The 71,240-nt window shown below is 44.4% G+C and overlaps 3 protein-coding genes across 3 annotated transcripts; 2 read left to right on the top strand and 1 right to left on the bottom strand.

Moving 5' to 3' along the window:
• The first annotated feature begins 20,199 nt into the window (after positions 1-20,199).
• LOC131912338 (large ribosomal subunit protein eL8) lies at positions 20,200-21,054 on the top strand. Its single transcript, XM_059264662.1, has one exon. It carries the CDS (start codon positions 20,212-20,214, stop codon positions 21,010-21,012), a length of 801 nt encoding a protein of 266 aa, XP_059120645.1. The 5' UTR covers positions 20,200-20,211; the 3' UTR covers positions 21,013-21,054.
• Positions 21,055-29,751: 8,697 nt separating this feature from the next.
• On the bottom strand, positions 29,752-41,972 carry Nhlrc3 (NHL repeat containing 3). Its single transcript, XM_059265143.1, has 7 exons — positions 41,652-41,972; positions 40,905-41,057; positions 40,190-40,337; positions 36,892-37,092; positions 35,767-35,858; positions 32,911-33,023; positions 29,752-32,507 (listed from the first exon to the last, which is right to left on the bottom strand). Exons 1-7 carry the CDS (start codon positions 41,730-41,732, stop codon positions 32,255-32,257), a joined length of 1,041 nt encoding a protein of 346 aa, XP_059121126.1. The 5' UTR covers positions 41,733-41,972; the 3' UTR covers positions 29,752-32,254.
• Positions 41,973-42,062: 90 nt separating this feature from the next.
• Positions 42,063-64,987, top strand: Proser1 (proline and serine rich 1). The gene is made up of 13 exons (XM_059265142.1): positions 42,063-42,920; positions 45,452-45,517; positions 47,593-47,661; positions 48,343-48,437; positions 53,159-53,252; positions 55,282-55,392; positions 56,847-56,930; positions 58,218-58,296; positions 58,987-59,082; positions 59,333-59,377; positions 62,072-63,752; positions 64,060-64,210; positions 64,782-64,987. Exons 1-13 carry the CDS (start codon positions 42,876-42,878, stop codon positions 64,902-64,904), a joined length of 2,739 nt encoding a protein of 912 aa, XP_059121125.1. The 5' UTR covers positions 42,063-42,875; the 3' UTR covers positions 64,905-64,987.
• The last annotated feature ends 6,253 nt before the right edge of the window (positions 64,988-71,240 follow it).

Raw genomic sequence — 71,240 nt, 5'->3', positions numbered from 1 at the left:
TCCTTTCTCTCCTGTGTTTCCTGTCTCCCTCTCTCCTCCACCACCCCAACCCATGTTGCTCCCCCATTTCTCTGATGTTTTCTCTGTATTAATAAACTCAAACCTATACCTTTTTCTTTCGATAGCCAAACACCTGCTTTTGTTACCACCAGCAAACGTTAGTAACTTGCTGAAAAGAGGCAAAGTGAATTCATTTCAGTTGAAATATGTCCCAAAGGTAGGAACTCCAAAGAAACAGAAACTCTACATAAACAATTTACACGACAGAGTTCTCACTTCTGAGTGATGTTCCATTTTCCCAGAACTGCTGGCAGGAAACTTGTTTAATAGGAAGTTGAAGAAAATACCACGTAATAAGACATCCATTGCACAACATTCTCAGACAAGGCATGTGCTTGAGAGATGTGTGCACCTATATGCATGGTCTGTTCTCTTGAGTCTGAGTAGGATTTTAAATACTCAGTCAGTCTCTGAGCTAGATCTCTTTGAGGAGGCCTGTTAAACTCCAGCACTGTCTATTAGTAGTTTCTTGTGGTGAATTCAAGTGTTCTACAGAACTACCCTACCACATCACCATCAGTTCCCATAGGGTGAGCTCAAGCAAACATCTCAGCATTACTCTTGGGGGTGGGGCGGGGCATAAAAACTGTTTGCCAGAGTCCCACCCAAGAGGGAGCTGGGATTCAAGCCTTCTCATCTTTAAAAGTGATGCTGTTTATGATTTCAGAGACTGTATTGAATCCTACAGAAGTAGTTTTATCTACCTCGGAAATATCATGCAACTGTTTGCATCTGCAGCCTAAGGAGAAGGTCGACTTCATTCTAAAGTGTGAGAACTATGGGGAAGATGGAAGGGTGGTTAGGGGCTCCTGAGACATACTTTTCAATTCAGAGTCCGCTGTCCTGAAATCTGACTCCTGATCCCATGGGGCCCTGCGCTGAAGGAATCTTTCAGACCAGAAGGCTACACAGGAAGTAAACATGACAGAAATTGTCATTCCCCCTGTCGCTCCGAAGTGCCATCTGCTCTGGAGTTAAAGCCATTTTCTCTTAAATTCACCAGCATGCTAATTAAAGAACGACCGGAGAATGGTGAAGTTGCCAGATGCCATGGAGATACATCACTGTCTTTTTATATGGTTAGGCAAACGTTTAATTAAACTCGCAGCTGCTGTCTGGTCGACCCACCAAGACAGCTAACTCTCATTTACCTGAGAAAATGATTTTGTACCAGTGTCTTTCAAGGGGTAAAACAACTAAAAACAAACTTTGGTCAGATATTTAATGTCTTTGTACATGATTTAATTACACGCATCGGTAATCACATAAGAGCGACTTGAACCTGACGTGGCTTGACATTCTTGTTGTCTCCTGGTAACTAATCAAAGGTCTACTCAGTGATGTCCTTGTTTGAGGCAATTGAATTACAAAGCGGCTCAGTAAAGGCGTGAGTGCCCGGCCGGTTTCTATTACATTTTACGTGAGTACATGAGTTTTCATATATGTGGAAGGCCTCTTCTTGAAGCAATTACTCATCGGCAAGAAGATGGAAATGGAATATGACATTAGGATCTGTTGTTATGAAATTCTTACCAATGACCATCATGACCACTAGCCAGCACTGGGGGGCCTACGCCAGCACCCTTTCTTCAAGAAAATGTACAGCCATTTAAAAACAAAACAAAACAAGAATTTGGTTTGAATTTTGGACTTACCTACATTCTTTACCCTTGAAGTGTGCACCATATTTTGGTTAGCAGTAGATTTTTATCTGTAAAACATGCTGCATATCGTAAGACTCAAAAACAGATCACAACACTCCTGAATGGCGGCTTTGGATTAAAAGTGTTCTCTTTGGCTGGGAATAGAGCTCAGTGGTGGAGTGCCTAAGAACCTGAGTTTAATTCTCGATATTGAAAAGAAATGTTTTTTTTAAATTAACAGATGCATGAATCATGAGGACTGGATATAAACACTTACATTGGTGAGTTCTTGGTTAATAGTTTAAAAACCAAATATAGTGCAAATGCACAAATACAGTCACCTGCCAGCGTATCCCTAGAGGGCTGTAGCTGGGACACTTCCAGGCTAATTTGCCTGAAAGGAGCAAGGGTAGTGGAAGGCAGTAAATAGAGCAGAAAAACCATCACCTGGGTCATGCTACAAATCCAGCCCAATGCCTACGACCTTCTGTGGCAGGGCGTGGCTAAGTGAGTGAATGAATTCACCCTGGAGCCCAGAGTGAGAGGAAAACAAGTTTAGTGGATATCCTGGGAAGAGAGCTACAGCACACCAGGAGAGAAGAACGGCCGCCACGTGGTGAGAGGCTGAAAGGTCTCCACTGCTCAGGGTGAGCCACCATGTGTACGATTTCCAAGCATGCAACCGCCTCCAAGAGAATAAGGGCAGTCCTCATTGGGCAGTGTGTGGTCCTGAGTGGTTAGGGTGAATGACTCTGTATGTAATTTCCCATCATGCAATTTCTGCCTTGCAAGTAACAGCAGCCTTGCGGTGGTAACTGGGTGGTGGCTGGTTTTGACTGGCCATGCCATTCTTCCAACCCACTGTTCCGCTTTTCCAGTAGAATGAAGGGACAAGTTCTTATGCTTGGGCAGTGTTTTCTGGACCAGATTTGTGTTGATCTTTCAAACGCAGGCCCCCTCCATAGGACCTCCTGGTCCCCCCTCCTCCATTGCTTAGCATCCTAGTAACTACTTACAACCCATGACTAAACCAGCCTCCACTGTTCCATCTCCACCTCCCAGTTCCAAGGCTGTTTCCCTCCCAAGGGGCTGGGAGAAACTTCACACAGAAGTCTGAAGAAAGTTTACTTGGAGAATTGGGGTGTTTTCAGTTTGATGCAGTAAATATTTTACAACTCTGGGAAATTACTTGGTAATTTACTAACTAACCATAGCATAGCAAGCCTTCCCTGATAGAAGTGAGGAAAAGTCTCTAAAGACAGTAGCTATGTTGTCCAGAAAAGCAGGAAAGGAGGCACTCAGGAGGGAAGCAAGGCCTAGAGCTTGGTGTGGCACACTGCCCTGTGAGCCGATCTCCTGTGCTGTGAGCATTGATCCATTTTATTGTAAGAGTTTGATTGTATGACCAGATCGCCATGTAAAATTAGTGCTTCAGGGATCATCTCTGAGGCCCAAGTTGACTTCCCCAATTAAAACAACTGGACCAACCAAACAGGAGGCGCCAAGCTGACGTAGACCTTCCTGCTTCCAAACGTGGAATTTTCTGCAAGCCAGAAAGAGGGTCTTCCAGATCAATACAAATTTAAAGACTTCTAAAACCTGAATGTCAGACTCCTTTGAAGTATAAAACCCGTTTGCCAACGTCTCCACCAAACTAACCCCAGGAGTGATGGGGGTTCCAGTTTTGTGGACTTAGGAGCCTGTACCCTTGGCTATAGTCCAGGGGAACTGTAGCTGTCCATGCAGCTGCCCAGCACGTCCTTCCTCAGACATGTGCTGGGCTTAAAGATATAAAAGTTAAACCTCTAAATTAAAAAGCAAGCCTCCAGTTGCTTACTGGCTGTGTCAGCTGGCTGATCCAGCTGAATCCTCTCTAGGGAGAAACTGAAAGTAGAAAAGATATATATTTTTAGACTGCGTTTTCTAAAAACATACCGAGTGAACGGTTTCCGATTTTATTTGAGACAGGATATTCTATGTCTCGGTCTGGCCTCCACCTCGCCGTGTAGCAGAAGATGGTCTTGAACTTCTCATCATTTCGCCTCTACCTCCTGTGTGCTTGAGTTCTCTCCATGTGCCACCCTCAGGTTTATGCTGTTGTGGGGGGCGGGGTGAACCCCGAGCTTAGTGCTTGCTAGAGAAACACTCCACCAACTGAGCCGCGTGGCTAGCGCTGCTTGTGGAGTCTTAAAACTGTAATTCAGTATGTCCTAAGTGAAGATGGAGGTTGAGAGTGTGACTTAGTGGGACAACATGTGCTTAGCATGCAAGTGGCCCTGGGTTCAATCCCTAGCTCCAAACTGAATTATATGTGATAGAATAAATGAAGAGCTTTACATTTTTCTATGAGTCAATAAAAAGGAAAAAAAAACCACATTGGTTACCATGTTAGCAGCCAACTAGAAAGAAAGAATTAAAAATATGGCATAAGGATATTGTGTTCTCAATATATAGACATGGCAGACTCTGCTCCGGAAGGAATGGGTGGGATTATTTGGTTCCCTTGCAAGTGATAAGTGGCTATGGTTTATGATTTCATTTGTGATTGTTGCATTATCACAGACTGATCGTGGCCTGGTTAGCGGCATCTGCTGGCCAATTCAAATGTACAATCAAGACAAAGCAATAACTTGTAGAGAAATACTGCATATGTTTTCAGAGAGGTTCCCAATGATAGACAGTAGTAGCTAATTCTGATGAGATTTATGAGCCAATCCCTCTTCCAAAATCATCTACCTAACCTACCTCTCAAAGATCCCGCCTTGAACCCCTTTACATTGGAGGTTAGGAATTAATCACTGGTGGGAGGGCATGGCTCAGTCCAGAGTAGACAGCAGAACACAGTCATGAATGCTGCATCAATACATTTGTAGTCTTCCTTATCATGCTTTAAAAGATTATTATTGATATGCCAATATATAAAATAATTATGACACACATTTCCTGCAGACTGAAGGTGCCACTCTGCGTCCTGTGGAATATTCCTTTTGGTCAATCCACCGGTGGGAGTGGACTCACTGGAACAGAGCACAGGATGATGGTCAGCACCAGCTTCACAAACTGCCAGTGCCTGTTTATACCCAAACAGCACTGTGCAGGTTCTAGTTGGATATTAAATTTCAAAGTGAAAGTACTGCTGCTCCAGTCAGAAGAAGATGCCTCAATCCCCAAATCACTTAATGTATTTTTCACTTTTCATGGAATAAAGGACTATCATTGATAGAGATGGTGGTTCCTCCTGTGACGTATTGAAGTTTTGTTACATCACTAATAAACTACAGCCCCTGGTCCTGCAATTTAAGATGACTTTCACAAAATCCGATTCAAATCTCCTGCCTATGACGCTTCCTTCACCCTCCCAACTAGCAGGGATGTCGTTCATTTAGACTTCCCTTTTGTGCCATGTCCCCGTGTGTGTTTGGTCAATTGTGTGTCTTATCTCTTCCGAGTCAGTATTGGTTTGCAGGCAGGAATCGTATACAGTAAAATTGCCAGTCCCACCTTTTGCAATGAATTTACTCTTTTATTTCTAAAATCACCACGTGTCCAGATCTCTTTGCTTTAGAGAACAAATGACTAAAGACTTGATTTCATAAAATGTAAGCTCGCCGCTCCTCTAACTTGCCCTGGGGAGCAGGGTCTGGGAAGGAATGTGTAAGGGAAGGAGAATGGGAAGCGACTTTCATTGTTCAGTGGAATGCAGTGCAATATGCTCTCTGGAAGCTCTGGGGATTTGAATATCAGAGGGACTGCTGGCAGCTTGGGTTTGCATATGCAGCCCTGCTTAGGAATGCTCATATGGTGTGTGATTGTCCTGTGCCTGAAACTGACAGCACCATCTGTTCCTTGCTTAGTGAGCAATGGGATTTAGCAGTGTACGCCTGCCTTCTCCAAGTGAGCACACATGCACTCCAACACACACACACACACACACACACACACACACACACACACACACGCACGCACGCAACCAACCCCTACCCTAACCTAAACAGAAAACACTTCATTGGCTTCCCACATGAAGCTTTAATCTTAGCAGGAAACTCAGATGAGTCTCAGTCGGTTTTCCAATTGCAGTCACAGGGAGACCCTCCTTTTTGGTGGAAATCTATGAGGTCCACGAGAGTCAGAAACCAGAGCTCATCACATTCAAAGACAGGCAGCACAGAAGATGAATTATGATGACAGATGGCAGCAGTCAAAAAAAAAAAAAAGAAAAGAAAATATCCTTCATGGAAAGAAATAATCTGGAAGGGTGTCAGTATATAAGTCAAACTCAGGCAATGCAATAAAACAGCATGACAGAACCAACCTCATTTTTAAAAATTATTTATGTGTATGTATATAGGTGCCTTAACTCAATGTATCTATGTACACCGTGTGTGTGCTGTGCCCAGAGGCCAGAAGAGAACATGATCCCCTGGGTCTGGCGTTATGAATAATGGTGAGCCACCAAATGTGTGCTGGGAACTGAGTCTGGGTCCTTTGTGAAAACAGCCAGTGTTCTTAACTGCTGAGCCTTCTCTCCAGCCTAGAGTCAGAGTCTAAGGAGTACTAAGCACTGGCTTGTAAACTGTGGCTCTTTAGCTGTCATTTGAAAACAATTATTTCTCTTATAAACATCATCTCCCTCATCTTCAGTGACGTTCGGTGGTCCACGGATGCAGCTGTGCCCTGCTCAGAGATGGAGAGGTTGAACAATGACTAATGAGCCATGGGAACAGACAACATATGCCCAGCATTTTCTGTGATTATCTCAATTTATATCATTTTATGCTTTCAAAGAGGACTGTTGAATGATTGACTAAAGATAGGATAAAATAATTTAATTTTTTTTTTGAGACAGGGTTTCTTAGTGTAAGAATTTAAATTTTGTTGCTTGTCTTTTCACATAGAAAGAGTTCACAAATCAGGGAAGGTCCTTTACATATGTTGGTGTTAGTGTGTGTAGGAAGGTGGAAACCAAGGTCATTTTCAACAAGATGTTTGTATAGTTCAGCTGAGGGGGGGAAAAAAACTCCCTTTATACAACAAAAAGTACTGAATAAAATACAGCAAACATTCTGTTACATATGCTAACTGATCTTGTGAAACAGCACAAAGCAATTCCTATGGGGCTAAAATGAAGTAGAAAAAAACCTTTGAGGTAAGCTTGTAAAACTGAACCTAGATTTTGAGGAAGAACAGAAGATGCTTGTTAATTTAAATAGCCCAAAAGCTTCTTTCTGTCTTATACCCCGAGAAGACTAGATATTGGGTAGCCTGGCACAACAGGGTATTTTTGTGGACCGATCTCCTTCTAGATACACAGTACTGACACAGGAAAAACAGGGAACATTGAGTACAGCATCCTGGCTGGCTTCATTTTAACCAACAGATTGTGACTCACCTGGAGACAGAGGCAGCCCTCTGCATTCAGTTTCAAGCCGTGAACCCAACCAACCACACACCTAAAACATTGAAGAAAGCAAACTGTACCTATACTTAACATCTGCAGACATTTTTTTTTCTTGTCACATAGCTCTAAATGGTACAGATGACAACTGTCGTCATAAAAGCCTGTGTGTGATATTAGATATTGTGAGCATCACAGAAATGACCCGATGGGGTGTGAAAGGATGTTCGCAGATCAACAGCGGCAACTGTGACCTTTTATATAAGGAACTAGAAGTTTGGTCTCTACAGTGGGTCTGGAAACTAGTTCTACTCAGATACCAAGGCCTAACATCTAGACATCATTTGCCCAGATAGGACACCTGGAGAATGGATCACTTCTGCCCTGATCTCCCCACTCACACGTAATCTCTGAGTCATACACACACACACACACACACACACACACACACACACACACACACACACACGCCGTTAGAAAAAGCACATTGGAGGGACATTCCATTAAATTACTGAGCCACACTCTCAGAAAGTATTATAGTCAAAGAATTCAAGGAAGTAGTGAGGAGCCAAACCAACCAGATTATGGTGGCAAAGGAGTCATGGCAGCTAATAAAGTGTGAGGTCCTAGATTGGGTCCCAGAGAGTAAACAAGACACTAACTAAAAGCTCACGAAATGGGAGTAAGTTTTCTCTTATTGTGTCAATTTTTTGGATGATAGCATTGTAGTAAGGCTGCAATTGCTGTTTTGAAAAGCATATTGTGATTGAAATGTTAACATAAAACAAAGCTGTCTGTCTGTAACTAAGGAAGATGTTAACACAGGCTGAAAGGCTTATGACTCTGTGCTGTTGGCCTGACTCTTTAAGACCAAAATTATCTTTAAAAATGAACTGCTTAGGAGCTGAAGTGATGGCTCGGTGGTTAAGAGCACGGACTGCTCTTGCAAACGACCCAGGTTCAATTCCCAGCACCCACATGACAGCTCACAACCACCTGTGACCCCAGGTCCAGGGAATCTAATGCCCTCTTCTGGTTTCCTAGGGCACCAGGTACACATGCTGTACACATATATACATGCAGGCTGAACACTCATACACGTAAAATAAAAATAACCCTTAAAAATCAAATCCTTAAAAAAAACAAACCCTACGACCTCACTGTGGTTACAAAATGAACCTAGAGTAAAAATGAAACATGGAAGACAAAATGGAAAACACAAAAATGTCACTACATCTAGCTGCAATAACTTATTGAATTCAGTTCTGAGGAGTGGGCAGGAATTTCTTTTTTACTTCAATTACGAGGCGATGAAGGAGGTGTATGGGCACTGTGTCTCTGTGTTCCTTCCCACTTACCAAAACACTCAGGAAGTGACAAGCCACTGTTAGGGGCAGTCAACTCACACAGGAAGCTCCTGGAGAAGCAGGCACTGTTACTGTTCCCAGGGCCTTCCTGTTTCCTGGAAGCAGCTCCCTCCTCTTCTAACACAACTGTGGCCCTTGATTGAACCATGAAAGTCACAAGGACCACTGAACAAGCCTCGGAGTTCAGGGGCTGGGAAATTCAGCCAGTGGCACAATCCACTAAATGAGTCAATTACTTCTGGTGCTTTAATACCCCTGAAGGTTTTATAAGAAGAAAAGCAGATAAAGGTGAATAGCATTGTCTGGTTGCTCTGGAAAGTGCTACCACTTTCCTCGTAATTTGGGAGAGAAAAATGGGGTTAAGAGGCCAAGTATAGGAACATATTAACCTCCTACTGCAACTGAGGATGAGCTCCTGCTTTCTGCAATAGTATTTAGCATAGTTTAGCATAGTAGATACAGATGCTCAGACCGCAAGATCCAAAATGCAGGAAAGATGTCACAGAGCATGCCATTAGGAGCTCGAAGGATGTTTAGAGATAACCTGGTTCAGCTTTTCACTTTAGGTGTCAGGAAAATGAGGCCCAGAAAGACAAATGGACCTGCTTGAGGCAACCCCTAGGGTATAGTGGGTCACAGACCAAATTTCTTTTTACTTACTGTGTTTCTTAAAAACAAAGATGTAAGTGGCCAGATGTGTGATATGTGGTCATGAGATCCAGCCAATATGTAGCAGCCATCTGGATATAAAATGAAGTAAAAACCAAGCAATGCCTTCACTTCAGTTCTCAGTTACAAAGGAGGCAGGTAGCTCTACTCCTTATGGGACAGGTCTTCCAATGTGTCCCTGTATGGCCTAGTGTATATCACACAGCCCAGGGTGGCCTCAAATCCATAACAACCTTCCTGCCTCAGCCTCCCAAGTGCTAGGCTGTCCGGGATGTGCCGTCGTGGCCAACTACCTATTTCCTCTTTAAATATGTTGACCTTAACTTCAAGGAAGATCTAGAAAATGATGCAATTCATAAAGAAATAAATAGCACACACCAGGAAAGTAAACGTGACTTTGGGATGAAGACCTGGGAATTCCACACGAGACAGAGAAGACACATGTCTTATGTAAAAACTAATAAGATGGTACTAGAATGTGTGATTTGGGGGATTATGGGCTAGTGAGAGGTCCAGCAGTAAGAGAGCTTGCTGCTAAGTCTGATGACCTAAATTCAATTCCTGGGTCTCACTTGGTGGAAGGAGAGAATTTACTTCCACAAAATTGTGTGCATACGTGTGTGCTGCTCTTGTTAGTATATTTGTGTGAACACACACACGTGTGTGTGTGTGTGTGTGTGTGTGTACATGCGTGTGTGTACCTATGGAAACCTAAGATCAACATAGGTTGTCTTTCTTCAATTGCTTTCTACCTTTGTTTAAGACAGGATGACCTCTCATTGGCTATGCTGGCTGCTGGCCAATGAGCTTCCAGGATTGGCCTATCTCTGCTTCCCACTCCGTCCTCAGGCAAGGGGTTATAGCACACATCACTGTGCCAGGTTTAACATGGGTTCTAGGGATGCCAGCTCAGATTCTCCTGCTGGCGAGACAGACACTTCATCTCCCTAGTCCCTGATTGATATCTTGGTCACTGAAGTGGGTTATTTCTCCTCATGATACAAACTCACTTTCTAGGCCATAAAAGCTTGTACTCATGAAATTGAGTATAGAATCTATAGAAGAGGCAAGGGCTCTGTGTTCTTGTCCAGGATGACAGACCCCTCTTCATACCGGAAGGTGTGCAGAGGAGAAAGCGTCAGCCCAGTGACACAGTGAATGTCACAGGTGCAGCCTCCCTCGAGATCTGAGTCAAAATGCTGCCTTTTGTCCCCGAGTTACTTCCAACGAAGTTAAATCTTGATTGCCTGTGACCCATCATTTCTGTCTTTACACGTTTTGTGTGTCTGCTGTCACAACTTCCACTGTGTGGGGGGACAGCGGTGTCTCTGAACAGCCCTACACTAAGGGAAGTTGCTTTCTTCTCATCTAAAACCCAAGGGCAGAGCACCTGAATCGGGCTCTCCTGACACATGGAACTCCAGCTCTAAACTTATTTTCTCTGTAGCAATGTGTTTTCACTTGAAAGATGAGAAAGATGAAGAACTGGGCAGAATATTAACCCTTTATCTCTGCTCGCCCGGTAGACTGGACAGGAGTTTCCCTTCTGACATACCTAAATCAGTGCTCACAGGGATGACAGTAAGCGATGTCATGATTGGGAACAGTGGCTGTCGAGTTATGCAAGGCAGCAAACGCCCAAGGTGCAGAGTACAATAATTAAATTGGTGTTCAGTTCTATTGCACTGTGTGTGGGGTCAAGTCATTGCTGCTGTGTGCAGGTGGAGTGAAATATTTGCACTCAAGACCACTATTTTTTATTTTTTTATTTTTTTATTTTTTTGGTTTTTCGAGACAGGGTTTCTCTGTGTAGCTTTGTGCCTTTCCTGGCTCTCGCTCTGTAGACCAAGCTGGCCTCGAACTCACAAAGATCTGCCTGCCTCTGCCTCCCAAGTGCTGGAATTAAAGGCATGCACCACCACCGCCCGGCCATGACCACTATTATCTTATGATAGCTTCCTACTATAACATTCCTGTGCCTCGTGTTCTTATTTGCAAATCCTGAGGTAGTACGAAACAAAACAGGGTTCGTGGGTGGCTGGCTATTAATTGACAACTTGATGCAACCTAGAATTATCTGGGAAGAGAATCTCAATTGAGGAATAGCCTAGATAAGCATGTCTGGAGGGGAGCATCTTGACTTTACTGATAGAGGAGGGCCCAGCCCACTGTGGAGGCATCATTCCCTAAGCAAAGGCTCCTGAACTGTGTAAGAAAGCTAGCTGAGCATAATAAGCCTGCTTGCCAGCCAACAAACAGCACCCTCCATGGTTTCTGTCCTGACTGCTCTGGCTGGGAAGTGAGTTCCCTAGTCGGAGAAAACACTGTGGAACAATAAGAAGGCTTTGCACTTCAAGTGCCTGCCTGGAGTCCCCTTGATGATGGACTGTGACCTGGAACTGTAAGCCAAATAAATCTTTTCCTCCCCATGTTGCTTTTGGCCCAGGTGCTTTATCACAACAGAAATGAAACTAGAACAATGGATCATTTGCTAAAGGGTATGTACATTTGATGATGCTCTGAAGGAGCTAGAGGTCACAGGATTGGACTTTTCCAGAGACAAAAACCAAACAAACCACCTAGAGATTGCCATCGAGAACCAAGTGTCATATTAATCCATTTATTTTATGCCATACACATCCTGCTTGGTGTTAAATATACAAAGATGAAATAAATATAATGGAATCATGTTGCAAATTAAAGAGCCATTTGATTCATTGTATCAGAATGATAATGGTTAAGCCTAGACTGTAAATTATTCACAGGATATGAGTTCCTGGAAGCCAAAAAGTAATATCTTAGATAATAAATGGCTATTGTTGCAAGATAGTATGAACAAGCAAAACTATACTAATGTATCTTTAGTAGTCCTCTGTGTATGAAGAGGGGCCTAAGCTGTCATAGTCACCAAGAGTATCTACAACGGAAGAGAATGAACAGATAACCTTTGGATCCAGGCTTATGTGCAGTCATTTATTGATCCATTTAATCATTTATTAGACCAATGCCTGAATTACAGTTGACAACAGTGAAGAATTTCCACAGAACTAGGTTCTTGATATGAACATAGAAATCACAATGAATGGTCTTCATTGATGGATCACAGTGACTCCAATAAGGCAAAGTTTTATGCTGTCTTTTTTTGAAAAATAAGCTTATTTGGGGTTGGAGAGATGGCTCAATACCTAAGAGAACTTATTACTCTTGCAGAGGACCTGGGTTCGGTTCCCAGCACCCACATGGCAGCTCACAGCCATCTGTAAGTCCAGTTCCAGGCGATACATTGTCGTCTTCTGACCTCCATGAGAACAAGGCATGAATGTGGTTCACATGCATATATGCACTCTCACATACACTTAAATAAAAATAAATCTTTAATAAACTTATTTTTAAAAATAAAATGAACACGGTAAATTGAATGATTAAAAATCCCATACAGTAATTAATTGCATTTAAAACTCAGAAACTACCTTCCTTCCACTGCACACAGAATTGAATTCCCAGGAACAGCAGACTGGAATTGCAGCATAGGTGGAAAGCAAGCCTGAATCCACTCGATAACTGATCTTCTCTTCCATGTGTGCTGTGGTACGGCAAACAGTCCGCTAGTCAAACACAGCAGCACATGTTACATCCAGAAAGGGTGCAGTCCATCAATACTCCTACCATCTGCGCTCCTTGAGGAACACCAGACATGAGTGACGCAGGACGTAACGTATCCAAGAACATCAGCTAAAGAACAGCTGTGGTCTAAACTTCAGGCAGCTTTGAGAGTCAGTCGGTCGAATTTCCCTTTGTGGTTCCTGTTTTCGTGAGCAGAGTCTGTGGCCTGAGATGATGTTAACTATGATGTTAACCCTGCTTCTAAACTGGGCGGGACAGCAAGGCTCCAGAGAGGGAGAGCCTGGCTGAAGCCCAGCTTGGTCACTCTCTACCCTTGCAAAAAGTGTTGGCACTCGGTTTCCTTACGTTAATGATAATGATAAGAGCAGCCTTGCGGGAGGCCGTCAGGAGTAAATAAAATAATGCATGAGCGGGAGCCTGGCACAGTATTTTTCAGTGAAGCTTCCTGCCCCAGGACTATTTCTCAGGGTCAAAATACTCTCTCAGCCTTCTTCCCAAAGCTAACATTTGGGTGAAGAGAGAGGCACAAAATTTAATAGGATGTTAAGAATGTGGTGATTAAGATAAATAATATGTATTATTATTCATCTTTAAGACTTCTTATTTGTATGTGTGTATGCATGAATTTATGTGCACCCTGTGCATGCAGAACCTGTGGAAGCAAAAAGAGGGTGTTGGGTCCCATGGAACTAAAGTTACTGGTTGTGAATTGCCATGTGGGTGCCGGGTACAAAGTCTGGGTCCTCTACAGGAGCAATCAGTGCTCTTTACCCCTTACCCATCTCTCCAGCCACATAGGCATTATTTTTAAATATCAAATCTTCATAAAAGAAACTCATAATGAAGACAATATCGAGTCTGTTTAAAATTTGCCATGTATATTCTTCTAAATAGGAAAGGCAATGTTCATTTTTGCTGTTGATTATAAGCTGTTGCCTCTATAGTTATGTCTGAGATATCTGAACAGGGAAGGCAAGAATCTTTCTGTGCGTTGTTTCAAATGAATTTAAGGTCAACTTTAAATATGAACTCTAGTCACTTTCTTAAGGAACTAAGAGACCACTTGTTCCCTCTTCTCATGTAGAATTATCCATCCCCAGCCCCTTTAAAGGTCTGAGAGACTAAAAACATTCTAGTCCATATTTTTGTCTACAGAAAACTACCTCCTTCTCAGGGTTACATCACAGACTATAAGGTCCACCACAAACTGAAAGGCTGGGCATAAGACAATCTTTTTAAAAACCTGTCCATAGGAATCATAAGTAAAGGACGACGCTAAGTATTTGAGTACCAAAGCCACTAATGACAAAGATGTTATCTGTGGAGATTATTCCCCACAGAAAGGGGAGGAACTTCTATAAACCCATGCCTGGTAAAGAGGTTTATATTTTCAGCCTTAGCTGTCTGTCATTACTATTCTAATTGGCTAATATATCTCCTGAAATGGGAACTAATTGTTCTCATTTTAACTCAGCCGCCTGTGACTTTCACCATCTTTCCTGTAGGCCTGGCCTCTCCCGAGGTTTAGCACTTCAGCTCCATCTCTCCCCATCAGTGATCCTGTTTAAACTGCTTAGCCACATCCACATCACTCTCCCCTACAACGGGCCATGTGCATTCTACAATCCTTCATCCTCAGAACTCCCGTTTTCTCTGAACTTCTGTTTTCTCTGACCTGAACATCATGACTGGAGAGGGCTGGCACGGTGACTCCTCTGCTAACTTCAGGTGGCCATGAACTCATTGGCTCTCCTCTGTGGGGGCAGCCCCCTTCGCTGGCCCTTACAGGCCAAGGTTGGGGAGCAGGCATTTTCTTGCTATTTGTCCACCTCAAGGTCCATTAGTATTTTGTTTCTTCTCCTTTTTCTAATCCTCTATTTTGTTGCTCCCATTCTCCAATATTGTTTATCTTTTTAACAAAAGAAGTTGAGATTTAATTTTTAATAAAATATGCATTTCAAATTTAGTTTGACAAATTTTGACGTGTGTGTGTGTGTGTGTGTGTGTGTGTGTGTATATATATATATATATGCCCATAATACACACGTGTGTTTATGTCTCCATCACTAAAATGAAGGGTTTTTTTTTATTATGTGAAAAATTTGTCTTGTCAATATCTAGCAGTAATTACTAATTATGGCTTCAGAAAAACATTGATCTTTTTCTTATTATAGTTTTTTCCTTTCTAGAATTTCAAATAAATAGAATCAATCGTAGAGTATTTACTCTTCCTTCCATCTTCTTGTGCTCAGCATAATGTGTGTACTGAGGCCAGATAGAGAACAGATAGACAGGGAACCACCTGCAAGGTTATCGGAGTGAACTGAGGCTGTGGGGCACACGAGCATATTAAAATTACATCAGAGAATCCAGTCCTCAAAACGTTTTGGACTTACCAGAACAAGGAAAGGGTGAAACTCCCTCACCTGGATCCCCTGAAATGATGGAGTTTCAGCTTGCCTCAGCCCCCTGCTGTTGATGGGGCCTTTTCAGCTGACGGTCTGTCCACCTGTTCACTGGACCTGACCCACTGTTTCCCACTCCTTACCTGATTCTATTCTGGACCATTAAGCCTTTCATCTAGCAGCTCAACTCTAGCTTTGTGCTCAACCCTGACTTCAGCAGCTCTTGCAGTAGACCAGTGGTCTGGTCCCTTATCTTAGCCATACAGACTCTCTCAGCCCACTTCTGAAACCTTTCCAACTCAGCCGCAGTCTCCTTAACTAGTATTCATTCTGTGAACTATATATATATTATGCAGATAGAGTAATAGACGTATTTGTTATGTTCTGTGTGGTAAGAGTTAATATTAGTAATTAAGATCGGAATAAAAGCACCTGCACCCTCTTCAGCCAGGTTAGTGAGGTGCCCAGGATTATATGACAAACTGCTGTCATCGAATCCTTGAAATACTGCAGATTCATTGTTATTCAATACATTTTGACCCCGTGGAAAGGCGCAAATGTGTTCATCTATGTTTCTGGCACATCATACAGTACAAGCTCGTGACACACTTCTTACAGAGGTTTCAGCCCCTGGTCCCACTGCTCTGGGCCTGTGGTAACACACTGCACCACAGTGATTATGAATGGCATTGGGAGCTGCTCCCCTTAGGTCAGAGAGTGGAACTTGAAGTGGCATGTCATAATAACATCGTTAAAGACATGCCCCTGGTGTCCTAACTTCACACTAAACCAAGAGTGTCACTAGACATTTAACACCTGAGCTTTCAGAAGACAGTCATGATTCAAACCACAACATTAAATCAACCTACTTTATTAAAGAGGTCATATTTGAGCAGAATCTGAGCAGAAGCCTGGTATAAGGATATTTCAAGGAGACAGAGGATCAGCTAGAATGTCTGAAAATATAGCAAGATTTCTAATCTCTTCGAGATGGTCAGAAAGGAACCAAATCTTTCCTGGACACGTTACACTTGAAATAACCATCCAATGACCAAGTAGAAATGTCAAGGAGGTAATTGTCTATCCACATCTAGAACATAAAAGAGCAATCTGGATCACAGATGTTAATGAGTTTATTAGCACCGGGATGACAACTGATTTCTTTGGACAGTAGGGCAGATGAACACTGGCAGAAAGCAAGAACTAGCCCAGAGCCCGAGGCAAGCCAAAAGGCAGGAGCAGAAAAAGATGCTTAGACTGAAACAGAGTGAAGAGAAAATACTGTACAAGCTATGTATCTCTAATCACAACTACAATGAATATCATAGCCCTGCATTCCTACATATCTTTCCCACTTCCTGTTTTTATCTTAATCATCTTCCATGCTGGATTCATAATCATCAGTTTTAGTAACCACAAAATGGTCTCTGCAGAACAAACCATTATTTTTAAAGATTTACTTATTTTTACTGTGTGTGTGCAGGTAGTTTGACCGTGTGTGTGTGTGTGTGTGTGTGTGTGTGTGTGTGTGTGTGTGTGTGTCTATAACAGCATGTGTGCAGTGTCCACGGAGGCCAGAATAGACACCGAACCTCCTGGAACTGAAGTGACAGACAGTTGTGGGCCACCATGTGGGTGCTGGGAATTGAACGAATGTCCTCTGGAAGAGCAGCCAGTGCTCTTAACTCCTGAATCATCCCTCCAGCCCCCAACCCCACAATTCTCCATTGCTGCCTTTAACTGTAAATTCTAGATCTTTCTAGCTGACAGACATCACAGGCTTCACTATTTATTCCTCAGCACACTTGTAAGCTGTGCACATGTGTGTGCTTCTGAGAGAGGCAGATGAGCTCAGTCCCTGAGGTTGAATCCCACCCCTGTAGCTTCGCAGCTGTTCACAGGAGCTGTGACAGCTCTCTCATCTAGATATTCCTATTGACCTCAAAGGCCCTGGTGAGGGCTCCCAGAGCCAATGCTGAGTGCTTAGAGAAGAGCTTGCCTGGAGCTGTGTTCAGCAAAGGTCAGCTGGTACTTCTAGGGCATGTCACCATGTAGAGGTCCAGTTAGTACAAGCTCCAAAGTTCTAATTAACACTCAAAGGTACACCAGTTAGAATGACCACCATCCAAGGAAACCAAGAAAGCACAGGTGTGGCTAAGGATGTGGAGAACATCTGTGCACCACTGGGGGCTTGTGCCTAACACAGCTGCAGGGAAAAGCAATGTGGAACGTCATCAGAAACTGAGAAGTGGACTCTCCATATGATCAGGAATCCCGCTTCGGTCATATCTTCTCAAGAACTGAAGGTTGGATCTCAAGAGAGGTATCTGTATCCCCATGTCCATTCTATCCATATTTATAACAGCTGAGAAGTGGGCCAACTGCCCACTGAAGATTTTTTGTTTTGTTTTGTAATCTTTTTTTTATTAAGAGATTTTCTATTCATTTTACATACCAACCAGAGATTACCCCCATCCTCCCTCCTCCCACCCCCCAGCCTTCCCACCCAACCCACCCCCCATTCCTACCTCCTCCAAGGCAAGGAAGGTCTCCCATGGGGAGTCAGCAGAGCCCAGTACACTCCACTGAGGCAGGTCCAAGTCCCTCCTCCCTGCACCAAGGCTGCACAAAGTATCTCACCATAGGCACTAGGCTCCAAAAAGCCAGCTCATGCACCAGGACAGTTCCCGGTCCCACTGACTGGGAGCCCCCCAAACAGTTCAAGCTAAACAACTGTCTCCCTTAGCCAGAGGGCCTAGTCCAGTACCATAGGGGCTCCTCAGCTATTGGTCCACAGTTCATGTGTCTCCACTAGTTTGGCTAGTTGTCTCTGTACTCTTTCCAATCATGGTCTTGATATCTCTTGTTCACAGAATCCCTCCTCTCTCTCTTCAATTGGACTCCTGGAGCTCTGCCTGGGACCTGGCCATGGATCTCTGCATCTGCTTCCATTAGTCATTGGATAAGGGTTCTATGATGACAGTTAGGGTATTCAGCCATTGGGCATATACCCAAGGAATGCTCAATCATACCACAAGGACACATGCTCAACTATGTCCACAACAGCATTATTTGTAATAGCCCAAACCTGGAAACAACCTAGATACCCCTTGACTGAAGAATGGATAAAGAAAAAGTGGTATATATGTGTATATATATGTATATATATATATACATATATATATACACACACACACAATGGAGTACTACTCAGCAGAGAAAAACAATGACATCATGAGGTTTGCAGGCAAATGGATGGAACTAGAAAAAATCATCCTGAGTGAGGTAACTCAAACCCAGAAGGACAAACATGTTATGTACTCACTCATAAGTGAATACTAGATGTAAAGCAAAGGATAACCAGACTGCAACCCACACCTCCAGGGAGACTAGATAGTAAGGAGGACCCTAGGAAAGACACAGGGATCACCCAGCGATGGAGAAATGGATGAGATCTACATGAGCAAACTGGGGGGGGGGGGTAATGGAGGGCAAGGGATGGGGGAAAGAGAGCTTAGGAGAGTGGGAGGTTCAAGATGGATCAGGAACAGAGTAGGAGAACAAGGAAAGAGATACCATGATAAATGAACCCACTGAAGATTTTTAAATGTGCTGTACACACATAATTCAGCCTCAAAACATAAGGAAGTCCTAGCACATGTAACACAGATGAAGCTTGGCGACATCAAGTAAAGTGCTCGTCAAACAGGTGGGGCAGGAGAGAGAGTGAGACTCGGGGAGGAGGGAGGAGGAGAGAGGAGGGGAGAAGGGCAGAGAGAGGCAGAGGAGTTGAAATCCTGGAGATTGTTAGGAGAATGCTACTTGCCTGGAGCCGGAGGGATAGGGGGGGGCTTGTGTGATGACTGGTTTTGGTTCTTCAAGAAGACCCTAAAGCTCTGGAATAAAGCAATGTGAACACAGCTAACACCATTGAAATGTGAACTTAAAGACAGTTGAAATAGCAAGTTTAATAATTCACTACTAAAAATAGGGGAGCGTAAAAAATAATTCCTCAGTGCTTGGCACAGTCATGTGCAAACCTCTCATTCTCTCTCTCTCTCTCTCTCTCTCTCTCTCTCTCTCTGCCTATCTGTCTGTCTGTCTGTCCATCTGCCTCGAACAAAATTTCTCTTCCCTATATCTGATAACATGGTTTTACAATCCCATGTGAAGAACACACTCAGGCAGTAACTAGTAGCATAACGACTCTCAGTAGTAAGGACTCCAATATTAATCATGCCGAAAGGACAATCACCAGAGCCCACAGGTAGCTACTTTGTGAAGGATGTGCCAAATAACCCACTCAGAGGCCACTTCATTCAGCTATGTACATCTCTGTAGCTCATTCACTCTGACTGTCCTAGTCAGTGTTACTATTGCTGTGATGAAACACCATGATTAAAAGTAACTTGGGGAGGAAAGAGTTTATTTGGCTTACACTTCCACAACATAGACCACCACTGAATAAGTCAGGGCAGGAACTCAAACAGGGCAGGAACCTGGAGGCAGGAGCTGATGCAGAGACCGTGGAGGGATGCTGCTCCCTGGCTTGCCTGCCATGGCTTGCTCAGCCTGCTTTCTTATAGAATCACCAGCCAGTGATGGCCCCACCCACACCCTTCCCCATCAATCACTAAGTAAGGAAATACCCTACAGGCTTGCCTACAGCATTGTCTCTTGTCTTTCCGTTGTGAGACCAGCCTTGGATGGCTGAGCCATCTGTCTAGACCAAAGACATTTCTTCAATTAAGGTTTCCTCCTCTTAAATGACTCTAGCTTGTGCCAGAAGTGACATGAAACTAGCCAGCACAACTGACCCCTTGTCGAGTGGACACACAAACACATCAGTGTTTTTTCTTTCTTTGTTCCTTTCTTGTTCAACCCCAGTTTCACACATTAATATCCACATCAAAAACAAAACAAGAACAAACAAACAAACAAACAACAACAACAAAACCAAAAGCACCTCACCACAGTGGCCCTGGTAGCATCTGCAGATTTTCAAACTTAAAAAGTCCTGGTCTTGCTCTCTCCTCCAGCCGAGCAAGATGCCCAAGGGGAAGAAGGCCAAGGGGAAGAAGGTGGCCCCGGCCCCCGCCGTCGTGAAGAAACAGGAGGCCAAAAAGGTGGTGAATCCTTTGTTTGAGAAAAGGCCCAAGAACTTCGGCATTGGGCAGGACATCCAGCCCAAAAGAGATCTCACACGCTTCGTCAAATGGCCCCGCTACATTAGGCTGCAGCGGCAAAGAGCCATCCTCTACAAGCGGCTCAAAGTACCTCCTGCCATTAACCAGTTCACACAGGCCCTGGACCGGCAAACAGCTACCCAGCTGCTTAAGCTTGCTCACAAGTACAGGCCAGAGACAAAGCAGGAGAAGAAGCAAAGGCTGCTGGCCCGTGCTGAGAAGAAAGCTGCTGGCAAAGGGGACGTCCCAACTAAAAGACCACCTGTCCTCCGAGCAGGGGTCAATACAGTCACCACCTTGGTGGAGAACAAGAAGGCTCAGCTGGTGGTGATTGCCCACGATGTAGACCCCATTGAGCTGGTGGTCTTCCTGCCTGCCCTGTGTCGAAAGATGGGGGTCCCCTACTGCATCATCAAGGGAAAGGCCAGGCTGGGGCGGCTGGTCCACAGGAAGACATGCACCACTGTTGCCTTCACACAGGTTAACTCGGAAGACAAGGGTGCTCTGGCTAAGCTGGTGGAAGCTATTAGGACCAATTACAACGACAGATATGATGAGATCCGCCGCCACTGGGGAGGCAACGTCCTGGGTCCTAAATCTGTGGCTCGGATTGCCAAGCTGGAAAAGGCAAAGGCCAAAGAACTCGCCACTAAATTGGGTTAAATGTACACTGCTAAGTTTTCTGTACATAAATATAATTACAAACTTAAAAAAAAAAAAAAAAAAAGTCCTGGTCTTATAGCAAACACTTTAAAAGTTCAGTCTCTTTAAAAAAAAAAAAAAAAAAATCCAGAGTCTCTTAAAATCCAAAGTCTCTCAATAGTGGGTTCCTATAAAACAAAATTTTTTTTTTTAATTTAAACTTTCTTATTTCAAAAGGGAAGAGCCAGGGCACACTCACAATCGAATCAGAGCAAAACCAAACTCCAACTGTATAAATGACTCGGTGTCCAATGTCCAGGATCCACTCACGATCTTCTGGGCTCCTCCAAAGGGCTGGGCCACTTCTCCGGCTCTGGCCTCTGCAGCCCACACAGCTTGCCTTCTGCGTTCCGGTGGTCTACTCCACTGCTGCTGCTGCTCTTGGTGGCTGTGCCAGGGTACTGGCAACTCCAGCATGCTGGTGTCCCTTGCTGTGACTGAGCTTCACTGTCACCAATAGCCTCTCCTGGGCTCTCTTTGGGGACTCCAGGCCAGTCACACAGTGGGAATCCAGCCTCAGCTATTCTCCATGAGCCCTTCGTGCCTTTTAAACCAGACCTAGATGACTCTTACACTACCAAGAAACTGAGGACAACCAAATTATGTTATGACAAACCGAGAACCACTTGCTGTGTGGTCTGGTACAGCAGCCACGCATGATGACTGAACTAAAAATATGGCAGAAAGTCCAGTCTCCCCAGCGTACAGGCTGGAGAGCAGGTGTTCACTAAACACACAAGCTGGGGGCCACCACATTGGAGGACAGAGGCACAGGACATTAGTATCGTTGCTTTTATTGGGTAGTGCCAAAGACTAGGCATCCACTTAGTGATGTGTGTAAAGTCCAGGACCCCAACCCATGAGATAGCGGTGTCCACATTTAAGGTGGACCATCCCATCTCGGTTACCCCAATCCAGAAACACCGTCACAGCTCTACCCAGAGGCTTGTCTCTTGGGTGACCCTAAATCCTGTCGAGCTTATAATCAATATCAACCATCACACACCCCAAATGTGAGCACTTGTTCTTCTTTTTCTACCTCATTTAAAGACCCCCCTTTGAGTTTATTCTTGACTCTTCATCACAAAAAACACACCACCGTTCCTGGTGTATTAAAGCTTGAACATGTGCTTCTTCACTTCACCTGTAAGAATGTGTGCAAAATAAGCAAATGTTTCCCCTTTCTAGAGACTAGATCCACTTTCATTGGGTGATGATTATATATTTGCATCTCCTTCTATGTCAAAGCTACTCACTGCTACAGGATTAATCTAGGTTACGACTAAATATTCTTTTATCTTCCAATACGATTTCTGACATGACTCACTCCATCTTAATGAATTCTAAATATTTTATAGGCAGGAAACCCAAATTCCCTTTGGAGAGCAGAGGAACAGAACTCTGCTGCCATCTTTGTTTCCAAGAGAAAAGCTCCAAACAAGGTGCTGTCTCAACACTCCTAACATCAACACATGGTCTACATCTGTGCCAAAGGCAGTTGTGAAAGCAATCGTAATAAAATTACAGGAAATTCAAAGAAGGGTTTAAATGCAATTGCCTAAATTTAAAGCAAACAGCATTAGTTGACGAACTACTGGCATTTCCACTAAAATCAAAATCAAGTGAAGAGCCCCCCTCCCCATATTGCTAGTGCCATATATACTATACACTCCCTGGCCTTCCACAGACTCACCTCACTCCACCAGTGTGTACTCCCCTGTAAAGAAGGATTTTAATTGAAAATGAATATAGATTAAAACATGCTCTATTCCTTTCTTTTAAATATTTTTTTAATCTTATCATTCGTTCATAAGTCCCATGATTTGACTTAAAACAGACATTTCATTTAAGTGTAATAAGTATCCAACATTTAACTCTTCCTTGGCTGTGACGAAAGATGTTACAAAGCATTAAGCTTTGGTGGCTGTGATCATCTGTATGTAAATACCATGTAGAAATTTTCTTTTTGAGGCCCAAACTATAGTAACTAACTCCAGTTGAGAACATTTTCTGTCCTGGGAATAAAGTAGAAAAACAGGCAAAGCATTGAGGAGCAGGCATGTGACATCAACCTGCCATGACACATGCAAATTAACCTGTCCTTTTAAAGACTTGGCTCACCTAACACATGCTAGTTTCTTTATCAACCACAGGTTAAAGAAGAGTGCTATCACTGTTTACAAGTGTGATGATAGGGCTAAGGGGAGGCTGTTTTGAATAAGAATCTGTGTTTCTGGTAAACTGGGTCTGAGGAACCAATCATGATTCCTGACAACCATGACAAAACACCAGCATCACTGAAGTGAAACCTTTGCTTTGCTGGGACAATCAATACTGGTCCTCGGGAGCTGAAGAATCAGCTGTGATTAAGAAGAGGCCAGCATCTGGTGAGGACATAGAGTAAGGGGAACACTTGTCCATTGCTGGTGGGACTGTAAACTTGTATAGCCACAAAGGAAATCAGTGTGGTGGTTCTTCAGGAAGATGGGAATTGCTCTACTCAAGATCCAGCTATATCACTCTTGTGCATATACCCAAAGGATGCTTCATCCTACCATAGAGACACTTGCTCAACCACATTCGTTGCTGCCCTATTCATAACAGCCAGAAATTGAAAACAAGCTAGATGTCCTCAACAGAAGAATGGGTAAAGAAAATGTGGTAGTTATACAATGGAATATTACTCAGCTGATTAAAAAGAATGAAATAATAAAATACACAGATAAATGAATGGAACTAGAAAATAATCTTCCTGAGAGAGGTAACCCAGACACAAAAAGACAAATATGGTATTATTAACTTCTATGTGGATAATAGCTGTAAAGTCTATAACCTGTAGAACCATAGAGGTTAGGTATAGAGTAAGGGACTAGGGTGACAGACAGATCTCATTAGGAAAGGGAAATAATTGATAATTATGGATGAATGAGAGGGTGGGGCATGAGAGTTATGGATGGATGAGAGGGTGGGACTTGATAGTTATGGATAGATGAGAGGGTGGGGCTTGATAGTTATGGATGGATGAGAGGGTGGGGCTTGATAGTTATGGATAGATGAGAGGGTGGGGCTTGATAGTTATGGATAGATGAGAGGGTGGGGCATGAGAGTTATGGATGGATGAGAGGGTGGGGCTTGATAGTTATGGATAGATGAGAGGGTGGGGCTCGATAGTTATGGATGGATGAGAGGGTGGGGCTTGATAGTTATGGATGGATGAGAGGGTGGGGCTTGATAGTTATGGATGGATGAGAGGGTGGGGCTTGATAGTTATGGATGGATGAGAGGGTGGGGCTTGATAGTTATGGATGGATGAGAGGGTGGGGCTAGAATGGAAGGATCAAGTGGGTACAGGAGAGGGAGATGAAGCAAGAAATTTGAGGAGAGAAACAACTGAAATTGAGGGCCACTTGAGGGATAGTATGAAAACCTAATACAGTAGAAGCTTCTGAAAATATAAACATACATGAAATGAGACAGTGTTGTAGAATATTAAGGTGTGTTACGTTTGTTTATATTGACTTTGTTTAACTCTGTGAAACTGTGTTACTTTGCCTGTCTAAAACACCTGATGGTCTAATAAAGAGCTGAACGGATAATAGCGAGGCAGGAGAGAGAAATAGGTGGGGCTGGCAAGCAGAGAGAATAAGTAGAAGGAGAAATCTGGGAGGAAGAAGGAAGTAGCCAGAGAAGGAGGAGGACTCCAGGGGCCAGCCACCCAGCTAGACAGCAAGCCACAGCGTAAGATTTGCAGAAGTAAAAGAATGGGAAAAGCCTAGAGGCAGGATAATTTATGTTAAGAAAAGCTGGCTAGAAATAAGTCAAGCTAAGGCTGGGCACTCATAATTAAAAATAAGCCTCCGTGTGTGATTTATTTGGGAGCTGGGTAGCAAAAAGAGCAAAAACAAACAACAAGACAATATTGTTGTTTGTTTTAAAACAGCAATAAAATGACTCCCAATTACATTCTGCTACACTCATAGAGCAATGCCTTGCTTCCTCCTACAGAGGATATAAACAAATACAGAGACCCACAGCCAGGCCTTATGCAGAGAGCGAGACCTCAGAACACTCAGCCCTAAATGGGATGTCTCCATCAAATCCCTGTCCTCAGGGTTCAGGAAGCCCCACAGGAGAGCAGGCAGAAAGACTATGCTTTGCGTATATATTATGGCTTCCAGTTTAGTGTTTTTATGGGATTCCTGAGTATGGGAATGAGTGGGTCTCTACATCTATATTTGTTTCATGTGCCTTTTCTTGGTCTCTTTTCCTTCTGATTATTTCTTTTGTCCTTTTCCAATGTATTAGTTTTATTTTATTTTATTATTATCCCTAGAAGTTTATTTGTTTTCTAATGAGAGACAGAAAGGATGGGGGGTGGAACTGGGGAGGGACAGAGAGGAGTAGGGAGAGGGGAAACTATAATCAGGATACATTATGTGAGGAGGGGAAAAACTACTCTCAATAAAAGGGGGGTAGGTAATACAGATGCCAGAAATGAGGAAAAGGTTGAAAGCAGACTGGAAACATGTGACTGGCCCAGAGATGGTCCAGCATGGCAAAAGGCTAGTATTACTTCAGCCATCAGTGCAGTGGCTCTGACAATATCTGCACCTCAGGGGCCAGGGCTCACCTTCGCAGAGCAGCAAGTGTGTTAGGCCTTCAAGAGGAAATTATGATCAAGCGTTTACATATTAAAACATCTACCGTATACCAGACAGAGCTTTGCACTTCTAAAGCATGCATGAACTTAACGGCACGGCCGACAAACATGGACTGCACGTACAGCAGCAGTCTTATAGACTCATAGTGGAGCAGAAAACATCCTACCCCCAGGGATGCTGCAGTTCAGCGGATGGCATGTCTGTCTGTGGTGAGGCTGGGTTAAAACAAACCTTCCGTGTGCCAGTCACACACACAATTGTGTTTAGAGCGTAATACTTGATAACACATGGCTTTGTTACGGCTTTACGTATTTGATACAAAATAGTTTACCATTTTTTTAATGCATCCCTTCTTACAAAAAAGAGTTAGCAGTAAATCATTATGCCTTGTTATGCTGGAAAAAAAAAGAGGAAAGGATGTGGAGAAAATAAAACCACAGGTCATACATGCAAGTAGGAATTTAAGTTATTACAACAACCATTATATGAAATACTATGTATGGAAGTTACCCCAAAAACTAAAAATAGAATTGCCATATGATTCAGAAACCCCACTTCTGGCTATATACCCAAAGGAATTTAAGCCAGTATGGTTTAGGGACAGTTACACTCTTATGCATATTGTTCCATTTTCAACAACCCTATATGGAAGCAGCCTAGACATTCATCTTGAAATGAGTGAATAACACGAAGTGTGTGTAGTGGTTTGGTGGGAATGGCACCCATGGGCTCATGTTTGAATACTAGGTCCCCGGTGGCTGGAAGTGTTTGAGAAGGAGGTTTGGCCTTGTTGGAGAAAGTGTGTCACTGGGGACAGGCTGTGAGGGTTCTGAAAGTTGCCTGCCATTCTCAGTGTGCCCTCTCGGCCTCCTGCTTGCAGTCAAAGATGTGAGCTCCCAGATGTTCCGGGATCCGTACCTTCACTCGACCATAATGGACTCTAACCCTCTTGAACTGTAAGCCCAATTAAATGCTTCCTTCTATTAGGAGAGAGGGAGAGAAAGAGAGAGAGATCACACAGCACTGTATTTCCTCACGGTGAGCACACAAAATCTGTGTTCCAGAGGTACCTTTGGCTGGCAGCCAAACTTGGTAGTAAATGTAGTGTAAGTCTTCCCAGTAGTACTGGTTTTAAAGGTGTGAAGGGTCGTGGAGAATAGCTGCGGCTTCACAGTGTGGGGCAGGGCTGGAGTCCCCGAAGAGAACCCAGGAGAGGCTACGGGTGGAAGTGCAGCCCAGCTGCAGCAAGACGCCCCAGCATTTTGGAGATGGCAGTACCATGGGACGACCACCAAGGACAGCAGCAGCAGTGGAGTGGAGCCAGCCAGAGCTGAGGAGACAAGCTGTGTATGCTGTGGAGGGTGGAAATGGAGAAGTGACCTGGGCCCTTTGAAGGAGTCCAGAAGACTGTGAGTGAATCCAGACACCAGACACTGAGTTTTCACACTTTGGAGTTTGGTTCCGCTTTGATGTGTGACTGTGCCCTGATTCATCCCTCTTGGAATAAGAAATAATTAAGCTTATTTTGATTTCACAAGAGCCCATGGTTGAGAGATTTTGAGTTTTTAGAAAGAAACTTTAGATTTCTTTAAAGAGACAACTCTTAAAGTGTTTGTAAAGACTGCGAGATTTGTAAGTCTGTAATTTTTTTATATTGTGATATTAATGTGCAGTGTTGTGGGTGAACAAGAAAGGAAAGGTTATGGCTTAACAGCAATGCATTTGTGTGCCAAGCTGACAAAGGGTCAATTTTGCTGACTAGTATTTATGTCAACTTGACATAAGCTATAGACATCTGGGAGGAGGGAACCTCAATTGAGAAATTACCTCCATAAGATTGTGCTGTAGGTAAACCTGTTTGTAGGGCATTTTCATAGTTAGTGATTGATGGGGCAGGGCCTAGTCAATTGTGTGTGGTGCAGTCCCTGGGCTGGTTATCCTGGGTTCTATAAGAAAGCAGGCTGAATAAGCCATTATGAGCAAGCCAGGAAGCAGCACTCCTCCATGGCCTCTGCATCAGCTCCTGCCTCCATGTTCCTGCCCTGCTTGAGTTCCTGTCCTGACTTCCTTCAATGATACGGAAGTATAAGTCAATTAAACCCTTTCCTTCCCAAGCTGCTTTGGGCCATGGTGTTCATCACAGTAATAGTGACCATGACTAAACACTGGTCAACTTCCACTCAACTCTTGCATGTGGAAGGAAGAGCTACATGTTATGAAGCAACTGGGTAATTAGTTCATGCCATAAGCTCATATGATGGCTAAGGGCCACGTAGAGAAATGAATTTGGCATTTTAAATAAGCAATTCACTTTTCTCGTTTGTAAAATAACCAACAATTACAGACCCAATCAGCAAGAATTCAGCATATTCACCCCGTGAATCCCCTAGGTACTAAGCTCACTATCCAACTATAGCTCTACCTGGAAGATGGATAATTCACTTCTGGCTGTTAGTCTGAATTACTAATGTTATGTTTTCTACTACTTTTATTTTATTTTAATTACCAAATTAAAACTTTTTCCCTTTTAATTGTAGAAAAACCAATTAAGCTACCAGCTTCCTCAGGATATAAGCATGCTATAGAAACAAAGGGAAAACAGTGTGTTCGATACTGTAGTTCCAATTTAAAAAATCAAGAGCGCAAGGAAGCCTGGCATGGTATTGCTCCCAGCTACTTCAAGACATGCCTATCATACACAGAACTCTACTGCCCTCTTCTGGGTGGAGGCTGTAACACACAGGTGCCAAGGAGGAGGGAGAGGGGAGAGAGGGAGAGAGGGAGAAAGAGCAAGCGAGCGCATTGAGGCATTTCCTCAAGGTGAGCACACAAAATCTGTGTTCCCAGGCACCTTTTGCTGGCTTCTCTCATGGACACTAGTCCCAAAACCTTCACATTGTAACAGATATTTGTAAAATGAATAAAGCTGATAAATTCTGACTGCAAAATTTTTATTTGATTATTGCTGAGAGTATGTAGTTGAAAATAAAACAATCCACCCACGTAAGTTCAGGGCTTTTTTTTTTTTTTAAATGATTCTGATTGAATTTAGTGAGTCTAAGAATTAAAATTTTAAAGAGTTCCCAGTTCCACTAGCTACCCAATCACTCCAAAACCTCTAAAAACCAGAAGCAAAGCAAGCCTCTTTTGTTGCCCCAGCCTTCCAGCCGTGGTACCCGACGCAGTTAATGACCACGACATGCACGGTGTTTTTTGGCTCAGACTGTAACCAGGTTTTCTCTGATTGACAAGCACTCCATTTTAAAGATTCATTCATTCTTATTAGAGTGGAAGGAAAAATAACCACAGCCTTTGGTTTTCTAGTAAAAAACACTTCCTCCTCCTCTCCTCCATGTCAAGAATAAACCTAGGGAGCAGAGGCATCCAGAAATTTCATATCTACACCAAAATACAGACTCCCAGGACTGAGAAGGCTCTGAAGTTAAGAGAGCTTTCTGCTCTTGCAGAGGATTGAGTTTGGTTTCACAACTGCCTCTATTCCAGTTCCAGGGAGATCAGATGCCTCTGGTCTCCATAGATATCTGCACTCATGAGCACATATACACACAGAGATGGATACACACATGAATTAATAAAAATATATCTTTAACAATATGTCAACTGTGTAACACTGAGGAGGTGGCTCCATGAGTTAGAGTACTTTCTGGGTAAACATGAGGACCTGGGTTCAAATTCCCACCCACATAGAAGCAGGGCATGAACACACACATCCCTGTAAGCCCAGGTCACCCTAGCTGAAACACCTCATCAACGCATGCTTTATGACAACAGAGACAAAGAATTCTCTTAGCTCCTGCAATGTCTTTAGCCCTGGGTTTATGCAGCAAATTTTAGTCGATAGCTGGGTTGGTCTGTAACCCAAGATCTTGCTGTAGCCTCCATCATGCTGAGTTATAGATGTATACCATGATGCCCAGACTCACCAACCTGGGATCTTATGGTCACTGAAATTCTTCTATTATTTAAAAAAAAAAAAAAAAAAAGAACCAATCTTCAAATAAGTAACCAAGTTCTATAATTTTTCTTTGCAAAACTTTAATGTTCCAATAGAAACTACAATTCTTATTTATTAACTAATTGATCCAAAAGCAAGGAGTAAAATACTTTGATTGCAAGTACACTGATCAAATAAGCATGTCTTTTTAGACAAACAGGAACAATATTCTCAGCAAGTTTTATAAGAATGGATAAAGAAAAAAATCAAGCTGGTACTGGCCTAGAAACTTCATCCCTATGGCTAGCATTCATAGTTCTAGAGGTTCTGTTTATGCCACTGGTCCAAACACAGAGAATAAGAGACTGTGTAAACGGGACATCTACATCACCTCCGACACCCAGAACCCTCAGGGATCACTGCAGAAGGCAGCAGTGGTTCATTTCTGCAGCGAAGCAGTGTGCTGGACACGAAAGCTGCTGCACACAGCACTCTCAACAGCATGACGGCACGCACAAGACCACACCCGTCAAAATCCCAGCACAGAGTGGGGAGGGGCTCATGGAGCCTACTCCGAGCTGAGAAGCTAGCTACTGGGAATTGATGGCTGCTGGTGGAGGGAGAATCTTTTGATGGGCGTGTTTCCTAAAGGACTACCCCTGCTTCAGTAGACTGTCCTATACCCACGCACAACCAGGCAGCACCAAGTTCATTCGGAATGAACATATGCACAGGAAGTTGGGAGGAAATGTGATGGAGGGTGGGGAGGAACTGAAAGGGAGAGAATGAAGGACGGATTCAATCAAAACACGACGTGTCTATGTAGAAAAGCCTCAATAAACATCATTGCTTATAGAAAGAGGCTAAGGAAACACTGTAGAAATAACAAAGGCAGCCCAGCTAGCCGACTCCCTCACAGGGGCAGCTGCATTTTTTTTCTGGCTCACTAACAAAACAAGCTTCACACTTCTTTTTTTCATCCAAATCAATTGGTCATATTAGCAAATGCATAAACCCTATGAAGACTCATTCTGTAGACGCACTGAACACAGTCAGGCAAACTTGGCATGTGATGTAATGACAAAGACAGTTGGAAGGCCACCTCAGAACATCCTGTAATGCACTCCGGGATCCAGGTATCCGTGCCTGCTACGTATCCAATCCACACAGCAACAGTGAATGAGGAAAGAATGATATTCCCTTGTTACTAAAAGAAGACTAAGGTGACTTCTGAATCATAGTCTGATGAGCGGTGGGGACACATGTAAGAGCCTTGGGATGCAGCACATTTCAACAGGAAGCTCACTTTCCTCCCGCACTGTATGTGACCCATGCACCTAAACAGGCCCAAGCCCCTTCAGCGGTAGTGGGTGGGGAGTAGAGTTAGCTTAGGCTTCCCTGGTGCTGTCCCATGTAACTCTGGGACAGCAGGGGATGGAGATGGAGCAAAGGGGACGGGCGAGCGAAAGACCCTGAGAGGGAAAGGGTCCATCAAAACCTAGAATAAACCAGAACAAACTGAAAAGCACAGAACCTGCATGTGAAGACCAGTATTCAGGTAGGACGAGAGCGGCAGAGGCAGGGAGATTCATCGTGATCCCTCAAAGCGTTTGGCACACTTCTGTGTGAATGGTTCTAACTCCCCTAAATGTCTTGGAGGTAGATTAACACTACTAGCGAAGTGAGTTTATTCTAAAAAATGGAATGGGCAATACTGAGGAGGAGACTTATTGCTAGTACTCACTCTCAAAATACCATTGGTAAATCTTCATTTTAGTAAAGTGCTTAGATGCTGGCTGTTGTAATCTTACTTGTAAAGGGTGACATTAAGCATTTTGTAGCTAAAAGAGACCAAAACCTTGGTTTTTTCCTCAGAATTCATGGGAAGTCTGTAAGTCTTAGGCCTTCTCTACCTAGATGGTAATGTTGCCTCTATCTCATTCATCTCGTGGCCAATCTCAGCCCACACTGCTACTGCCTGCAGTCTGCATGAATCCACCCTGCATGGTTCCTCCTGTCTGTTTTCATGCCCACTTGTCTCTGCTGGACCGTAAGGCAGATAATGCTGCTGCTTCACTTCAGACCTCCAGACCGGGCATGGCACTCTGCACACCTCAGATTACTCAGCAGCCCACCCAACCACAATCTCTCACAGTCCATTTTACAAAAGTTAAACAAACCAGTAGTTTCCAGTTCTTCATAGGAAATCAAAAGGTTACCCTAGGAGCCCAGAGAGAGTTCATCAACCCACACAAGTAACGTGGTTACAATCACAGAATCCCGTCATGACCCCATTTTAGAACTGCACTTGTTTCTTTAAAAGCTGCTTATGTGAAGATGCAGCTCGGCATGGCATGCATGGGGCCATGAGTTCAACACCCAGGACCATCAAAAAGGAAAAAACAACCTCTTACACACTTAGTTGTAAAACTAAGTCCCAAGAACCACAAGAAAAACATGACCTTAATGACATACCAACACACTTCTCTGGTAGAAGAGGTAAAAATGACCCTGTGCCTTGATGATTTTCAACACAGTGACTCTGCGGCTCTGAACTGCTACTTGAAGCTCCTTCGGGAAGAAGGCACTAAGCTCCGAAGGCAGGGGTATGGCTGTGCCACGGGACGTATTTTTGGACTTGTTTTGCCCCAATTTCCGCCACATAGACTGCGCCGGTCTTCCTGTCAACTTCTAGAAGATGTGGCAGAACCTGATCTGCCAGCTGGATGGTGCTGACCACAGAACACTCTCTGATGCTTCCAGATGGCGGTGCCGCCAAAACTGACAGCCTACTGAGGTTCAGCTGGGCCACAATCAAGTACTGCCCATCCGGGGTAAACCTAGGAAGAAGGAGAAGTCAGTAATAATGAGCATTCTTTCAATGCGTGTGTCCTCTGCAATGCTCAGCAATGGCCATCGCTGCCTGAAGGAGTCAAACTGGTATAAAGTCTGTGACAGCAGATGAAGCTAATGATATGCCTACATTAAAACAAGCACAACATAATGAATAGAGAATTAGAAGTTCGGGAGGTCCAACCGTGTGGACTCAAGTTTTGACCCTCCTTCTGTGAATGGAAATCTTGCAAAGGATTAGAAAATTACAGACTAGTCTTTGGACACTTGTTTCCTCCCATTTCCCCCTCCTTAAAATTGACAATGAGCACTGGAAACTTTCAGCTGCTCTTCAGAAGTGGAGCCCACAACCAGCTAACACAAGCATTCAAAATAAACAGCAATGATTACCTAAGAGCCGAAGGTCCCTCCTCTGTGAAACAGCTGTCCCACGCTCCTAACCACTCTCCGGTGTCTTTATCAAACACTTGAAGCCTTTTATTCCCTCGGTCGGCAACCCACACCTGAGAAACCAAAATCAAGTCAGCTGGAAGAGACCCACAGGAGAAGAAACGTGACTGTTTCCTTAGCTCCACACGGTTGTCTCAGTCCGTGTTGAGAGGACCCTAAAGATGGCCTCCCTCCCTCCACTCCACTCTGTCTGAAATGCATGAACAAGTCCACACGCTACAGTCTACAGTGCACCTGCCTCTGCCCAGTGCGCACAGGGCCATCAACCCCATTAACCGTGCAAGCAAATGAAGTCCTGAGTCCTCCGGCACTGCGCACATCAAAGTCACCGTCAGGGCGGACTCACGCAGTCTCTACCACTCACCATCACTGCACACCTGGCAGCCACCTAACCCAGGCCACAAGGCAGAGTGAAGCAGCCTTGCCACCAGGAGGCTCAGGCCGTCTCTCCCATCTCTAAACCTCTATCTGTTACTACTGGGATGGGTCCAAAGTACAGACTCACTGAAGAGGAAGAAGCTTGGGTGTGCTAAAAACACATAAAGCATAATGGGTTTAATTCCGGTTTTTATAGACTGTAATGAGTTACTAAGGCACTCCTGTAATAAACCAGGGGGCTCAGATTATTCCCAATAGCATTCATAGGCATCCACCAATTATACCATTCTAGGTTCACCTTAGAGCACAGACCAGAGCCCTTGAAGCTCTTTGGATTTCTTAGGTCTGGGTAGCCCAGAGAGACCCTGACTTTATCTTCACGGTGTGTGTGAAGAGCCACTGACTGCTTTTCCAAACAGACACAGACAAGGACGTGAGAGGCTGGTGCCCAAACAAGTGGACGTCTCCAGCTTCCTCCTGCTCTGAGATGGGTTTGCTCAGGGATCGGGCATTACTGCCTCAGATAGATGACCAAGGAAGAAACAGTCACGTCTCACGACTGAAGGACATTCCAGATTGTTTCCTTTCTTTCTCCATACTCAACATGTGATGAAGAGAAAGCCTCTCTAGGAAACAGGAAGTCCGTAACTATGGTGGGGATGAAGTGAGTCACAGACAATGCGCAGACCACCACCACACTGCTACACAACGTCAGGTACAGGCTTAGGGCGCAGCTCAGGACGATGCTCTCCTGGCATGTGGAAGGCCCTCTCCCCACAGCAGCAGCAACGGACAAGCAAGATCCCAAGTATGTAGAGAACGGGCTGCCATCTTCCACCACGCGGCAACCTCCAGCTGTTCCTCCAAACGATCTTGCTGGCCCCTAGGAACCGTCCTCACCATGGTGAACTTGACTGCATCTAGATCTCTCATGAACTGCAGAGTGGAATTCTTTTTAAAGCAAAATAATAAGCAGGACTAGCATCAAGGAAGGCGGCTGGCCCAGACCCTGCACATCAAAATGTTTACTACTTAACACAGGTGCGACCCCCCAGAACTAGTTGTGGAGATGAAGCAGACTGCACTCAGCACGTGCCCACAGGAAGCTACAATCTCCAGAGGAGCAGCTGTGGTCAATAGAACAGCGGTGGCGGCAATGCACAGCACAGCTACCACAGGAAACAGGGAGCGCATTTAAACCTGGCTGATGGAGACTTGCCTGCTGGAAGGGAACCCCAAGATCCCAGGAAGCAGCATTTCTGCTTAAAGGGCGAGGAAAAGCCTGAGGGGGCAGTAGCTGGGGCTGGAGGCAGGAAGACAGTTCTGTTCCCTGGTGGAGGCTTGCTGTTCCCAGGAAGGAAGCAGGAAGAGCAGGGGTTGGAGAGCGCTCCTCCCAAACTCTCAAGAGTAGCTTCAGCACTCATCTGGCCCGTTTCCATCAGGGCAGCTTATCTCCCCTTGTGAACCAGAGACATTTCAACACTTACAGTTCGGTTTTCCTAGCAGAAGACAAAATCTCTTTTCGGGTTTTTTTTTTTTGTGTGTGTGTGTGTCATTTAAAGATTACAGACATCTATTTTGCTGATTTCTAAGTCTTTGGAGAACTTTCTCAGAATAGGGCCCAAACATTTTAAGAGTAAGTGTGCACAGCCACTCTGGAGAAATTTCCTAGATGTGCCTACTGTGGTTAGCTTCAACTGTCAACTTGACATAACCTAGGATGGCCTGGGGACAGAGCACCCAACAAGCACTGTCTACAGCAGGCTGACCTGTGGGAATGTCTTGGTTGCTTTAATTGACATGAGAACCATCAGCTTACCGTGGGTGGCATCATCCCCCAACGGGGGTGGTGCTGAGTTGTATAATAATGTGTAAATCTGAGCAAGCCAGCACGTGTACATGTACCTATACATTCGTTCCTCTCTGCTGCTGACTTGACAGCAAAGGTGTCTGAAGTTCCTGCTTTGACTTCTCCTTCTCTCTACCTGGCTTTCCATCAGGTTTGTTTGTTTATCACAGCAACAGAAATGAAAGAAGAGCCCCTACTAATACCCAAGTCCACACACCCAGACGCTTACCCCAAGACATGCCACACACCCAGACACTTACACCAAGACATGCCACACACCCAGACACTTACACCAAGACATGCCACACAGCCAGACACTTACACCAAGACATGCCACACAGCCAGACACTTACACCAAGATATGCCACACAGCCAGACACTTACACCAAGACATGCCACACAGCCAGACACTTACACCAAGACATGCCACACAGCCAGACACTTACACCAAGACATGCCACACACCCAGACACTTACACCAAGACATGCCACCCACCCAGACACTTACACCAAGACACGCCCACCCACCCACATGCGTGCTGTTCCAAACACAAGGAGACTGTTTTTACCCGACCAAGTGAGTCAAGTGTAACACTGTGAGGTATGTTGAACTTGGCAGGTCCTGTTCCACTCTCTCCATGCAGCCAGAGGATCATGAAATCTATAAATGGGAAATATATATGAACAGTGAAACATATAGAATGCTTTATGCATTTACATGTTAATTTTGTCTTACAAACTGCAAAAAAATCAAAAAACAAAACAAAAACGAAAGTATTACACACTGAGGACTTGAGTATTTTTTCCTGGCTTTATCTATGTCTGTCTAGTTCATGTGTTTCTTCAAACAATCTACTGCTTTAATTAGCTCTGCCTGCAGTGTTCTGACAACTTCTAAAGCACTGTTCAGAGTCCCTGCACCGTTTACTTCAAACTAGTTCCCTTTATACAAAAAGTTCATTTTTTTGCTCAAATTTCTTTTTCTTTTCCTGAGACAGAGAATCACATTATGCAGTCCTGATTGGCCTTGAACTATGTAGTTCAGGCTGGCCCCAAACTCTTAGTAATCCTCCTCCTGGAGTGCAGGAATCACAAGTGTGTACCAGCACACACACTGTTACAGTTTTACAGTCTCCTCCAGTCTCTGGAAGAAGAGGCACTAAGTCTAGCAGATTGTATTCTTTCTCTAAAAAGACCAGTCCACTCCCAACACATTGCACCTGGGAATGTAGACTGTGCGTGCAGGATTTTAAAGAGAAAATTAAACTAGAGATCTTGAGATCATCCTGGATTCACAGGAGCCCCCAAATCCTTGTAGGAGGGAGGTACGAGAGTCAAAGACTCACGGAGGAAATGACATGAAGAGGGCAGAGTTACATTGTCACAGCTGCAGGAGACCTGCCAGGACCCAGCTTCCTGGCTTCCCCAGTATATACAGGACAGGAAAGTCTCAGAAGTCCTTTCAAGTTTCATACCACCTCCAGTCCCTGTGAGGGATCTCCTGGCCCTGGTGAACATGAGGCCCATGAGCAGAATCATGTACTGTTGGCAAGCCCACCGACTGGTTTCCATGTATTCAGCCCTTTTTCACACAGCTTCATGTGCAATATGACTAGATTAGGCCAAGCAGCAAACAAATCCAATCCAGTTTATAAAATAATATTCTTATGATCATAACAAGTTAGAGCATTTACCTTGGGACAATTTGACTAGTCTGTTATTCAGTCCCCCGTCTCCATCCACAATGTAAATCTCTCCCACGTCATCTACATATAATTCTGCAGGGTTATCAAACTGCAGTGGGTTCAAGCCAGTGCCTTTCTTGCCTGGGGTACCCAAGACTTGAACCAGATCACCCAGGGGGTTGTATTTTTTAACAGTATGACCATAGGATCCTGCGGAGATAGACAAGCACGTGTTACCAGCATTGCTCAGCAGTCACAGCTTCTAAAAGCTAAAGGCAAATCTTTCACTAGGCTGGGACGGCAACAGAAGCCACAGACTCTCACACATGTAACTACGACAGGAGACAGCAAGCAGCCCTGCATAAGGTATGCGCAAACCTGGTGATGAATTAATATGTAATCACTCCAAAATCAGGACTCCAAACACAAAGGAATACACAAAAAATGCTGGCTCATTTACACAGAAAGCTTAGGATAACTGTATATTTTTCTCTTTTAAAACACACTGCTTGTAAAATAAATCAAGAAGGAACTAAAAGACAAGCAACTTACATTCAAAGCTGTTATTTCAATCATCCATGCACAGATTTTAAATTTTTCTAAATCAACAAAAAATTCTCTATAAATAACAGATTTTTTCCCCCCCACAAATGATAAGTTCTCCCAGGAGAAACAAATTCAACACTGATCACTTCTTGAGAGAAAAATAATCTTGGTGCTAAAACGACCTTATAAGTTAAAGAACAAAGTGAATTAAGAGCAAATAAGGGAAATCATGAAGCAGTTCAGCCAAGGCCAGGTTGAAGCACAGAAGGCCCAAGCAGCTGCCAGGCATCCAAAGGCTGACTTGATGTGCCAGGCTTACCAGAAACCAAGTGAGTCGGTCAGCACTACAAGTCTACCAGGAGCGCCACCTGACTACTGCCCTGGACCTGAATGCTGGAGTTGAAGCTTTTAGACACAGAGAACACAATACATTGAAGAAAGCATACTTCAAAGTTTCTAAAGACTTGGAAAGGGAGATAGAGTACTTATAATTTTTTTAAGTGGTTGACTTGCAGCCAAATCTTCATTTGAAGGAATCAATTCATTTGAAAAATGGGAAGAGCATAAAAATAGTTTCTCGGATATGAGGGCGGAAAACAAGACACAATGGAAGGAATGAGATCATCTGTGCTGCAATTATTTCTGGGAACCAGGGAAGTTTTTCTTTTTCTTCTTTTTAAAGGATGATGTGAACAGAATAAATTAAAAGTAAAGGTCTTTCAAGTGAATTCCAGGGACAGAGAAGAGGAGAGAGAAAACAATCAAACCTCATTACAGTGTTGTGTAAACTCAGATATACTTTCAAGAGTTTTTATATAGCTATTTTATTTTACCTTATTTTCTGTATATGAGTGTTTGCCTGCATGTATGTATGTGTACAGTACCCAGAGAGGCCAGAAGAGGGTGTCAGCTCCCCCGTAACTGGAGTTACAGATGGTTGTACGCTGCCATGTGGGTGCTGGGAACTGGGAAGAATAAATGTTCTAAACCACTGAGCATCTCTCCAGCTCCTAGATCTACTTTGAAGTTCAAGGCCAGTTTAACTAGGACTTAAAAAGAAAAACTCCAGGGGAGCCAAGCTGTAGATCTCAACAGTTGCCTGGGAGAGGAAGATGGAGAAGAGGAACTGAGGAAGCCATGCAGCTTGTGAGCAGCCTCATGGTGGAATGGGATGTTCAGAGAAGCATGGCTAAGCTTTGGCAAGCATCTGAAAGGAGGAGAAAAGGATAAAAGGTAAAAAGATGAAAAGTTATGCTTTCCTGAGTAGACTCAGAGAAGTGGGCAGCCTTAACACGCTTCAACTGCCAGTCTTGAGATGTTTAACCAACATTTAAAGACTAAATCAAGTGGATCACATGCTCACTACCCAAAGCCCAGAAATCTTTTGCATCCTGTGAACAAGTGTGACAACAATTGTACTCATCAAAACCCAGGCCTCACTGGTTCTAAACAATGGTATGTGAACGATCAGGCACTGGGGAAGCAGGATGTCCTTCTAGCCAGGGACATGACCAGACCAAGGGACACTAGCAACACCCTCCCTGATGATCCCAGGCCTGCTGCGCTGGCAAGGCATCAGAAGCAGCCTCTGCTGTTGCTTAGGACACAGCAGCAGCACAGGTGGCGTGCTGTCTCTGGTAAGTTCCCCTGCAGCTGTAAAGCCTACTTTGTTTTTCAACACTGTCTACTAAACACATCTGAAGGCAGGAAGGTTCCAGACATGCTTAAATCAACAGCATTTCCAAACTGTTAGCACCAGTTTCTGCAAATCTTTTCTCTCTGGGCAGCAAACTGCAGCTTCTTGTCACCTCATTCACTCTTTCAAAAGACAGCTGGTATAAACGGGAGTTAAGAGTCCACTGATCAGCTTTAAAATACTGACATCTGATCTGACTTTACAGAGGAGGTAGAGACTTAGTCTGAGAAGAGCAACTGAAGGTTCAAAGGAGAAAGATCCTGAACTGGGGGAAGGGGAAAAGCGTGGGGGTGGGGGTGGGGTGAGATAGATAGTTCAGTCGGCCAGGAAAATGCCTGTCACTCAAGCACAAGGACCTGGGTTCCATACCTAGAACCCATGTAAGAAAAAGAACAAAACAAAACAAACAAAAAACCCACTGAGTGGGCTGGAGAGATGGCTCAGAGGTTAAGAGCACTGGCTGCTCTTCCTGAGGTCCTGAGTTCAATTCCCAGCAACCACATGGTGGCTCACAACCATCTGTAATGAGATCTGGTGCCCCCTTCTGGCCTGCAGACATATATGCAAGCAGAATAGTGTATGCATAATAAATAAATAAATCTTAACACAACAACAACAACAAACTCACTGAGTATGTTTGTGTGCACTGTAATCCCAGCATTGCGATGGGGAGAAAGGAAGATCGCTGGGGCTTACTGGCCAGTTAACTGAGCCTGTGTGTGAGTTCCAGGCCAGTGAGATCCTCTGTCAAAGACAAGGCTGATAGCCCTGAGGAATGACACTCTGACCTACACCCCCGTCTCACACACACACACACACACACACACACACACACACACACACACACGTTCCCTTGACAAGTTAAAGATCATGATTACAGCATCATTGAATTTCTTGATTCAACAGGACTGTGATATAGATTTGTAGAAACACATGATTTTGTGGAATATTAAAGAAATTACGATTAGATTTAGCAATGCTAGCCTTAAAATGCACAAGCAAGAACATGGGCAAAGATCTGAATTCCATCTTTCAAGGCAATTTAATAGACAATACTACACATACCACTTCCTACGTCCGTGATCCAGACGGACTGTTCATATGGTGTGCTGGAGACAAATATACCATGGGGTGTGTCAACTGTATAATTCCAGGCTCGGAGGAAATATCCGTCCTCTGTGAACACTAACACCTTGGGGATGTTATCCCCTCTCTGAAGGCATACAAAAATAACTGCTTAGAATCTCTTCATAGGAATGCTAATCTTAACTTTTGTCAGAGAGAAATCAAAATGAAAGGGTAACTGAGAAACTTCATAAAGTGTAAAAAGCAAATTTCGAAACTTAACAATAACATCTATCACATACAAATCTAAAATGTGTACTTGAAGCCAACTCAAAACTAAGTTGCATAATTAATATAATATAAATATAATAAATAATATAAATGCAATTGGCTATCTCAGGTGGTAAGTCACTTCTTCCCTTACTGGTTTTTTTTTTTCCTTTTTGTCATGCTCAGGTTAACTGTTCTTTCTTTCTTTTTTGTTGTAATCAAATGAATGTGCATATTAAAAAAAAAAACAAACCACCTCTAGTTAGGGAGATGGCTGAGCAGATAGAAATATTTGCTAAGTAAGCCTGACAACCTGAGTTCCATCCCTGAAACCTTTCATAGGAGAAGAAAACCAAATCCCAAAAGTTGTCCTCAGATCTCCACATTCACACCCTGATCTCTGGAACTCACAGGCTCACATATAATAAATACTGATTCTACTTACTTGAGCTACGTAAACTAACCCGTTAAGGGGGTCAACTGCAACAGAAAATGTGGAACCGGTGAAGTATTCTGGATACTTGGGCCAATCCAAATCCAGCCGGAAAAGAACATCCTCCTTTCTCCAGGGTATGTAAAAAGCAAATGTCCTTGAAACCTCAAATAAAATAAAGTAAAATAAACCTCAGATTCAGTTTGCCTTCCGGGTTTAAAAAAAAAAAAGTATATATGTGTGTATCTTTTATTTATCTTTACAGCTCACCTTGACAACCAGAAGTTAGTCAGAATAACTCTAAAGAAACAGGGTTTTGTGTCTAAAGATCAAAACAACCACAACAAAAGTCTGCAAATGACTCGAGAGTATTGAAAGACCTGGGGAAGAAAATCCAGTATATATATATATATATATATATTTAAAGGGATATGTTTATTTTTATTTAGACGTATGTGTGTGATCCTGAGAGAGTTTATGTGCACCATGTGCCCACAAAGGCCAGAAAGGGCATCGGGTCCCCTGGAACTGGAGTTACAGTGGGGGAGCGAATCGTCAAGTTGGTGCTGGGAATCGAACTCTACTCCTCTGCAAAAGCTCTCAACCTCCGCGTCACCTCCCCAGCCCCGACACACACACTTTTTAATACTAAAAGAGAAGACGAGGGATCAGCTGCTGAGCCCCAGGAGCAGTTCGGTGCCTCTGGGGCTGCACCGCTCGGCGTCACCCACACCCGACAGCCCCGTCCCCGCTATTCACCAGAGAGCCACTGAAGCGCCAATGCAAAACCAGACAGGAAAGAAAGACGGCGCCTCCCACGCAGACCCAGACTCTCGCCATCCGGAGGGTCCTGGGGACGAAGATCGGTAGACACCGAAACCGCGTCTAGGGCGGTAAAAGCCTAAAGCACCGGAAAACTAGACCAGAGAAACTCTTAAATTCCGGGTCTCTTGCTCCTCCTTTCCCCGCTCCCGCCCCCAAGTCAGGTGCCCAGAGTGTGACCCAGTGACCACCCTTTCCCGCTCGGAGGCGCTCCTGGCCCCGGGCTTCTTGCAATCACTAGCATGGCGGCGCCCGCAGATCTTCCTGATCCGTTTGTCGTCCACTCTTGTAAATTCACATCCCATAATCAAGACATAGCACCACAAAACTCAAGACTAAGAGGACCATGACACCAAGACAATGACTCCGACGCTCTGAAAAGGACTTCAGTCACATCTCTTTCAAAAGTATTCAGGCATCTGCCATGGATGCCTATGTTCCCACACTAGGACCCTACCCATTCACCCCCACCCCAACTACTGTCTTTTGGGCAATAGCGACTCATACGGGCGGGTGCGCAGTTGCGTTTTATCGACGCGACGCGTTCTCTCGAAGGTCCCCTGGAGGTGGTGGGGGCGTTTAGGGGTACTCCTGGAGGGCGTCTGGCCGTGTGCGCGCTGCGGTCTTCGAGGGTCTCCCTACACGAGGCTGCGTCCCCGTTCGCCCCGCTCCTAGTGCGCCCCGACCGCCGGCCCGCTCCCGGAAGCTACGGAAACGGGTAACAAAGAACCTGCAGGGCCACCGGCCGCCGGAGCTGCGGGACCCCGGGGTCGGGCAGAGTGTCGAGGCTGAGCACCTTCGGGAGCCAAGTGTCCGGGATCGCATCGGGGAGCTGTGCGTGGCTCAGCGGCCTCCCCTCGGAGCGCCCGGCCCTCAGCCCCCTCCGGAGCCCTGGTTTCTGCAAACGCCCCAGCCCTCTTCTGCTCCGAGCTGCTCAAGCTTTGTGCGAAGAACCTACTGAAGTCTGTTTTTAAATAAAAACTTTTTCTAAGTTTCCGTTTGGGGATTTTTGCTTTGTTTCGGGGGCAGTTTACAATACTCTCTACCTCGTCGTCGCCTCCTTTTTTTCCTCCTGGTGTATTATCCGCGGGGCGGACCTGGGATGAGCGTTTCGTAATTGCAAGTAGAACTGTGAGAAGCCGCGTCGGAATAGGACTCAAGATGGACAAAAAGTCCTTTGAAACGGTGCTGGATGAAATTCGAAAGGTAATTGACCTTGATCCCTAAAAATCTTCTGAGATAATTGAAGTGGCTTACTTTTCTTTGAGATGTTGTGTGTAGATGGTGCAAAATAAGTCATCACATCGCCAAAGGTACTTCAACTTTCCTGTGTAATGTAAGAGCTTGCTTCTTGGCAGATTGCAGGGCTCAAATAGAAGATAAGCCAACTGACTGATAACCTTGAGAAATCATTGTGGTACGGGAATTACGTTTGGACTGCCCACGGTTCCGTTGCCAACTGTAAATCCTTCATAACTCTGCCTTTTGGTTGAATGACATTAGATTCAGTGTTTCCATGTTTCAGTAACAGGAGTGACTCCATATTGGAAGTAATAAGTAATACCTAGAAAGTTTCTTTTTGAATCTCAAGCTGGGCAAAAATGTGTTCCCTGCCTTGGCTTTCCTTTTCCTTCTGCTTTTTGAGATAGTTTTATATTTCCTGTTTTCTGGGAGGAACCAGACAGCAAACATTTTAGAATGAAGTGTTGAGTCTAAAAGTGCAAAAATAAGAGGTGACCTATTAGACAGAAAAGGTAGTGCTGTGACCGTGAGCCACCACCACACAGCTCGCACTGGGCTGTCCTGCATCTAGTTGGCATCTCAAACAGGTGCCCCTAACTGGCACCAGAAGATTTATTTCCATACACTGCTATCCTTATTTTCAGCTTGTAAGACTCACTGCAAAAATTGCCGCCAGGCCTATGGTTCTCTTTTGCTCTTTGCAAGACCTCGCTCTTTTCAAATTAACGGGATTAATCTCTCATATTTGATGGTGCTGGGTTTTTTTTTTTTTCTCTTCAAGTAGACTTCTGCTGTTGCAGATTCTCTTTGTCTAATTAAAATTTGAAACAAATGTCACTTTATCGTGTACTTAGAATTTGCCACACTTGGTTCCTGTGCTGCTTTTTAACCGCTCTGTGAGAAAATCAATTTTAAGTTAAAGTAGACCTGAGCTCAGACTTCTGCTTTGGAGCAATGCAAACATCCGTGTGTATATCCTCTGCCTTCTCAGCTTTGTAAAAATGTCTGGTAATAAATATGAAAGAGGGACTTGGAAAGGTTCTGGAGATGAAAGTCTGCTCATCCGAGGCAGCCTTTAAGTCCACATTTCTGGTCTTAAATCAAAGCGTGCTGCTGGTTGACTTTGCCAGATGGAGAAGCACATTGGCGCTCTTAGTCTACTATAGTGGAATAAAACAGAGGCATGTCTAGAGGGGGGTGGTGCTAGAATTGTTAGAAATTGCGCTTAGACTTTGTAAATGTCACTTTTAATCAGGTCACCTGTTTTGGATATCCAAGATAATACTGGCTGATACTCTGTCATTTAAAGTAGAGACTTCTAAGAAGACCCTTAGAGGAAAATAGGAGAGGCATCTTTTTTTCCAAAAAAAATAATAATAGGATAATAAGAGCTATTAATTAGTAAGCACTTCCTGTTTGACTTCGGCTTCCTAATCTGTGGAGTTAGGTGTTGTACTCCCAAATCTACAGCTGGCAAGCCAAGCTGCCTTAGGTAGCCAATGCTCCCTCAGGAGTTTGGTATTAACCGCTGTAACCCTGAGCTCCATCTTCTGTGTGTGGGGCCACAGCTGGCCCTCGCCAGCATTGAGGGAAGGTTTGAGACTTGACTGGTATGTCATCCGCTCAAGCCAGGCTTTGGTCCTGAACCTTGCTTTCGACTGTCTCTGTAACGATGATGATCACACGCCTCAGGGTGCGTTACCCAGAGTGCCATGTAAAAGTTAAACTGTTGAGCACCCTGAATGTTTTGCCTGGTCGTTGCATTTGCTCCTAGTAGAATGATATATATGGGAAATACAAATGTTGTAGCTGTTTGTAGTGAGGAGAAAATGGCTAGTCAGTAGTTTAGACAAGTGCCTTCCAAGCCCTGGTCGTTTGCTTGATCTTTCCATCTCTGAGAGGAGTCTACCGGACTTCCGTTAGCCCTGACTGGTGTGTTAAGTCAAAGGTCCCAGAGAGGAAAGAAGCCATTTACCAAACACCTGCTGTGGGTCAGCTCTCTGATTGTGAGGATTATGATTGGGTTCCCCTTTATGAATGAGGAAGCAAGCTCTAAAGTACTTGTTGAGGGCCACAGTGCTAGTTCCAGGCCAGCCTGGGCTACATAGTGAGGCCTCTATAGGAAGAAAAAGGAAAAGGCATGGCAATTTGTATCAAATTGAAACTGATGAGACGTTCAGGAAATTGACACTTAATTTCTACTAGTGTTGACTCTGTTACAATGTTAATCCCTTTGTGTAAGTGTTCCTGGAGACCCAGATGGTCTAAAAGGTAGGATTTCTTATTGCCTTAGTTGCTGCTGTTTCCAGACCGAGCTGAATGAGACCAGTCTCTATCAGGTTTTGTGTGTGTGTGTGTGTGTGTGTGTGTGTGTGTGTGTGTGTGTGTGTGTGTGTGTGTGTGTGTGTAGAGGGGAGGGGAGTAATGTAATTTGGGTAACTGCATATTAACATGCTGCTGATGTATATTAATTCTTCCCCCCCCCCCCTTTCTAGGCGGTTTTGACAGAATATAAATTGAAAGCAATTGAGTATGTTCATGGGTACTTCTCCAGTGAACAGGTATTTGTCATTTTCAAAGCCTTTTTAGACTAGTGTTCTGCTTAGTGTCTGTTTACCTACTGGATCCATTCAGGATTGCTTTGACTTGGCTGCCTTCTGGGCTATGCACTTATATCACGGTTCCTACTATAAGGCTATTGAAAAACACAGTATCTTTTTAAAAAGCAACTTAAACTGTCAGCTAATCTGGGAAAAAAAATATCAAAAGTTTATGAACTTGGGGCTCAAGATGGCTGGGTGGTTAAGAATACTTTCTGCTCTTGCAGAAGACCCACGTTTGTCTCTTAGCACCCACATGCTGGCTCACAACAATCCAAAACTCCAGTTCCAAGGCCTCTGATGCCTTCTGAACTCCTGGAGCAACGGGCTCACGTGTGGTATGCGCACAGTCATACATGCAGGCAGAACACTCGTTCATACACATAAATCCTAGTCTTTAGTAACAATTTTTGAGTTTATGGATTTGTAAATTTTACTAAATTTGTATAGTATTTATAACAGTTCTGAAATTCACTGTATGGCCAATGAAGACAAGAATAAATGCTGAACTGTTGGCTGCACAGCCGACAGACTGACCCCTCCGTGCTCCTCTTTGGAGGTCTCCTTCAAGACAGTGGTGAGGGACTCTGAGTGCTCTGCTCACTCCTGACTGCCATCATGCAATCTTGACGCCTGCTTCAAGGACTCTGTTTGTGGGTGGTGGTAGGGCACCTGAGATCCTGTCTCCCTGACTCTCACAGTGCAGTACTGAGTTAGAGCTGTGACTGACTCTAGTGTGCTCTGAGGATTCAAATCCAAGGGCAGAAGTAGACCTGCAGACCTTCATTCAGTCACCACACAGCCTCGTGAATGATCCCAGCTGCCACCCTTGCTGTGTACTTTTCTAATTGTAGTGTTTTCACATCACCAAGCTGACATTCCACTTCCGTCTAACTTTTCCTGTCCTCTCAGTACACACCATTTCCTGGATTTCTTTATTTTTTAAATAATTTATCTCTTTTGTGGTACTAAAGATTAAACCCCAGGGCCTTGCACATGCTGGGCAAGTGCCCCTCTGCTGAGCTACATCCCAGCCCTCTTTTTTTTTTTTTTTTTTTTTAAACTTTTTATTTTAAGATGGAGACTTGCTTAGTTGCTGAGACTGACCTTGAACTTAAGATTCTCTTGCCTCAGCCTCCTGCCTAGCTGGTGTTAACAGTCGTGTACCACCAGGCCAACTCTAGATTGTATGCCTCGTTCTTTGAAAAAGAAAAAGAGAGAGGGAGGGAGGGAGGGAAAGGGAGAGAAGAAGAAAGGAAGGAAGGGAAAAAACATTTATTTAGGGGAATGGACAGGGAATGCCGCTGTATTCATGTGGTAATGTGAGAACAGCTGGTGGGTGTCTTTGTCTCTAACACATGGGTCCCAGGTATCCAACTCAGGTCATCAGTTTTTATGATAATTACCTTTACCCACTGAGACATCTTGCCAGTCTGTAGCTAGAGTTTTTCTGGTCCTGCCTGGCCCACAGTCAGGACAAATCTCTCTCATTCGCCAGTCCCGCAGCAGCTCAGACCCAACCAAGTAAACACACAGAGACTTATATTGCTTACAAACTGTATGGCCGTGGCAGGCTTCTTGCTAACTGTTCTTATATTAATCCATTTCTATAAATCTATACCTTGCCACGTGGCTCATGGCTTACCGGCATCTTCACATGCTGCTTGTCATGGTTCGGCTGGCAGTGTCTCCTCCCACCTTCCTGTTCTCCAGTCCTGTATGTTTTTCTTTCTTTCTAGACCAGTGCTGTCCAGTAGAAGGTTCTATGGTGATATGAACATTCTTTATCCACATTATCCATTGTGGAAGCTGTTGGCATCATGTGACTCTTAAGCACATGATATGAGAACTGTGCTGCTATGAAACGGAAGTTTTAGGTTTTACTAAAATGGTTATACTTTGTCACACTGTTAGACTCTAGTGCCATGCTCATCTCCCACACATGGTGACGGGAATTCCAAATGTTGACAGCTATGTTCAAGAGATGTGTGCAGACACTGTCAACAGAGCTGAGTAATGTGACTCTTTGCTTGCAGGTGGTTGACCTCCTAAGGTACTTCTCCTGGGCAGAGCCGCAGCTGAAGGCCATGAAAGCACTACAGCATGTGAGTGACTCCCTTCTCTCCCCTGTGCAAAGTAGCAACGCTTCCTTCCCCCATCTTTGCATAATCCAGATCAAGTTGTGGTTTGTATTGGAGGAGCTAACCTACATTCCGTTGTACTGTGATACTCCGATAACTGTGTTAAAAGTTACAGCCTTCCAGGGTGTGAAATTGCATTGTGCTGCTGTTAAATTCTGTACCAGTCCTAACTGGCAGATGGAGGGAATGTGCTCATTGCAGAGCAGGCTCCTGGGATCTAGACCCTTAGGATTTTGATTCTGCAGCATCTCCCACCGTGCATCACTTTAGACTAAAGGCAGCCCTGTCATAAGGAAAGCTGAAGCTCAGTCCTTGCCCCGACTGTGACTCCTGTGCCTTGCACCAAGAGTTGAGTCCCCTGTGTAAATGGCAGCTCTGTAGATGGCCGTTCAGAGGGATTTACACTTGTTGCAGGTGAGCACATAGGAAAACACGCATGTAGAACTTAGACCTGCTTCTGAAATGATTATACTAAAGAGTCCAAGTTTAATTCAGTATTTTTAGGATTTCCCTTAGGTTGCTGGAGCTTACCAAGATGTAGCTGTGTCCCGAAATGATTATACTAACAATTTAACTATAGTTCCTCAAAGCAGGTAAGGTCTGGCACAGAAGTCTCATGTTGAAACACGTTGTTTTTTGTGATAGAAAATGGTGGCTGTCCACCCAGCGGAAGTGGTCAGCATCCTCAGCTGTTTCACCTTCAGTAAAGACAAACTGGCTGCTCTGGAGCTCTTGGCCTCGTGAGTACTCACTCCTTTTACTGCCTGTTCAAATCTGGAAGCTTAAAGCTTACCTGCCTTTTAAAGTCATTGATCTGGGTTAATGTGACAGTTAAAAGAGGCAGCAGAATGCTGATGGAATAGTCTATGAAAAATGATCTGTGTTAATGAGTCGATCACATAAGGAAGCAGAACTCTAATGAAATAATCTGTGAAAACAGCTGGGTGTGATAGCACACATCTGTCACCTCAGAACTTAGGAAGCTGAAACAGAGGACCCTGAGTAAGACAGTAAGAACCTGTCTCCAAACAAACAAAAATGCCCACATTCTGTGAAAGCACAGTACTGGATTCTAGTATCTTTACATGGTGTGGAAGTCCACAGAGGTTTCCTAGTGAGATCTGAGCTTGCTTTTTCAGCAGGGCTGCATAAGGGGATGGATTGATCATGTGCATGGTTTCTAGGTGTTTGGAAGGATCTGCACTTGGGCTGTGCAGTATGCCTTGATCTAGCATGGAGGAGGTCTTTTACTCGGCCCTTTTGAAGAGATAGAAGGGGCTGGTGGATTTTGATCCAGGTCCTCTTGAAGCTATTCTGTGTTTCTGTCTGTCCCATCTCCGCTTTGTATCTACTAATTCCTTATGCCTCTCTCCTCCTGGTAGGAACCATGTAAAAGGTGGGAGCTGGCCTCCCACAGATGGCGTCAGAACTAGGGACTTGGGTGCAGAGGAAGTTAAGTGAGAGTAGGAAAGAAACCCAAGGAAGCAGTTGGGCTTATCTGGTTTTGTAGGTTAAAGGCAGTGGTATTTTATTCTTCCGGAGCTATAACTGTAAATATAAAGCAGTATAGACATAATTAGGCTGGCTAGGTGGCAGTGGCACACACCTTTAATCCCAGCACTCGGAAGGCAGAGCCAGGCGGATCTCTGTAAGTTCGAGGCCAGCCTGGGCTACAGAGCGAGATCCAGGACAGGCTCCAAAACTATACAGAGAAACCCTGGGGGGGGGGGGGCTGCAGCGAGTATCTCTCTTTGTCTAGGTTTCTTTCTTTCTCTCTTAATTTCTAGCTATTAAAAGGAAAAACTTAGGGTAAGGTAGACTATAGGAATATAGTATAGGAAAAACTTAGGGTAAGAAAAGCAACAAGGCAGAGGAGCTGTGTTCTTGGGACTCTGAACACATACCCCTGGGGAAGAATCGGAGTCATACAAAAGTACTATGAGGAAAACAGGGCAGAAAAAGATTCCTGTGGAAGATTTTGGCCTGTGGACAGCTTATATCTGAGTCCTAATTAGCAGGGGAAAAAATTTTCCCTGAGGCGAATTCAGGTGAGACAAAACCCTCCACCTCCAGTGCCATTGGATAAAAATGCTTGCGGATAACACCACTTGATTAGGATTAGTTTCTTCTTGACCATGAAGTCAGATTTAAGGGAACAGAAGTCTTGAGAAAAACTTAGTAATCTCTCTTTTAAAAACTGGAAGCTTTTCAGATCTTTCCCTCTCCGATCTCTCTTCTTTCTGTAAGGGAAAAATGAGACTCACCTGGAGGGAACACAATCCCCTAGAGCATTGCAGACCCTCACGGTTAGCACTGCTAGTCCTGTCTCCCCTTCAAGCCAGTCTTAGAAAAGCAGCTAAGGACAGAGCATGTGCAGAGGTGCAGAGGAGGCTCAGCTGCTGTGGGACACTTGGCTGGGCCCAGCTGTGGGAGAAGAGTGTGGTGCTCTTAGTGTAGTGCCTGAAGGGACTTTGCATCTTGGGGGAGGGGAGAAGCCAGGACAAAGAAGATCTATCTGTGGAAAAAAACTCTGAAAAAAGCTTTTATTTAAGTACTCTTTTCATTGACCTGGAGAGGTGGAGAAGCAATGCCCCTCAGCTGGGATTTCTCCCAGACTCAGAAAGGCAGCTTTGGAAATGTAGTTTGTAACAGCCTGGCAGTATAAGCAGGCCCGGAGAGAAACTCAGACGGAGCAGCAAAACACTCAAGGGAAATACTGCCGGTACTGCACTGACCAAAAACTCCGCCTTTTCAGCCTCAGAATGCTGCTTTTTCCCAAGTGCTGTTAGAAAGTTTAGTTTACCTCTTAGGAAGGAGAAGTAGGTGATCAAAGCCCGGAAGCAATTAAAATGTTAATGCCATTTGTCAACAAGCCACTTTGAAACCATTTAGAAAGCAAGGGAAAGTATTTTGAACACCAGAAGGAAAAAACTTAACAGCAAATTAAAAACTTGGTTGTGCTTGAAATACAAGAGAGAAACATTGGCATCATTAAAAGAGCTCATGGTAATCTTAAAAAGCAGCTTCAAAAAACTAAGGGGGAAAATTGCACCCTCATTTACCACATCAAGTTTGATGACTGCCTGAGTTTGGTGAGGTGTGTGGAACAAAGAAATGTGAGCTCTAATAGTACCGTAGCTGCCGACATTTCTCCAGAAAAGCTGGAGCCACACTGCTTTGGTTTCAATTCAGGTTCCTTTAAGAAAGATGGTTCCTAATAGCTGCACAGGAAGGTTTTTTTTTTTGTTTTTTTGTTTTTTGAGACAGAGTTTCCCTGTGTAACAGTCTTGGCTGTCCTGGATCTCACTTTTGTAAACCAGGCTGGCCTCGAACTCGCTGGGATCTGCCTGCCTCTGCCTCCCAAGTGCTGGGATTAAAGGCATGTGCCACCACTGCCTGGCTAGGAAGTTTTTTATAAGAGCTTTACAGCAGCTCAATATGGTAATTCCATCCCTGCCATGAGGCAAGGTTCTTGGGGAAAGATTGCCATAAAGTGCTGCTGTAGCTAGGAGTGAAGTTTCAGCAATGCTTGTTTGAATTGTGGCACTCAGAGGAGCTGCAGTGAGTTAAGGGACATCCCCTGATAAGCTATCATCTACTGCTGGGCACTTTTCTGCCAGTTCTGGAATGGTTGAAAGGGCCTGGTGGGAGAGGTGACTTTGGGGGAGTGGCATTGCTCCAAGTGTTACAGCCTGCTAGCACCGAGTGTTATAGCCACTGGCAGCAAGTGTTACAGCCCCCTAGCAACAGCACTCACTGAATCCCAAGGTCCAGGGAGTTGGAAACAACAACTCTAGAGCCACTGACAAATTAGGCTTTGGTTTCAACAGTCAGGGGAACTTTAAGGATGTTATCAAAACTGACTGTGAACTTCAAAAATGAAGCAGTTTTGAGTTCACCTGTAGTTTTAACTGTGGTGATTCTCAATTCATATACTCTGTCTTGTTGGGAAAAAAAACTAAATAGTTCTTTTAAGAAATTTCTTCTAGATGTGTGCTAAAGTTTGTAAAATAGTTCTATAGAGTTTCCTTTTGAATATGTTTGTAAAAAGTATAAATAAGTATAGTGATATTCATGTTAGTTGTAAATATGTATAGTAATGTTCATATGAGAATTATGTTAACTTATTTATGAACCATGGTTTGGTAAAAGGTGAGGAAATCTTTAAGTTTGATACAGTTTATTTGATGCATTTGCATTGGGAGTTTTGATTTAGAAAGGGGCTTGGTACAGCTAAGGCTGTTACAGACATCTTAAGACCCATTAAAAAAAAGAACATTCCATCTTTATCATCCTCTTCTCCTTTAATGGGGGGTGTGGGAGCTATGGATAATGCTGTGGATGTTCCAACTATTTGCAAGCTCTTAGTAGGGACCTGAGTCAGAGCTGAGTTAAGCTCTCTACCACCTCCTGCCAGAGGCTGGTAGTCAAAGACAGGCAACTTCCTTCTTGATAGCTTCCAACCTAAGCCAGAGTATGCCTGATGGAAATTGTGCTTGATAGAAAGTGTATCTCCACAATGGGTAAGGAAGATTAGTAAAGAAGGATGACCTAAGACAGGCACAGCCTATATGAGGGGCCTGGGGGACCCACAGGGAAGACCTGTGGAAGCCCACAGTGGTTTTCTAGTGAGATCTGAGCTTGCTTTACCCAGCAGGGCTGCATAAGGAGATGGACTGACCACGAGCGTGGTTACCAGATGTTTGGAAGGGTCTGCACTTGGCCTGTGTTGTGTGCTTTGATCTAGTTGGGGGGGGGGGGAGTCTTTTGCTCTGCCCCTTGGCATTGTTATAAAAAGCCCTTTTGAAGAGACAGAAGGGGCCGATGGATTTTGATCCAGGTCCTCCCGAAGCTATCCTGTGTTTCTGTCTGTCTCATCTCTTCTTTTTTTTTTTTTTTTTTGTATCTACTAATTCCTTAAGCCTCTCTCCTCCTCATAGGAACTCTGTAAAAGGTGGGAGCTGGCCTCCCAAAACATAGTCAGGACTCCTGTACTTCCTATGTATGTGGTCATTAGCTCACAGAGGAATAGGTGCCTCCTATATCTGTGGTCATAGCTCACAGTCTAAGGGCTGCTTCACAACCCTGCATTTCAGCATTTGCTTTGCCTCCTTCCTATCCTGAGTAACTCAAAAGGCAAGATGATAAAAGTGTAGGAGAGTTATTAAGCAGGACACCTGTACCTCAGACCCTTCAATTACAAAAGTGATAGAGTGATGTAGGCTGTAGAATGCTCCTCATTTGACTTTTGAGAACCATATGTAAGCATGAGATTGAAGAGAAGAAAAGGGATCCTTAAGCAAAGTTTAAAGGTGGGCAAGTTGCATATTCATAGGGAATATATTTTACAGTCTGGTATGTATTGTTATGTCCATAAACACAAAGCATGTCATAAAGACATTTCTGACCTTTGTGTGTATCTGGATCCTCAAACAGAAGCTAAGTCGTGTTTCCTTGACAGAAACATTGTGGATGCACAGAACTCTCGTCCCATTGAAGATTTATTCAGGATCAACATGTCGGAGAAGAAACGGTGCAAAAGAGTCCTGGAGCAGGTAATCCTCAAAACTGTGCAGATGCTGTGCTGGATTTGGGTGTCTGTGAGTAGTGAAGCACTTGCCTCACTATGGCAGGGTTGGGGACTAGCTTAGACAGAGACATTCTTGCCAGCCAGGGTGCACAATAGGGCCTTGTAGAAGAAGCTGTTGGGGGCTGAGGTCACTCAGGAGTGAAAATCCAGCAGTGGTTCATCCTGCAGGGCATCTGCATCTTTCCCCTGTGGAGTTCTGCCCTGGTGCCAAGCGTTTGATCCTCACATGCTTAGGAGCAATAACTTCACATTGTTAGCAGACTTATAGTAATCAAATTCATAGGAGATGAATACTAAGACAAAACTCCACAGCAGTAACAAAAATCTCTAAAAGGGACAGGGTATCTACCCAAGCATTGGAACCTTGACTTGCCATTCACACTTGTAAGTTCCTAAGATCATGTTGCCTCTCCACAGAAGTCGAAGCCTGCTTGACGGAGGTACAGCATGCTCTCTGAGGGCCCTGATGTTCGCCTGGGTGATCTTTAAAGCCTCCTGAGTTCAGGAAGGGCAGCTCTGCCTCCTAGTTGTTTCCTTGTGGAGATGAGCCTCACCCCACATCGCTTTAACAGCGTTCTCACTGGATTTCTTGACACAATGTTGGGGTCGTGTGTTCTGGGACCATGTGTTCTGTATAATGGAACACTGTTAATGTAAATGAATTAATTTAAATTGTTCCTATGTTTTAGTCCAAAAGTTCTATTAAGAATTTGTCCTAAGGAAATAAGTAGAAATACACAAATTTATATGTAAGGGCATTTGCCCAGTGTTGTTTATTATGACCAAATTGAGGTGGAAAAAAAAATTTTTTTAAGGTTGAGGTGTTGGAGGTGTTTTAAGGTTGGAGGCTGGATTATATAATTAATGTGATTGTGTGTGTTGGGAATTTATAAAAATAATTATACAAACAGCATCCCTGTAAGTACTTTGATATGAATATGACTGTTTTGTGTATACTGCACATATTATCTAAGTGCAGTTGGGTATTCCTATAATACAGTCTATATCCACTGGAGTGTTTTGGCCTTACAAAGCCCTGAGCACCAGTTCAGTGTGTCTAAGATGCTACTTTAGAAGCTGAGGGTGCCATGTAAACACCATAGACCTAAATCCATCCCCTGTGTCTCACAACTGAACACTGTGATAAGTCATTCTTGCTTTTCAGTAGTCTGGCTCTTTAGGGTTGTTTGGTTTTTGGTTTTTCAAGATAGGGTTTCTCTGTGTAGTTTTGGTACCTGTCCTGGATCTCTCTCTGTAGCCCAGGCTGGCCTCAAACTCAGAGAGATCTGCCTGCCTCTGCCTCCCGAGTGCTAGGATTAAAGGTGTGTGTCACCGCCACCTGGCTAGGGTTGTTTTTTAAGCTTTTAAAAATGATTTGTTTTATTTTTACTTTGGCATGTGGGTATGTGCATATGCGTGTGGATGCCTGTGAAGGCCAAAAGAGGGTGCCAGATCACCTGGAGTGGCAGTAGCAAATGAGCTGCCCAGTGTGGGTGTCTTGGGACCAGGTCTTCTGCAAAAGCAGCAAGAGCGTTTTAACAGCAGAACCACCCAACCCACATTACTTGTGTGTGTGTTTTTCAGCTAAGCAGTAAACATTTTCAGAGCAGTCTCAATGAAATGGAACAGGAACTCACTATGTAGACCAGGCTAGCCTCACATGCATAGATATCTGCCTAGTTCTGCCTTCTGGGTCCTGGCATTAAAGGTGTGCACCATACCCTGCTGCTAAATAATAGACTTCTCTTGAACCTGTTGCTCATAGCACTTGTGATGGTGGTCTGGTAATGTAACCATGGTAATAATTTGACCATAATAACTCTGACCTCTTTGGACACACCCTTCATGTAGGTCTGTGGTGATTGATGGGTGAATGTGTGAATGCCATGCTATTTCCTTAATTCATGGCTTTAGCTAGACTTCCTGTTATCTGGAATACCTGACTTGATGAGTTTGATTTTTGTTAATCACTATCCTCTTTTTTGCAATTACAGGCTTTCAAAGCTGGCTGCAAAGCACCTCACGCCATGATATCTTCATGTGGAACCATCCCAGGAAACCCTTATCCCAAAGGAAAACCCAGCCGCATAAATGGGATTTTCCCTGTAAGCATGCTTTTACCTACATGAAATTTCCCATGACTAAGGGTGCCTGTAGCAGATTGTACATTTATGTGCTGCATACGAGAACATGCCAGCTTATGATGCTTCTGCAAAGGGAGGCAGTCTCATGTCTTCAACTTAATTGATAGTTGAAAGTTCATGTGTAAATGCCACTAATTGACTGTTACCTTCAGAACACGCCAAAGGATGATATTGCCTTTTCTTTTCTAAGTGTTCTCAGCATTTTTGACAGTTGTGTATCTGAGAACCCATGTCAGAAACGGCATGATGAAGCCCTGTAAGAAGCTTATTTGGATACCAGTGGGTGGTCCTCAGAGCCCTTGGAAAATAACCTTTTCAAAAGTTGTTACCTTTAAGCCAGGGGGTGGGGGGGTGGGGGTGGGTTGGCGACGCACACCTTTGATCCCAGCACTTGGGAGGCAGAGCCAGGCGATTCTCTCTGAGTTCGAGGCCAGCCTGATCTACAGAGTGAGATCCAGGACAGGCAACAAAACTACACAGAGAAACCCTGTCTCAAAAAACCAAAAAAAAAAAGTTGTTACATTTCCATGGATTATGTCACAACCTCGGAGCCTCCTGGATTAAATAGTAAACATTTATTATTTCCAATAGTTTTTATTTGTTTGTGTTTTGGGTTTGGTCTTTTGAAACAGGATCTTACTCTGTAGCTTTAGCTGACCAGTCTGGCCTGGAATTCACAGAGATCATCCACCACTGTCTCTATTTTGTTAGAGTTAAAGGCATGAACCACCACATTGTACTCCTGTAGTTTTCGTGATTCAGGAAGCTGGGAGTGGTTTAGCTCTGTAGTTCTGGCTCGGGTTTCATCCGGATGCTTGACTGGCATACACAAATGTTCTTTTCTTTCCAGGCTCACTTAAATGCCTGGCAAGTTAGTGTTGCTTGTCGTCAGGAGTCTCTGTTGCTCACCGCAAGGACTTGAGCACCCTCATGACATGGGAGCCAGTTTCTACAGTACATGGAAAGGGGAGGCAGGGCAGCTTCAGGAAGGCCTGGCCTCTGAGGACTTGGCTTTGGGAGTCAGTGCCATTCTTTAATGTCATGTTAGTGACACAGTCAGCCCTAGTTATTCTGAGATGGATGGTGGGAGGCAAGGAGTAGTGGGGCCATCTTGGAAGCCGGGCTTCATCCCAGTGTGTCCTACCTAAAGACACAGCCTGAGAGGACAGACTTATATAGAATAGGTCAGAATAAGCTTATTCTGTTCTGGTCTATAGAGCAGTCTCTAATGGGGTCTTGATTGCCAGGTTTTTCTTTCAGCTTCTGAATCATGGACACTGGAATTAAAGTTGGTGTGTGTGTGTGTGTGTGTGTGTGTGTGTGTGTGTGTGTGTGTGTGTAAGGTTAAGAGAGGTCAGGCAGCTAGCTGTTTGTTGTTGTCTAAGGTCTCAGCTACGTTTATTGTTTTTAAATAGGGAACTCCTCTGAAAAAGGACGGTGAAGAATGTACCAATGAAGGCAAAGGAATAGCAGCACGGATTCTTGGACCATCCAAACCAGTATGTGTTGAAGTAAAAGAGGAAACAAGTGTTAATTCCTGTATGTGTAGCTTTCTGTATAAAGTTTAAGTTTTTTATGTGTTACAAAGTTTAAATGTAGTAGAAATTCCAGAGCAGAGAGAATGGCCTAGGGTCTGTAGTATAAAGACTTAGTAGTGTTCAAGGCTCTTTGGAGGGTAAGTTTTATTTTAAAGTTAAAATAATCTAGCCACATTCATCTATTCAGATGAAGCTTGGAGTGTGGTGTTTATTTTAGACAGGATTCTGTCAGCTAATTAGTGTTAATGTTAGTGAAACAGCCAGGGCTTGTCCTTTCAAGGGAGCAGGAGAATGGGATCTCCTGAGTGGAGGAGGTGCTTAAGTGCTTACTAGTGGCCCCCATAGGGGCCTTGCATTCTCCACCCATTCACCTGATAGGAGAGTCCATGGAGACTGTTTATGAGGCCAGGAGGAAAGGGTCCCTTCCCCAGTGTCTCCCTTGGCCCAATGACACCTGCTTGCTCTCTCGCTCTGGGTAGAACACAGCATTTAGTGTAGCTTTGGATACCTGAAATTCTGTAAATGCCATCAACTGTAAAAGAAAGTACTTGTGAATCTATAGGTTTCAGAAGAACAAAAACTTGAATTCCTGTTTCATTGTGTAATAATCGTCAAATGGCCAGGTGCTAATGATGGTCCTGGTGCTAAGATTCCAATGAAGTTAAGAGGACATTGCCCTTGAGGTCATTAGGTGTCGGAGAGACCAAACCTTAAAGATTCTGTATGTTTTCTTTTTTTTTTTTTTTTTTTTAAGATTTATTTATTTATTAATGTATACAATGTTCTGCCTGCCTGTAAGTCTGCAGGCCAAAAGCAGGCACCAGATCTGATTACAGATGGTTGTGAGCCATCATGTTGTTGCTGGGAATTGAACTCAGGACCTCTAGCAGAGCAGTCAGTGCTCTTAACCTCTGAGCCATCTCTCCAGCCCAAGATTCTGTATGTTTTCATAGTGAAGATAGGAATTTCTGGGACTGGCCTAGGCTGAACCAGAAAGGCACCTACTGTTCAGAGTCAGGTCTACCTTTGTCGGAGATGATTAAGGATGTTTGATTGCTAAAATAAACAGAACACAGCGTGCTTGGCAAGCTGTACCTTTGGAATTGAAAAAGAACCTACTTCCTTAGTCGGAAGCTTTGTTAACTGGGGCATCTTCAGCCTCTTAGGATGAGGTGCTTTGAAAGGCACCATGTATTGCTTTTTCAGATGTTTCTTCGTGATGTCTAACCACTGTGCTTCCCTTTCCAGCCTCCCTCAACGTACAATCCACACAAACCTGTCCCCTACCCGATACCTCCTTGCCGGCCACATGCAACTATTGCACCAAGTAAGCACTTTCTGGTTTTCACTGTTTCTCCTTGCTGTTCATGAAACTGTACAGCCTTGAGAAATGGGCAGCACTTCAGTTCTGAGAGTTTATTTGGCTGCTGGCCAGCTGCTGAAGATATAGGTGGTTTTTTGGTTTTTCGAGACAGGGTTTCTCTGTGTAGTTTTGGTGCCTGTCCTCGATCTCAATATGTAGCCCAGGCTGGCCTTGAGCTCACAGAAATTCACCTGGCTCTGCCTCCTGAGTGCTGGGATTAAAGGTGTGCACCACTGCCACCCAGTGATATAGTTTATTTTTAGGGTGTTTTCCTAATTTAATTGTTTAATTAAGTTAATTGCAGATTGTTTTAATCACTTTATTATTAGAGATTTTCACTTTGATAAATGACTTTAAACGCCCTTTCCTTAGGTAGCTGATTTTCAGAGTTATCATCAATGCATTTAGAAAAGGTCAAGTATATGTACTTAGACTTCGGTGGGGAAGGTTCAGCCCGCCTCATCTTTCAGAGGCTGTCTGGAATGGACATACAGCAGGGGCTGTCTTCCCCTTGCTCAGCCTTCACTTCAACTGTCTCCATGTGAGGTGCATCTCTGTGACATGAGAATTTAAAATAAACTGCACACCTATATTCGCAGATTTAACTGGAAGCCAGTGATACTAAGTTCTCTGTCTTTTTCTATTCTGTTTTAGGTGCTTACAACAATGCAGGTCTGGTGCCCTTAGCCAATGTGATAGCTCCAGGTGTCCCTCCCCCTCCTCCGTACACTCCGAATCCAGTAGGAACAGGTAAAAGCCTGTTGTAGTAGACTGTTTAAAATAAGTCACCTAGTGCACATAAATTTATCTGTAAATGTCTCTACAGTAACAACCTGTTTTATTCATATGGATATGATTCTTTCTTGTGTCCTCTATTTTTCCTTCAGTGTTCTCAATGGTGTCTATTTTATTATGTCTTGATTTTCCTTTTTTGATATCTATCTGTGATTATGATGGGGAATAATCTGACTAAAGCTTGAAATCATTTATTTTTATATAGACAATGAAGACCTCTCCAGTCAGTCAAAACCTGCACAGAGTCAAAGTAAGTACCAAAATGACCCAAAGACAATTGCTGTCTGCCATGATTGTTGGCTGTTCTTCCTGGGACCTTGAGTGTGACATCTGTGGACTGTCTCCGGAGAGGCTCCTATGTGTAGAGTAATGCGTACCTGCCAAGAGTGACTTGATATGATAGATTTCGTCCAAGAAATGCACATATTATCTGAATTTAAATTAATTTTATGACTTTGTGTCCTGTTTGCAAGACTCTGTGAAATGTAAAGGTCACGTGCCATGTACATCCGTATTCACTTAGCATTCTGATATGGGAAAGGTGATTTTCATGTGCACACAAAGATAACCCTTTGTGACAGATAATAAGTCTAGTAAGTCCTAATGTGGAAAATGATAAGGGGCTCTGGAGCAGCTAAGGGACAGAACACAGGTGGCCTTGGTGGCGCCTCCTGGTGGCAGCTTCATCCCCAGTCATGGATGGGCCACAGGAAGAGATGCTTTCTGCAGAGGGAAGAATAGGAGTTCTCGGGAAGAAGAGCAGCTCTGAAACCTGATTACTGTGCCAAGGTGGGGACACTCAGTGGGGACACTCCCTCCCTGTGAAGGCGCCCAGAAGGTGCAGCAGCTCCTGTGTAAAGGAGGGCGTGCAGAGTGAACAGGACAGATGTCAGTATTTCTTACCGTTGCTATGGAGCCACGTAGCTCTGTAAACAAATCATTTAACTTTATGGATTTTTTTTGTTGTTTTTTGAGACAGGGTTTCTCTGTGTAGTTTTGGTGCCTGTCCTAGATCTCACTCTGTAGACCAGGCTGGCCTCGAACTCACAGGTCCACTGGCTCTGCTTCCTGAGTGTTGGGATTAAAGGTGTGCACCACCACTGCCTGGCTGGAAATAATTTTAAAACCTTTACATTTAGTTTTATAATTTAAAAAACATCCCCCCTTATAAAAACTACTAAATAGTAATAAAGACTACCTCTATAGTTGTGAGACCATGGTCCCCATCACTTGATAGTCTTGTGATATTATTTGTTGTGCTGTGGTTTTTGCTATGTTGGGGGATTGAGCCAACATATGCTCTCCATAATGAAGCTGCTTAACTACAAGATCTTTAAGTGCTGCTGGCTTTGCCACACCAAACCTCAGTTTACCTGTATATAAAATAGGAGTGTTGGTCTCAGGGTTGATATGAGGACAGATGGGATTGTGGGCATAAGTGACCTAGCATGAGGTGTGATAGATAGTGTGTGCTGGTGAGTAGCCACATTAGATGACAAGAATGTATGATTTGACATGTAATTGAGGTTTTGCTTTGTAGCTTACTGCAGGAAATGCTAATGGCACAGAGCCTTTGCTTTGTGGTTTAAGAGAATTCCAGTGGGAGTGGCCCCGAGAACTCTAGGAAGGCCTGCTTGCTTTTTCAAGCTTTGTTATTAAGTATGTGGTCCTCAGCATATCAGTGAAAAGACTGAATTTTCATATGCTTGCTGGCCACTGTGGACCAATGTATTTGTTGATGTGTTATTTACAAACTCAGACTTAGGCCCATATTTCTTTCCTGATGATTCTAGTTCTTACAAAACACATACAGAAAGTACAGTACAGATCCGTTTTCATGGTGACTCTAAAATAAGTCTTATTTTCATGAAATTAAATCACTGCTTACAACATGGATCTGGTAGTATATGTGCTTAGCATGTGCAAGGCTTTGAGTTTAAGCCCCTACACCAGGAAAAAAAAAAAAAAAATACCCCTAAATGAGAAAGATGGATATGGTGTCGCCCTGAATCTGTAGTTCTCATACTATTGTTTGTTAATTTTCTTATGGCATTTCTTTTCTGAAATCATGTCAAGAGTTGCACAGCCTCTCTGCACTTGAAGTTGTAAGCAGTGATTGGTTCTGGTGTTCCCTTTGAGTGCCTCCCCCACCAGGCCATCGCCGCACTGACCATGTGAGCATCCTCAGGTCAAGAGTCTGCTTTCCACATGGGTCCTGTCTTACTCTCTGAAAAGTGTTAGACTATAGAGGGAGGAGCGGTCTGTGTTGCCTCAGACACAGAGTTGAACAAATCACCCCAAATCCTTCTTTTAATTATCCATAGGGTTTATCCGAATAAGGATGGTGTAGCAAACACAAAATAATACTGGGAACAGTTTCTTTGGTGGTTTGGGAGCTGTCCTCTAAGGTGATCCTGTATGGATCCCTGACACAAACTTTCTAAAACACAGAGGCCTGAGGTAGAGGATGAATTAGAGACACAGCGTTACACTTGAGGGAGCCCCCAGGACAGGCCGAGTGAGGCTTAGGGGCTGGTGTACATTGGTCAGTGTTTGCAGACACAGACTGTGGGCCCCGCAGGTCCTGAGGTGGGAGACGGTGCGTGCGTTCAGACCTCTAGAGAAGGGGCTCTCCACAAGTGAGGAGGGTTCCAGGGTGAAGCCAGTGCCTCGTCACTTCCAAGTGCTTCCAACTTTATAAAGCAGAAAAGTAGAAGAGGAACGATTTCGAGCTCCTCCAGGCCTCCTCGCTGATGGGCTGGCACAGGCAGGGCATGGCTGTCCTCCCGATCACAGGAGCTCCAAAGCGAGGCTAGGCTAGGGCACCTAGCGGTTCAGACATGAAAAGAACCACTCATGTCTGCGTTGGTTCTCTGGTATGTGGTTCTGTTTCTCTTAAACTGGACATTCCAGCACAGCGTAAACCTGCCTCTTCTCTCCCCAGCGTTCCCCACTCCAGCAAGTCAACTCTTCTCCCCTCATGGTTCCAATCCTTCGACTCCGGCTGCGACTCCTGTCCCCGCTGTGTCCCCAGTCAAGGCAGTAAACCATCCATCCGCGTCAGCAGCTGCCACTGGGGCGGGGATGAGTGCTCCCAACACTGCCCTTCCGGTGTTCCCAATGCCTCAGCCATCCACACCGAACCCGACTGTGATCCGGACTCCCTCGGTGCCCGTGACACCTGTTACCTCCGCCCACAGCACTACACCTGCTCCTGTCCCTTCCATTTTCTCTGGCCTAGTGCCACTGCCAGGTCCCTCTGCCACCCCCACCCCCTCCCCTCAGGCCAACTCGACACCAAGGGTCACACTGGCTTCCAGTGAGACATTTGCTTCCACTTGTGGCCCGTTCACCAGCCACTCCTCGGCCAGCTCCACCGCTGGGTCAGCCAGTAACCCAAGCACGGCTTCCCTGTCATCTGTCTTTGCGGGCCTGCCTTTGCCCTTCCCGCCGGCATCCCATGGCATAGCCACCCCAGCTCCTTCCGTGATTGCCAGTGCTGCAGGTCCACATGGTGTAAACAGCCCTCTTCTGTCCGCCTTAAAAGGCTTCCTCACGTCAAACGACACACACTTAATCAATTCCTCTGCCTTGTCGTCCGCGGTCACAAGTGGGCTGGCTTCATTATCCTCTCTTCCCAATCAAAACTCGGATTCTCCTGCCTCAGCCACTAACAAGTGCTATGCCTCTGCGGCTGTTGCTGCCGCACAGAGGTCTTCCACCCCCGGGATGGCCATGTTCCCAGGCCTGCAGTCCCCTGTGGCCAGCGCCACTTCTGCAGCCCCAGTTCTGCCTGCGCAGTCTCCGTTGGCTACCCCCTCCTCCACAGCAGTGTCAGTCAGCTGTGGCTCCTCAGGCTCGCTTCTGCACGGTCCCCATGCAGGTGGCATCTCATCCACCCCTGCTGCAGCAACTGTGCCTGTTATGATCAAAAGTGAGCCCACAAGCCCCCCTCCCTCGGCCTTCAAAGGCCCGGCTCATCCCGGGACTCCTGCTCGCAGTACCTTGAGCCTGTCAGGTCCTCTGGGCCGCGGATACCCCACGACCTCAGTGCCCATCAGTGTGTCCACTTGCCTTAACCCTGCACTGTCCGGGCTCTCCAGCCTGAGCAACCCCCTGGCTGGTTCTATGTCCCTTCCTCCACACGCGTCCTCCACGCCCATTGCTCCTGTATTCACTGCCCTTCCCCCATTCACTTCGTTGACCAACAGTTTCCCTCTACCCGGCAGTCCCTCCCTCAATCCTGCTGTGTCCCTTGCGGGACCATCCACCACCACATCTGCAGCTGCACATCCCAGCTCGGCGACCATGCGCCCAGTGCTGCCCACCTCCAATGCCTCACCTGCAGCCTTCCCACTCAACCTGTCCACCGCCGTGCCCTCCCTCTTCGCCGTCACCCAGGGCCCGCTGCCCGCCTCCAACCCCTCCTACCCTGGCTTCCCTGTCTCCAGTGCCCCAAGTGGTGCCCCCGCGCTGCCCTCGTTCCCGGGGCTGCAGGCGCCCTCCACAGTAGCGGTCACCCCACTGCCGGTGGCCGCCTCGGCCCCATCGCCTGCGCCCGTCCTCCCCGGCTTTGCTTCGGCCTTCAGTTCCAACTTCAACTCCGCCCTGGTGGCCCAAGCAGGGTACGTGACTGGGTTGCAGACAGACTCAGGTCACGGATGGGTGGGAGGATAGAAGACCGGTGCCCAGAATGTTCCATGACTCCTCAGCCATGTTCCGTAGAGTGGTTACTCGGTTTGCTTAAAGTGTTGCCGCTCTGAGTGAGTTTTACGACCGTGAGTGGCTCACTTCGCGGTTCTGTCGCACAGAGGTGTCAGCTGATTTGTTTACTTGCTTTTGCCGTCTTTAAGCTGCTCCTTAACAAATACGGAAGCAGCTTTTCCCTCTTCTGTCTGCAGTTTGACCTGTTTTTCTACTGATTGTTTTTAGTTTGTCATCTGGACTCCAAGCTGCGGGTAGCTCTGTGTTTCCAGGCCTTCTGTCCCTCCCAGGTATCCCTGGGTTTTCCCAGACTCCTTCGCAGTCATCCCTGCAAGAGTTGCAGCACAGCGCAGCCGCGCAGTCGGCTCTGTTACAGCAGGTATGCAGTGTCTGGATTAAGACGGTAAGGGGTGAACCGTCTTGACAGCTCAGTGTGCGCAGGATGTCAGGAGTTTGGTGTGACTAACAGCTTTCCCCAAATTCACAAGTTTTACTCACCTCCTTTCAGAAGTAACAAAGATAGTGGAAGCCAAATGCATGAATTGTTTTTCCCATTTATAGGTTTTGTTCTGTTTTTAAATCTCAATTTGGAGACTTAATAAAATGAAACGTCAAGACAATTACAGTTTAGTTTGTCTTATACTTAAGCTATAATGAACAGTAAGGCAACTTATTGCTACAAAACATCAAAACCCACCTCCTAACATTTTTTTTTTTTTTTTTTTTTTTTGAGACAGGGTTTCTCTGTGTAGCTTTGCGCCTTTCCTGGAACTCACTTGGTAGCCCAGGCTGGCCTCGAACTTAAAAAGATTCGCCTGGCTCTGATTCCCACATTTTTAAAAATAGTATTTTTGTCCACTCGTCCTTTTTTGTCTGGTTGTATGTGGGTAGGAGCTGGTCCAGGCGTGATGAACTGGGGCTCTGCTAACTATGTGTGCCTTTTCCTGCAGGTCCATTCGGCGTCTGCTCTGGAGAGCTACCCAGCCCAACCAGACGGATTCCCTAGCTATCCTTCCACACCTGGAACACCATTTTCTTTGCAACCAGGTCTATCCCAAAGTGGATGGCAGTGAATTTTAAACATGTTTATTCTTCTTGGGAACAACATGAAATTTGCCCAAGAACTGCAATGAGCAATCTGACATATGAAATTGGCCAGTAGTCTAAAAGAGAGTACTCTTAGGGATACTGGGACAGAGTTTAGAATTGTTCAGGTTGCATTTTTAAAGTGGTTGTAAGTTATCAGTATCCCCACTCCTATATATGTAAATATGTTGACAATGAATTGTATGGAGAATAGTATTTTAAAGTATGTGGGGACTTTTCACCTCCTATCCTACAGAGTTTTGAATTACATGTGTGATCTACATAGACTATTAAAGAGGAGACAGAACTCTTCATAGCCGAATACAGCCTTAAATCTGCTCGTATTGCCTCCATGGACAGAAGTGATAGTTGTGCCTCACTCAGACTTATGGGTTGCATGTGGCCCTGGGGGAGTTGCTATTCTACAGATGCATGTGTGGGCTCCATTTAGCATCAGCTGGAATGCAATACTCCATATATATCCACAAAGGGGAACTTGAGACCCACTGTTACTTTTAATATCTTATTAATAATCATACATACTGCTGAATTTAACTCAATATCTTCCAGGAAAGTAAAAACTTATTGTAGTCTTCAGAATGACTTTCAGGTGTTTTCAACCAAAAGTGTATACCCAGAACTACCTTCTTACAGATATACAAGTAAGAGAGGCTTAGGACAATTTTGCAAAGCATTTTTCCTGATCTCAGCAGTATGGCCACAAGTGATCCCCCGGCCACCACTATTGCTCCTTGTACCCTGGAAGCTCTTGGTGAATGTTTACAATCATGGGATGTATTTCTACTCAAACACTCATCTGAAATAACTGTGCAGCAGCAATAGAGGAGACTCACTCTGTCAGTAAGTGCAGTGTGTACCACAGGCCTGTGGTGGAGGAATGTGACCCACCGTCATCCTGAACAGTGTCTGTCACATTAGGGGTAGGGGGGGTAAAGAGAATGTAAACCATAGATTCTACTGTAGTACATCTCAACATCTAGAAGTTCTACTTTTATAAAGACGGTGTCTGGAAGATGTTGCAAATGTATTTTCCTTTGACATGGGGAACAAACTTTTTAAGTATATTGAATAATCCCGTATGGTTAGTTTTTAACATTTTTTAAAATAAATTTATGGATATGACATGTTGTTGGCATGTTTTATTATATGCTAAGTAGATGGGCTGCTTAGTTTTTCTAATTTCTAGGGCTAATATATTGAATATTTTTGTCTGAATTTATTTGAAACTCCATTTAGAGTACTGATTGCCCAGGCCCTTAAATAAAATCTTATAGAAAATTCACATGATGACCAACACTTGGAATAGACAAGTCTCTTCAAGCACAGACCAATACCAAGTTATCATTTATCCTTTTCCAGCCCACATTCAAGATTGTATCAGTCTTATATGTGTTGGCCCTTAAGAAAGTTACTGAATGAGTAATCTCTCTCTGATATATATTGTGTGATTCTACTGTGAGGTTACTAGAGGGGTGCCCACAGGGTGGGACCCCAGAGGGTGTAGCAGACTCTAGGAGGTGGAGAGAGGACACTTAGCGAGCAGGGGAGGAGAGATGGATGGATAGAGCAGGTGGAGGGAAGAAGCGGCTGAAGAGGTGGATTCTAGAATTTGGAGTCAAATGTGGCAGGTGGCAGAAGCCAGCAGAAACACATGATCCATATACACCTGAAGAGAGTCAAATCAGCAACTTGAGTCAGTGTGAAATGTTGAGACGTGGGCATGGCTGAAAGGTAAGTGTAGCATCCTCTACCATTGCTACCTGAAGAGAGAGAACTCTGGAAGGGGGTAGTGTTTGGAGACCCTTGTCCATTAGGAGATGGGACAGGTGGTGAAAAAAGAAGGCAGTGGTGGGTAACCAGAAGGTTAACCTTTTTTATTTGAGTATAAGAAGTTAGGCCATGGCCACAGCACACAGGCAAGGTGCCCATCCTTGGACAGTATGTTAAGTTTTTGATAAATATGCAATGGGCATAAAGGAAGGTCCTAGTCAGTGACCCAGGAACCCAAGGACATATGCCTCCTTTTCTGTAACCTGGAGAGAGAGGAGTTGAGTTAAGTCCAGAAGATGTAGAGCCAGAGCCTGGAGGAGGGTCTGTGGAGGCTTACAAAGTGGCTTCATAATGGGTGCAAGAATGGGTTCATGTGAGGGGCTGAGGACTGCCTCATATAGCAGGCAGGCGAGAAGAGACAAGAAGGAACGTAGTCAGATTTTTCTTTGGGCTGCCAGATCACAGATAATGACATGGAGACTTATTAATTATGAAAGCTTGCCCTTAGCTTAGGCTTGTTTTCAAATAGCTCTTACAAGTTAAATTAGCCCATTTCTATTCATCTATGTTCTGTCACGTACCACCCATCTTGATTCCTCTGTGTCTCAGGTCTCTCTGAGGTGCCTGAATTCCTCCTCCTCCTCCTTTCTCTCCCTGCCCAGAAGTCCTGCTTATACCTTCTGCCTAGCTACTGGAAGTTCAGCTTTTTGTTACACCCATCACAGCAGTACACTTTCACACGGTGTACAAATATCCCACAAAGGAATCCAAGAGCATAAGAAGCCGGCCATCCCTAGGAAGGATAGAATTTTTATACTTGGTGGTGGGCAGAGAGCACTTTGTCTCCTGCAGGTCAGAGAGTTGGGGAGGGGGACACGGAGGGGACATGAGGATGATGATGACACATGGACTTCTTTTCTGAGGGATAAAAGCTTCTTCCTCTTTATTTTTCAGACACTCTTTTTGTATTTCCCACATCAAGTTCATGACAAAGAGGAGGGTTTTTCCCATAACTGTGTAAAGTTACACAGTTACTATGTAATCATGGTAAAAAACATTTTTCCAGAACAGGTCAGCCCTATTATAGTTCTTAACCACATCCTTATGCATTTTCTTGGAAACCCACACTCAGATAAACATTCTTCTTTTATACTTCTCACAGACCAGGAGCCTTTTAGGCATAACGGTTTACATAGGCAGTAGTTTTTATAATTGCCAGGAAAACAGGTTACTTGTTCCATTTTTCATCTTTTTAGAGATTTGTCCAATTACCTTAACCATCCAGTTCTTGGTTTTTAGTTACATGAAGTCATTATAAAACTTTTAGCTTTAGCTAAATAGCTAAAGCATTATTTGTTTTAGCTATGATGCATACAGAAACCCATGAATGTATTTCCCAACATTAAGGTTAAAAGAACATGAGAATTTGAGCTAGCCTGACTGCTGGGACTGGATGGTTTCCGTTAGTCATTAACCTAAGCCACAGTCTATATGGCTCCTCAAGAGAAGCTCATAAGTCCTAGCTGTGTGACACTTCCTTGTTCCTATTTTCTATCTTCCGCAACCCCTGCTTTATCAGGGGCAGGGGCAACTCTATAGCCTACCTTCATATATCTATATTATTTTTCTCACTAAACTAATCTCTATCATAACCCCTTACTACATTGGTTAAAAACCCTTAATCATCAAAATCCTATTTAAAGTAACACTATTATTGTATAAAATCATTACTTTAGTTAAACAGTACAGCTCAAGAGGAAATCATCTTCATAATAACCCACAGATAAAACTGTCCAGTAGAATGTGATATTTCCATGAGATAATCACACTACATTAAAGGCAGTGGGGATTCCCCCCATCACCCCCATTCACACTATGCCAGATATCAGAGCAAAATGGCAGCAGCAACCATGTAAAGGCACAGCAGTGGCAAGAGGCATTCTGGAGCTGAAGCCCTTGGGCCTTGCCCATTTGAGATCCCTGCTTCCTGGTGAGCTGAACTCCCGAAGCTCAGTTGCCACCTGCAGCTCCTCTGTCATGGCACCTGCCAGTGGTAGGGATGGTTGGGTGACTAGGTGTTTTCTATCTAGGGTAATTGCCTTGTGAGTTGGAGTGATAGCTAATCCCAGAGAAGTAAACTAAGGAGTGGACGGCTGGACCTGAGAGGGTGAGACCTATATCCCGAGCTGGACAGAAAGTTTAGTAAGGTAGAGGTGTTGACCTGAATGATTTTCAGGGATAGACTACAAAGGAGAAGATCAGGTATGTATTGTGTAAGCTTGGATTTAGAAAGAGACAGAGAGTAAGACAGAAGCCAGAGCCTAGCCAAATAGATGTGGGATGTCCCAGAACCTCTAGGGTTGGACAGTCCAGAAGAGTTGGGTAGAAAGATGAGTATCACAGTCAGTCCAAGTAAAGGCAAAGATATTTTGTGGCTGGGATCAAGAGGTATGGAAAAGAAGGCATCCTTGAGGTCTAGAACAGAGAAATAGGAGGTTTCTGCGGGGATGGTGGAGAGGAGAGTACAGATTGGGTACTATGGGGTGAAGGGGAACTACTGCTGAGTTGATACCCTGAACCAAAGGGTAGATTCCATTGGGTATTTTAACTGAGAGTATATGTGGCTGGAAGTTTTCCTGTGTCTCACCTGGCCTGCAGTCAGGACAAATCTCTCTCACCTGCCAGTCCTGCAGCCACTCGGACCCAAATAAACACACACAGGCTAATATTATTTTTAAACTATGGCCATGGCAGGCTTCTTGTTATCTAGTTCTTATATCTTAAATTAACCCATTTCTATAAATCTATACTTTGCCTTGTGGCTTACCAGTAATTTTACATCTTGCTTCTCATGGCGGCGGCTGGCAGTGTCTCCTCTGTTCTGTCTTTTTCCTTCCTCTCTATCCATTTGGATTTTCTGCCTGCCTCTAAGCTGCCTTGCCATAGGCCAAATGGCTTTATTTATCAACCAACTACAGAAACATATTTTCACAGCATGTAGAAAGACATTCCCCAATCAAGTATGGGGGTGCTAAAGGGGGAAGAAGTGGAGTGAAGAAGATTCTTTCTTAAATGTCAGAAATAAGAGGCTTAAGTACCTTGAGGCTGTGGAGAGAGAGTGGGTATGGAACCTGGGTGATACATTTGGTGGGTTTTGGTGAGGCTGGTAAGGCTATCCCCCTACCCTGACAATAAGGGAACAAGAAGATGTAGGTCCCTAAAACTCCATCAGGACTAAATAGGTAGCTCCAGTGTTGAGAGGAGAGAGATGGATCACCCTGACACTGTGATGTCTCCCTAGGGCTCCCAGTCAGAGATGGCAGTGGTTGGGCCAAGGGAGCCCAGGCCCCTTCTGTCTTCCATGGCCAGATCTGGGCTTGATGTCCTAACACTGCAAGGGATGTGGGGCCAGTCGATATCCCAATGCCCTTCTTGATGGCACCTTGAACATGGGTTTGGACAGGCCCAGGCCCAGTGACCCTCCAGACTGCATTTGAAGCAGGGACCCAAAGACTCTTGGGCTTTGGGAGTTCAGGGAGCCTGGACTGTTGCTATGGCCAATTGAAAGGCCTTTCCTGGCATCAGCTGCTTTTTGTTTTCAGGCTTTTTCATCTTTCCCATGGTACACCTTAAAGGCCACTGCTAAGACTTCTGCCTGTGGGGTCAGGGGTCTTTTCTCTAGATGTTTAAGTTTGGCCCTAATATCAGGGAACACTGGGAGAAGAAGTAGGTCATAAGGATTTCTTTTTCCTTTTGGAGTCTCAGGATCCAGGTTGGTATATTGTAAGAGAGCCTTTGTAAGGTGGTCTAGGAATAGAGATGGGTCATCATGTTTATCCTGGATGACCTCTTGGATTTTCTCGTAATTTACTGCTCTAAGGGTGGGCTTTGTTACAAATACAATTCCATGGGGTATTATAATTCCTTTCAGGGTCCTGGCTGGGGACTGCCTCAGCTCTGTGTAGGTGGAAAACCTGTCACTGAGAAGGGAGAAAGAGAAACCAGAGAGGCTGGAGAGGAAGAGAAGGGACTGTGGGTTGAGGCAGATAAGGCTCATTAGTGTGATTGAAATAGTGGAAGAATTATCTGATTTGGGCCTCACAGCTTGGAGGAGCTGATTTTTCCTTTGGTGGCTTCAGCCATGTGGTCACTTTTAATGAAGATGGGAGTGAGGTCACATGGCAAAATCCATTCTTTTTAACCCTAGGAAAGATGGCCATCAGCCACTTGGCTGTCTCCATCCTGACGGGGGGACAGTAGCTAACATGGCAGCGAGCCACATGTTTCCTTTAAGATTACCTATGTGTAGATATTTAGCTATCAACCCTGGTGTTTTGAGTTTTAAATTAACCCCTTTGTTACAGATTTTACAGCGTTTTAATCAGACCCAATATGCTTACAAATCTTGAGGCACAGAAAGTTTACGCAATGATTTTACAAATCTTGAGGTAAGATTTATACCTTAGCAAAAGTTTTAGAGAGTTAAACCAAAACCAATAGAGTATGAGATGAGCAGCAATCATCCTCACTGA

The sequence above is a fragment of the Peromyscus eremicus genome, chromosome 6 (genome assembly GCF_949786415.1).
Source record: "Peromyscus eremicus chromosome 6, PerEre_H2_v1, whole genome shotgun sequence".
NCBI classification, from domain to species: domain Eukaryota; kingdom Metazoa; phylum Chordata; class Mammalia; order Rodentia; family Cricetidae; genus Peromyscus; species Peromyscus eremicus.
Note: the sequence above shows the minus strand (reverse complement) of the source record. Positions and strands in the feature narration are given on the sequence as shown.

Excerpts from the sequence above, each read along its gene's own strand:
- Nhlrc3 (XM_059265143.1), bottom strand. The coding sequence starts at position 41,732 with ATGGCGAGAGTCTGGGTCTGCGTGGGAGGCGCCGTCTTTCTTTCCTGT. Across the intron at positions 37,093-40,189 it reads GATCACGGACGTAGGAAGTG|GATCCTATGGTCATACTGTT; the intron begins GTATGTGTAGTA and ends CTATCTCCGCAG. Across the intron at positions 33,024-35,766 it reads CACTTGACTCACTTGGTCGG|GTGTGGGTTGCCGACCGAGG; the intron begins GTAAAAACAGTC and ends TTGGTTTCTCAG.
- LOC131912338 (XM_059264662.1), top strand. The coding sequence starts at position 20,212 with ATGCCCAAGGGGAAGAAGGCCAAGGGGAAGAAGGTGGCCCCGGCCCCC.
- Proser1 (XM_059265142.1), top strand. The coding sequence starts at position 42,876 with ATGGACAAAAAGTCCTTTGAAACGGTGCTGGATGAAATTCGAAAG. Across the intron at positions 45,518-47,592 it reads GGTACTTCTCCAGTGAACAG|GTGGTTGACCTCCTAAGGTA; the intron begins GTATTTGTCATT and ends CTTTGCTTGCAG. Across the intron at positions 53,253-55,281 it reads GCAAAAGAGTCCTGGAGCAG|GCTTTCAAAGCTGGCTGCAA; the intron begins GTAATCCTCAAA and ends TTGCAATTACAG.